The sequence below is a fragment of the Adiantum capillus-veneris genome, chromosome 15, assembly GCF_014529385.1.
Source record: "Adiantum capillus-veneris isolate H3 chromosome 15, ASM1452938v2, whole genome shotgun sequence".
NCBI classification, from domain to species: Eukaryota; Viridiplantae; Streptophyta; class Polypodiopsida; order Polypodiales; family Pteridaceae; genus Adiantum; species Adiantum capillus-veneris.
Genome location: NC_140945.1, coordinates 126,110,535 through 126,182,623, shown reverse-complemented (window position 1 = coordinate 126,182,623; position 72,089 = coordinate 126,110,535). Strand labels below are relative to the sequence as shown.

The 72,089-nt window shown below is 41.7% G+C and overlaps 2 protein-coding genes and 1 pseudogene across 2 annotated transcripts; all 3 read right to left on the bottom strand.

The window, feature by feature from the left end:
* Positions 1–48,957: 48,957 nt before the first annotated feature.
* LOC147441458 (uncharacterized) lies at positions 48,958–49,462 on the bottom strand. Its single transcript, XM_086483097.1, has one exon. It carries the CDS (start codon positions 49,453–49,455, stop codon positions 48,958–48,960), a length of 498 nt encoding a protein of 165 aa, XP_086339223.1. The 5' UTR covers positions 49,456–49,462.
* Positions 49,463–49,509: 47 nt separating this feature from the next.
* On the bottom strand, positions 49,510–50,025 carry LOC147441457 (uncharacterized). The gene has a single exon (XM_086483098.1). The coding sequence runs from the start codon at positions 50,023–50,025 to the stop codon at positions 49,510–49,512; it is 516 nt and encodes a 171-aa protein (XP_086339224.1).
* Positions 50,026–51,810: 1,785 nt separating this feature from the next.
* Positions 51,811–57,667, bottom strand: LOC147441456 (uncharacterized; annotated as a pseudogene).
* Positions 57,668–72,089: the final 14,422 nt, after the last annotated feature.

The window sequence follows — 72,089 nt, the reverse complement described above, 5'->3', positions numbered from 1 at the left end:
GCACATTTGAAATAATTTAAATGAAACATAACAATAAATTATCTTAAACATAACTTCTATGCACCTTGAATGTTGAAAGAAGAAAAATGTTGGGCTCATATTGCACACTAATGTTTTGATGATCATTTGGTCCAGTGCTTGCATCCAAAGCTCTATTCATAAGTGCGATTGTGACTCACTCAACCCTTGTCTCCTTTACAAGCTCGCACTCATCTAACTTGATGACAAACTTAAGGACGTCGCTGCACTCTTCAGGAGCCCGAGGGATTCACGGGGGAAAATTTATCTCACCACGTAAGTGCAGGGGAGGGGGGACATGCCCCTAATAATTTATCTCCCAAGCTTAAAAATAAGGGAGGGGGTATCATATTTATGGGTGGGTGGGGGCGGGGGGGGGGGGGGGGGGGGGGGGGGGGGGGGAGAAGTAATAAAAGGGGAAAATGAGACGAAGTTTTTGTGTTTCAAAATCATGGCTTCCCAAAAGAGTCTTCCCTCAAACTTGTGAGTCAATAGCTACAAAGATACATGCAAGAACTAACACTGCTTTGTATCAATTGATTGTTTTGTGATTATAGTTCATTTGTTGAGGGATGAAATCTATAAAGAGTTTGTATAGATGCAAATTTACATGGAGAACCTAGCATACCTTTATAACCATGTCTTTTTAGTAATTTACATGGGTCAGAATTGGACGAGTAGCTAGAGTGCAGACTGAACGGGCACATAGTTTGAAAGTCAAACTAAGACACATTGAGGATAAATCTAGTTATCAACAAAAGTGGTGCCTTAGTACGTTGCCAGTCACTATGCTACATGCTCTTTGACTAGTTTTACTCAGTTAGGGTATGGTAGTTTTTTGCATTGATTCTCGTATAAGCATAGAAAGGGGGCTCATATTACCTAAATATGAGTTGTAAATAGGGGTTGTATCAAAGTTTTTCACTCGCAGGTGGCATCCCATTTTGTATATAGAGTGAATCCCTCGGGTTCAGGAGTAACATCTTACAATTGCACAATGTATGACTGCAGCGCGATCATAAAAATATTATTATAATTGTCATAGACCATTTCTTCTCCTTTTGGTGATCTGTATGTTGATTCAATGTGGAAAGGACTTCTTAGCTTTTGAAGCACCTCCTTGTTGACTTTCGGTCTTGTTTTTTGAATAGAGAAAGGGTTTGGAAGTAGCGTGTGCTTGATGTGGAACTTTTTGACCTATCTTTGCATAGACTTGAGTAAGAGGAGTTAGGAATCAAAACCCTTTTCTAGTGGAACATCACTGCAAATGATGCAAAACCCTTTTCTAGTGGAACATCATTGCAAATGATGCTACATACTTAAAAATGGTAGCATCTCCCTTATTGGATATACTAGCTTCATCCAAATTGATTGAACATCCTGTGTAAAGAGTTGGTTCTCCTGTAAAAGGCAGTCAAGCTGTTTAGTAACGATCTTACCATAGTGCTTATCATCCGAGAGGCCAGCTACGTTTTTGAAATTCAATATGAGCCTGTAATGGACTGAGGAGGTGGTTGTGTTGTGCTCCACTTCCTTGTCAGGCTGAAGCAAAGATCTGGGCAAGCATGTTAACAATAAGAGATGTGAGAGTTTATAAATATAAACCTAAGAAGAATAGATGCACTCACTTGATGGATTGCACTCTTTTCTTGATTCCTCCCCGGCCAACTTTCAAGTCCTCGATGTCTCTTAGATTTCTTTCTCTTTGGCGAAGACCTAGCACTGTTTTTTTTTCTTTGAGTTGTCGTGTAAGCTCCTTGATGGTCTCCTTGCTTCCTTCAACCTGTTGAGCACATTGCACGAATTTCTGGTGTAAGCGGACATTCTCGTTGTATACAATATCTCTCTCTTGTTGTAGAACGTCATTTCTTGCAGCCAATTGCTTAGTGTAGTCATACAAGCCATGGTGGCCATCTTTGACATAGTTCACTAAGGATGTAATATCCTTAAAAGGTGGAGTGGATTTTGTGATGGGATGCTTTGGATACATTCTGCCGTCCAGCCAAAGGTCCACATTTTTCATGGCCTGTGATCTTAAGTTCTCCTTTGAAGCTTCAAAAAGCGTCTGATGTTTGTTTTTCTTGCAAAGGGGTTCATACTCTCGTGAGAGCTCTATGTGCATGTGATATACATCTCTCTTATTCCTCGTAGAAACTTTTCATGGAGAAGCTACAAGTGTCAACTGAGACATGACCATCGATCGATCAAAGCTGTGTGCAGAAGGAGGTGGGGGCAATAGAAGAATGGCCATTTGAAGATCGCGTGCACGTGAGAGAATGCAGGAGGGAATGGTGGGGGGGGGGGGGGGGGGGGGGGGAAGAAGGAGGCGAGGAAACAAAGCTTAGTTTTCAAAAATGCAGAAGATTGCATTGAATTCAGTAGCGACTGCGCACAGTGAAGTGTTATCATGACTGGAATACTTTTTGGGTGTTTTAATAAACATACCTTGCATGAATAAGATAAACATACCTTGCATGAATAAGATATGTAGATTTTAGAAAACATGTATGAAAAAGGGTTAAAAGGAATTTTCTATTTTCTCTCTCTACGCTGACATGGCATTTCTTACAAGGCCCAAATTTGAGTCCAAATTTTTCCTAATGCAAGCTGAGCATCCAAAGGTGCATTTAACCCTTGGCAGAATTGGGCCACTTGTTGCTCGTTTGTCAAAACCGGTCCATACCTCCTCAATGTAACAAACTTGGATAAATACTCCTCCAAGGTGAACTCATTTTGCTTTAAATCAAAGAACTCATTCATCTTCAAAGACTGGTGACCAGGGGGTAGATATCTGCCTCTGACTACCTATTTGATTTCATCCCAAGACTGGGAATCTTCCGCAACACCCTTGTCACATCAGTACTGTTTCCACCATACACCATAACTTTTCTTCTCCAATCAACCGAAACATTCCCAGCATGGATCGATGTGCTTGCACCGTCTTATCAGCAGTAAAGTAGTCATCTATGGATTCTATCCATGCCTCAACATCCTTTTCAACATTAGCCCCTTGACCCTTGAAATAAGGTGGCTGCATCTACTTCCGTGTAGAGAGCCACTTGGGCTTCCATTTGTCCTTGGTTCTGTTACACAAGATAAAAGTCAAGTCTATCTTCAATGGGTTATCCATTAATCATTTCTGTGACATCATTTTTTTTACTAGAGCTTGATTCATCATTCACATGCATCAATAGGCTTTCAACCCATAGCATTAGTCGCACCAGCAAAACTATCTTAAAAGATACAGGGATCACCAAATTCCAACAAGCTCATAAGTAAACCATTTATTACCACTCAAGAGACAATTTATGAGAAAACTTGATGCCTTTAATTTATGTAAGAACCTTTTTACAACGATGGGGTCCATGACCTTATTACAAAATTATGATAATAAGTTTATTTTCTGGCGTGTAATCATACCCATGATATTCTTGTGCGCTCTTTAGATAGAAACACGGTGGTTCTCCAACAGGGGCTAAGAATCGATAAGTGGTGGAGAGTTGCGGTAATCCGGTCGTCCATCCCCCAATTCAGTAGAGTAACTTAGAAATCATAAGCAGACAATAGTGGATATTAAAATAATTCCTTTCTATCTACATCCTATCGTTAACCTAGGTGTAACCAAGGCTCTGATACCACCTCTGTAACGTCCCTGACCATCTAAGATTGGTGATTGGGAGAGCTCAACACATCCACTCCGACTCTGCAATGCAAAGCGGAGGAACGGTTAAGTGAGCTGTCCTAACTCTACGTATCCTTAGTGAGGTCACCCTAAAAGTGGTTGCTTATCCATTTTGGAATCGCAAATAACTAGAACCCTTGGTTCATAGATTGACACTTTTTTTTGCATCGAGTGTGAGGCACAACGGTCACTCGAACCCCTAAGGTTAGGACTTTAGTTCTATGTTATCTATCGTCATTTAAGTCCACGTTCATGGAAAGCACCCGACTTATAAGGTCCACCCATCCGACGATTGGTTCTAGACCAATCCCTGCTTTCCACCCCCCCACACACCCTTGTCTTTGTTTTCTAATTACTACCACACTGTGTAACATTTACAAGCAATTCCTTAATTGATTCTTGAAACGATTTTTGTTCAGACAATAATATATTCAAACATCACCAAGACAGTATTTCTGTAGATATTTTCTACTGAAAACAACCTACTTATTACACTTAATGTCTGATCACGGCCGACCTGCAACAACAGGATTTTCCTCTTCACCAATAGAGCCTTTTTATAAAGGTTTTCTCATTCATAATAAATTATTTAGTTCAGGGCAACAACCCTTTTTGGACACCAACCCGACATCGTACACCAACACGGCATCGCGCAACAACGCGGCATGGGCACCAACCCGCATCGCGCACCAACGCGGCATCAAGCTGCCATCCAATTGTTTCAGTCTCTATTCAAATGCAATCTAACTCTTCTTCACCCAAACTTGATGCAAACAGTATTTTTTAACATAAAAAAGAATTCCTACCTAAGTTTCTATTAACAAAAGCATGTGTTTTGGTTTAAATAGCCATTGTTTTCTATATGGTTTCCTAAGCTCCATTAGGTCATGCTTATCTATGATGCATAAAACTTAAAATTATTGGCACATGGTCTGGATTTATGACAATGTTGTATTGTGGTGGCTGGTTCGTCTCGTCTACTGGAGGATGGCTTGGGCCAGCTCCATTATTGTTCTTGTTTGCGACTTTGGGGGCCATTACGCAGCTCAAAAATAAGATTAGTGGGAAAAAGAAGTTCCTTGTGCTAAGCATGTTTCCAAGGTTAAGTTCAGTCAAAACATCCAATAATTTAGTAACTTAATTTTTCTAGGATCTGGTGGACCTATTTTTCCTAGAAATCCAGTGAAAAGTTGACTTTTAGCATAAATGTATTTATTACAAATTATGAATGCATATGAAAATCACAGGAAAATTATCAAAGATGAAACAAGTCTTAGGAAGCTTTGTAACATTTTTGTAAAAATTATTGAATATATTTACGAATTTCCCCTAATTTTTCTAGGCTAAAATTGCCTATTTTTAGTGTAAATTCTATTTTTTAACCTAAAAATATTATTTTAGGCTAAAAATATCTTTAACAACTCAAAAAAAAATTACAATCATTTTTCTTTTTGCAGGAAGTATTTTATAAAATTATAAAATCAGTGATAAAAAAACTTTGATCAGATACGTACTTAATTGTTAATTAGTTAATAATTAACTTCAGATTAGAAAATTCTATCATATTATAGTACCTAATCACTAATTTACTGAATCTAGTGACCTTTGGACAATTATATGTAATTTCTTTGATGATACTTACCCATCTAGACCCATCAATGCATAGATAAGGTAGGTATGGGTGTGTAATGAGCATGCATGTGAGATTTATGAATCTCAAGGATGCATGTCACTCCTAAAGGCTTCATGCACACAAAAATCATACATGTAAGAGCATCAAGGAACACAAGAATTTCTAGAGAGAAAATTTAACAGATGAGAGAGAGAGAGAGAGAAAGAGAGAGAGAGTGTTTTCCTAAGCGTACAAGAGTGTGTGTGTAGATGCCGAATTTAACATTCTATTACCTTTGATCTCCTGCTTTGCAAGTTTCACGGTGTCGATCGCAGTTCATCACTTGTTCACCTCACTTTGCCTCGTGTGAACCTCCTCTAACTCCATGAGTGAGTGTGTGTGTGTGTGGTGTGAGTGAATTTCAGGAGAGTCCTCCTCCTCCTGAAGAGCTCTCTGAGCATACAATGTGTGTTGTGAGGGGGTTGGGGGTCTTTATATAGGCTAGGGGAGGCTCCATGCTGACTGCAGATGAACTCCAGAGGTGGGAGAGTGGTTATGGAGTGTAGGGGGCGCCCCTAGCTGAGGGAGAGACAAGTGTCAAGTGCCATGCACTTATGTTTAGCCTTCCCCTTTTCCCCTTTTCAGTATTTTCTGTAATTTTCAAGTTGGCCTAAAATGCTCATCCGGGGTCGGTTTCAGGTGCTGCCAGGTGCATTGGAAAGCTCATCTCAGGGACTACAATGGCCACACATTGACAAACACATCTATTGCCTATGACTGAACCCAAAAGTTCACAAAAATGGACACTTTAAGTTCAATAAAATTGCAATGTTTTCAATTTATCAATGGGTACAGTTGTTGTCGGGGTCAGGCACATCACAGTAGATGGTGCGCTCTTTCTTTGGTTGTTAGTTTGGTGAGTACCTTTGGCTTGATTTTTAGTTATGGTATCTTCTTGGGTACTTCGGTTGGGAAGGGAAGACTATGTAGTGGATTGCCGAGTTGGTTGTTTTGGTCTCCGTTGCCAAGTTATCTTTGTTGGTTGAGGTGGATTGGCTTGTTTGCGCTTTGGAATCCATTTGTACTTGACTGTGCTTGCTTGAGGTTTTGCCTATTGTTTGGTGTTGACCCGTGGGTCAATAGCACGAGATAACTCAATAATGCCTTATTTTTTGAGAGTTATGAAATGCTATGGATTATGGTTAAAAACATCATTTGTAATGAGTAGTTCGTCTAGTTGCAAAAGTCGGGGTGCAATGGTGGTACCTAGGTCATTTTTTAAAGAGAACTTTAATCATAATCATAGTTTTGAGCTGCCGTTGCCTATGTTGAGAGAGAGAGAGAGAGAGAGAGAGAGAGAGAGAGAGAGAGAGCGTGATCTTCATCTTGATACGACTCCCCGCTTGCTCATTGCATTGGAGAACCAACTGCACCATTGCAATAGGCTTGGTGAGAGCTACGCGACAACGCCAAGCATTCCACGTGGAACGGAACACGCGCACTAATGGATCAATGAGCTATTTGCGGCCATAAGTATATCAAATGATTTTTGTTTTTTGTGTGCAAGTAGTCATTAGAATCGTGGCAACATAAGCTACGCACAGAGACTCATAGATTTCAATTTTCAGCACTTCCCAGGTATTATGTCTCTTTCATTGATGACCATACAAGGAAAGTATGGGTCTACTTCATGCGTAACAAAAGTGAAGTGTTTGGTCACTTTCAAGACTTCAAAGTCATGATTGAGAAGGAGACAGATATGCAAATCAAGACATTGAGGTCAGATGGAGGGGGAGAGTACTTCTCCAATGATTTTTCAGATTTTTTGCGAATGCATGGTATACACAGGCAGTTTACATGCAGATATACTCCACAGCAGAATGGGGTCGCTGAAAGGAAAAACAGGCACATTGCAGAGGTTGCACGTGCATTGATGAATGAGAAGAACATGCCTCATCATTTCTGGGCTGAAGCTGTAAATACAGCTGTGTGCATTATGAACAGGACACCTACAGCTGCGGTGCATGATGTAACACCTGAGGAAAAGTTTACAGGTACAAAGCCTGATTTGGCACACTTGAAAGTGTTTGGCTGCATAGCTTACGTGCATGTACCAGATGAGTTGCGTAGGAAATTGGATCCTAAAGCAGAGAAATGTATTCTTGTGGGATATTCCCTTGAACAAAAGGGGTACAGGTGCTACAATCCTACTACACGAGAATTACGAGTGAGCAGAGATGTAGTCTTTGATGAGATGAGCAACTGGTACAGTAATGCACATGGCACTATTGGGGCTGATGTAAAAGATGATGTGGTTGTACAAAATGTGAGGCCACAGTCACAGGTTTTGAGTGGACCACAAGAGTCCTCTTCTCGTGGCTCTGTTGAGAAACCATGGAATGGTAGACTACGTACGCAGGTTACTCCACCAACAGGTACAGGGAATGTATCACGAAAAGGAAAGGAAAAGGTTGATGAACCTCCCTTTATGGTTGATGCATCATCAGGTTTTTCACATGTAGACATGGATTCAGATGGTTCTGAACAAAGTCTTGATGAGGAATTTGGAATTCCGGCTGTCAGGACACCTGGTGTAAGGAAAGTACAAGAAGATGCTAGAGGGCAAAGGAGTGACCAAGGACCGCGCAGATCTAATAGAGTCAGAAATCCAGTTCAGAAATTGACTTATGATGGGTATCTAGCGCATCACCAAGCCTACATGGCTAAGGTGATACAGGATGTGGAGCCCACATGTTTTGAGGATGGAGTTGGAAATGTGCATTGGGATGATGCAATGAATGAAGAGATGGCTGCATTGGAAGCAAATGACACATGGGAGTTGGTGCCATTGCCAAGTGGCAAGAAAGCTATTGGATGTAAATGGGTCTATAAAACCAAGCATAAGGCTGATGGTAACATTGAGCGTCACAAGGCAAGGCTGGTCGCAAAGGGTTATGCACAGACGTATGGCATAGACTATGAGGAGACCTTTGCTCCAGTGGCAAAGATGACGACTGTGAGAGCTGTCATAGCAGTGGCTGCATCTAGAGGATGGATTATGCATCAAATGGATGTAAAGAATGCCTTCTTGAATGGTGAGTTGCAAGAGGAAGTGTATATGGATCAGCCACCTGGTTATGTCGATCCAGGTTACCCAGATTATGTATGCAGACTTCTCAAAGCTTTGTATGGTTTGAAGCAGGGCTCTAGAGCATGGTATGACAGGATTGCCAAGTATCTTGTCACTATTGGTTTTAGGAGAGCTCATGCTGATCATTCACTCTATGTACGTGAGAGTGATGTGGGGATTGTGGTCATTACCATATATGTAGATGACCTTATTATTGTTGGTGACAATGCTATGGAGATTGACCATGTGAAGGGTCTTCTCAAACAGGAGTTTGAAATGAAAGATTTGGGCGAGTTGCGCTACTTTCTTGGCATTGAGGTGATCAGGACTCCAGAGGGTGTATGGCTGTCACAGAGACAATATGCTTTGGACATGTTGTCAAAGTATGGTATGGCTGATTGTAAGCCGATTTCCATTCCCTTGGATGTGAATGCAAAGCTGAGTGCAGAGAAGGGTGATGTTGTTGAGGATGTCAATATGTACAGGAAGATGGTGGGTAGTCTAATCTACTTGACTATCACAAGGCCAGACTTGAGCTACACAGTAGGCTTGGAGAGTCAGTTCATGCAGCTTCCGAGGAAGCCACATTTGGATGGAGTACGACGCACACTTAGGTATGTGCAAGGGACTCTTGACTACGCATTGTTCTATGCAGCAGATGCACCATTAGCATTGTATGGGTATACAGATGCAGATTGGGCAGGTAGCATTGTTGATAGGAGATCTACGAGTGGCTTCATGTTCTCTTTTGGGAGTGCTGCTGTTACTTGGAGTAGCAAAAAGCAGTCTACGGTTGCTTTATCGAGCACAGAGGCCGAGTACAGAGGTGCAGCAGTTGCGGTGTGCGAGGTAGCTTGGCTACGCACATTACTTGAGGACTTGGGAGTGCAGGTGGACCAGTAGATTGTCATTCATTGTGACAACCTCAGCAGCATGCAGTTGGCTAGGAACCCAGTGTTCCATGCTAGGACCAAACACATAGAGGTCCATTACCACTACGTTCGAGAGCGAGTGTTGGCGGGCGACATCGACTTGGTCTACGTCAGCACAGAGGAGCAGATAGCGGATATCTTTACCAAGGCCCTCGGAGCTGAGATGCTTCGACGTTTCCGGACTATGCTTGGACTCTGCGACATGCAGAGCTCGAGGGGGAGTGTTGAGATGTCGAGCTCTACACCTTGAGATGGCATCCACTACGGGTCTTGGCCGCTTACGGCATTTACTCACTGGCGCGTTAGGTGACCGACACGGAGGATCTCTGCCAGTGATTCTACAGCTGGACTACACTTATAGTGCCAGCCTAGTACGCTTCTAGCGAGTTCACACTTAGTGACCGCATGTACATATGTGCTACTTTTCAGCTTTAGCACTTAGTCATTTTGTACTCTCTTTTCTGTGAAGAAGAAGAAGAAGCTTTCCATCTCTGTGTGCTTTGTGCTTGTCTTGTGTAGCTCTCTTGCATCCTCATTCTTTACAATTAGAGAATTCAAGAAGCCACTCGCCCATGAAGAGAAGTAAACATGTCAGCCTTGTAAACTGAACGTTTCAAGAGCCCTCCTCCGTGGGAGCACCAAATGAGAGGCGGAAGTGAAAAACAGACCCGGTGGCCTCTACACCAAGACTATGCACAATGGCCTCATCATGGGGGATACACAATAGGGGCACCACCTAGCAAGATATGCGGCTAGGACGCATACATATACACAATGAAGCATGCCATGGAAAACAATTTTAATATCCACGTCCAAATGTGGAATGGGGTGGTCGGAGAATAAGGTGAGAGGAGTGGTGAATGAGTGAGAATGGGCTTGCTACTCGTGCATGTTAGTAAGGAAGATAATGAGGTAGGGAAACTTGCGAGTATGCTCACTTATCATACAAGAGGTGGCGAATCCGCACACCTCAAGATGGAAGTAGCAAGATGATAGGAATATGAGAGGGAGAGAGAGAGTGTGTGTGTGTGTATGGTGGCGAATCCGCACACCTTTACATAAGCAGAAAAAAAAAGGCAAGGAACAAGCATATACCATACTCACAATGAGATGTATCCAAAGCGACACAAAGTATGGCACCAAGATGGAGTGTGTTGATTGCTTGCAAAAGATGAATACAATAGGTAGCGTATGGTAGGAAAATGAGAAGGGGACAAGATCGTAGGAGGCATAATGGAGAGATGGGAGTTGATGGCGAGGAATATCATGAGTGTGTCCACTCTTCTTCTTTTTGAAATTGTGCCTTCAACCCTTAATTACAAGTGGTGTGGAGGTGTGGTGCTCATCTTTTGTGCATGGTGATGGTGATGATGATGGTGTTGTGATTATGTGATTAGGGTTCATGCTACAAGCATGTAGCACAAGAGTGTGTATGGATAGGTGTGTGTGTGCGTGTGTGTGTGTTTTTTTTTTTAAGTGAGCTCTCATGGCCTCCTTATATAGGGAAGGAGGGGAGGATTTAACAATATTTCTATTTGAGGTGAGTGCCCCACTTTGGTGACTAGGAAAATGGGGTGCATGTGACTGTGACTCCCATCTTGTCTCCTCATTATTTAAAATACCAGAGTCAATAGAGAGAGAAGATGAGAGAATGTGGGTAGGATGTAGAGGATAGGAGATATTTACAATAGTCTAGCTTGGCTAGACATAAGCTTATTAGGGAGAGAAGAGAGAGGTAAGAAAATTATAAGAGAGGTTGTCAAAGGTGGATAATTGTTGATGAGGATGGATCCTCCAAAAATGGTGATAGAATCACTCTAGACTTGCCAAGACCTCATTAAAAGAGCTTTGTCTCTTGTAATCATGCTTGAAGACCCTTTGAGTGGACTTCTCTCTTGCCTTCAAGTGTAAGCTCCTTCATGTGTATGAAAACATGACCTAGAGTTTTGAAAAGATTGGCAATCATCTAGATGGAGGTATTATTGAAATTTGAAAGTGGGGTTGAGGTTTGAAAATGAAAACTAGTGAATAAAATATTTGGTAGGGTGGAATAATATATATACATGAAAAATATATTAGAAAATACTAAACTATATAATGTAATTTAGAATATATATATTTAATATTTAAGGTCAAAAGAGATATCAACAAAGAAAGCTTACTTATTTATGCTACATCGTGATTGATTAGCATAAGTCTTATTTATTTAATAAAGGCTAAAACTTTTGTGAAAAAGGGAAGAAAAATTAAAAGTAACTTATATAATAGGAAATATTTTGGTAAAAGGGCAAAGATATATGGGGGGGTTCCCATGCATGGAAAAGCTTGCCTCAATACTTACATAGACACACACACACACACACATACTCTCTCTCTCTCTCTCTCTCTCTCTCTCTCTCTCTCTCTCTCTCTCTCTCTCCCCGTTACTAACGGCGCGCAGAGCCAACCAAACACTGGCTGCAGCTCTCTCCGCACGCCTATAGTATAGTTATGACTCTCTCTCTCTCTCTCTCTCTCTCTCTCTCTCTCTCTCTCTCACACACAATTGTACTTAAGGCGCGCGTAGAGAGTTGCAAAAAGTATGTTTTCGTCCTTGCGCGCCTTTAGTACAAAGAGACACATACAGAGAGAGAGAGAGAGAGAGAGAGAGAGAGAGAGAGAGAGAGAGAGAGAGAGAGAGAGTCTATGTGTGTTTTTTAATGTTCTTTGGAGAGAGAGAGAAAGAGAGGAGAGAGAGAGAGAGAGAGAGAGAGAGAGAGAGAGAGTCTATGTGTGTTTTTTAATGTTCTTTGGAGAGAGAGAGCGAGAGAGAGAGAGAGAGAGAGAGAGAGAGAGAGAGAGAGAGAGAGAGTCTATGTGTGTTTTTTAATGTTCTTTGGAGAGTGAGAGAAAGAGAGAGACAGAAAGAGAGAGAGAGAGAGAGAGAGAGAGAGAGAGAGAGAGAGAGAGAGAGTCTATGTGTGTTTTTTAATGTTCTTTGGAGAGAGAGAGAGAGAGAGAGAGAGTGAGACTTGTCATGTTTCCTGATGAATAGGATTAAGGTCCAGTAGGTAGAAGAGGCTGAAACCAGACCCAGAGCTTGTGCCAGGATTTCAACCTTTGCAAGCTCAGTTGCTTAATGTTTCTGCCAAAAGAACTGTTGACTTTTGTCAGGACATATCTGAAGAAGAGTCAATTGGTGAAGATCAATCAGAGAGGTCACCAGGCCAATAGGATCCCTCACCCTACAAGGGTCCCTCACCCTGTACAGTACTTGTCAAGAAAAATACAAGAAAGAGGAATATAGACTTCTCAGATGATGCAGATGTGCCAGAAAGCAGTCCATGTGCAACTAAAGGTAAAGCCAAAGAGGATGTGTCTTCTCTGGAAGAACCAACTGCAACTGATGAGAGGTTGTTTGATTTTGCAGCATCTTGTGGTGGTGGGGACAAGTTTGATCTAGTTTATTCTATGTTTAACCCAAAGTTTGACATTGAAGACCTGTTAGCTCAGCACACTGAATTCTTGCAGTCCTACAGAGATAAGTTTGAAGTGATGGTGTAGGTAAGGAGGGTTGTTCTGTCCACTATGACTCTTGTGCATTTAAATGACTGTGGTGGAAAGGGATAGGGACTGAAGAAGTATAGGGAATTACCACCTTCTTGCCGACATTCAGCCTGCCCTTTGCACCAAAAAGAATGCAAACTCATTCAGGAATCCTTTGGCTTTATGATTTATCTGAACAGCCTGTTTGGATTCCTCATGCAGAATCTTGATGAGGTGCTAGAGGAGCAGGATGCAGCACCAGATGAAGAATGCGAGGAGACAACTCATATACAAGAAGTCGAGGAGGTTGAAGATACAGTTGACCTTGAGGTTGAGGCAATTGAAGTACAAAGAAGTAAGATGCTCTCTGTAAAAACCACAGAAATCAAACTTCCTTTGGATGTCAGTAACTTTACTGAGAAGCATGCTCAGATGATGCTGCCTGCTGTGCCTGACTTCAGGATTGGAGACAGGACCTATATCTTTTTACATGATGTGCAAAGCATCTTTTATTTAAGGGAGGATTTCTCCCTGGCTATTATTTCCAGAGTCCAAGAGGAGAGGAGTGGATTTGTTTCAGAGGATAGTAGTGATGATGAGGCAATGGAAACATCCAGCAATCCAATGGAATGCCTCCGAAGATGCTTTGAGAAAGCTGAAAAATGCAAGGAGACACTACCTGATGAAGCCACCTTCCAAGCAATAAGACAAAGCCTAAGACCATCAACAAGTAACAAAGAAGTGGAGGATTGGTTTAACCCTTCAGGTCAGGGGTCAACTACATCTCTAGACCTGTGGCAGGAAAACCTCTTTCTGCAGGATGAGAGCTTCATGGTAACTCTCTCTCTCTCTCTCTCTCTCTCTCTCTCTCTCTCTCTCTCTCTCTCTCTCTCTCTCTCTCTCTCTCTCTCTCTCTCTCTCTCTGTCACTTACTCTGACATGATATGTGCAGTCTTGGATTGCTGACAAGGATGACTTCCTTCGGAGGCGGACTCGAGAGTATCGTGGAAGGGATGCGGCCCTAGCGTAGTACCTTTCAAAGCTTTGCGAGTCGCCGATAGTAGTTTTTTACAATTCCATGTCACAAGAGGGTTCAATAGCAACTTACACATTCAAGACACTATCACGCTTCTTGGGTGGACCCGTGCTGCCCAAAAGTGCAGATAAAGTCATTCTTGTGGACAAAGTGTTTGCTAGAGATTTTTTTGGTTACTGCCCGGGCTATACAGGTGGTCGGGCAGCGTATTACTACACCTACACAGCAATGGCACTAGCTCTTGGTAGACAAAACCCAGATGAACTTTTAGAGTATGGCAAACATCTCATGATTCGTTACAAGGGTGACGTGCCAAAAAACAAAATTGAACCTTCAAAATCTTGATACACTTCAAGTAGCAATTGTATAAGATCATGTATTACATAAATTTTGTACAATGTCATCCACTTAGAGTATCTTTCTCCACTTGTGGTTCACATACACCATTGTCTCTCTCCACCTTCGTTGACTTTCACGAGCTCCGGAGTTGTTGTATGCCATTGATCTTTTAACTTTTTGTTGTTGTAAATGTCTGATGGCTTGTGCTGTTGCTGAATTTGCCAAGACTTCTTTTGCCTGCATTCGATGAATGATTCTACGATAGAACCATTCAAATAGTTCTCTCAAACTGTTAGCCTTGATTCGAGAGCCACCATGTCGTGTGTGCCTGAAATAAGCATTTCTCGCCATGTAATGAGACTTTTCCATCCCTTGGGTATTCCATATTTCCGGGTTCCCATACTTTTGTATAAAATATGGTAAATGATTGAAGATGATGTGCTGGATATGAAAACAGATTAGTTAGAATGTTTTACACTCACATAGTTGCACATAAAAGAGAATCAAATACACGATAATACCATGTAGTGAGTAATCTGGGTGTCTGTCCATGCTGTCTTGAATGATTTTTTGAGAAGGTTGAGATTCTCCTTGAACTTGTTCATATCACCTTGTGACCAGTCATCTTTGTCGCACATCAAAAATAGGATGTCTATTGATCGCCAAACCTCAGCCTTCGCGTTACGAGTAGTTGGTTCTTGGTCTTTGACTGCAATATGTAGCTTTTTCCAGCTCTGATACTCTACCTTGCTAACATAAGATGTGTTATATATTTTTCCATGTTTTGTTAGCTTCGGATCTCTTGTACCTTGGGGTTTAGATTAAAAACCTCCGTTGCCTTCACCCACCGATGGCATCGGTTTGTATGGGAATGAATCCTTCTCAGCAGTTGTGATCTCTTTTATCCCGCTAGATTTTCACATTGCCACATGAAGCCCCATATCACGTACAGTACCAATTCTTAGCAACTTGCAGGGATTATTGTCGCTGTGCTGTGTTCTTAATCTTCCAGAAAACCCGATGTATATAGTTAGATCATTTCTCCACATTTCTAAAAGGGCATGCATTGTACAGATGTGGACATTCACAAGTGGTATTTTCAAACCGGTAGAAAAGAAGGATCCTCAATGTGACGTGTTGGAGCTTTTCTCAACACTTTGGGTCCATGACCTTTGCAGGCTCCATGCAGAACAAACACGGCGACTTTGCCATTGCACCCATTCCACAATTATACATGCACTTTAATGTTTTGAGGTCACCTGCAAGATGCCACTGAACTTGAAAGTCTCCCTTCCATCTAGACGTAGTACCTCTCCCTGGTTAGTCTGTCAATCAATCACTCCGGGATATTAGTTCGATGGAACACCCATATAGAATCTCATGATCTTCTTTCTTTACCTACAACACAAAATAAATGAGACTTAAGTAGATGTGAACATTTGAGCTTACCTGAGAATCTCGCTTACCTCAAACGCACCAAGCACCATATGTTAGATTCTGATTGAACACTAAATACAAAGGATCATCACTGGGACACTTTGAGAGGGCTCTATTCATTAAAGTAATAGTAACACGCTCTAGCTTTTTTCTCTTTAACAAGCTCACACTCATCCAGTTTTAACACAAAATGTAATACCCCTCGTGACTCTTCAAATGTGATGTTGTAAAACTCCACCATTCTCTTATGTAACATCTGCAGGTCCATAAAAATATTATTGAACTCATCATATGCCATGTTTGCTCCATGGACACTGTAAGTTGCTTTAATATGAAAGGGTTGTCCAAGATAGTCTCCCTGTGCCTCGTTAAGCTGAAGCCTCTCTTTCCAAACACTTGAGGCTGATGGTAGAAGTTTGGATTTTATACCCTTCTTAACAAAGATGGATGAGACAGACTTTTGGATAGCCGAATATCCTCTTTTGCTTACACCAAGTGAATCAAGTGTGCCTTGTATCTCTTTTGCAGGCACTGAGTTCTCTGAAATAAAGCGGTCCACTACATTTGGTTGTAGGACCTTAAACTTCTTGTCATGTACTATATCTGCTGCCAGGCTTCTACTTATAAGTGGCTTCAATCTCTTTCCTATATTTGCTTTGGGGTCAATGTTTTCCTTGTCAGGATAGATTGAATCTCTACATGAAGACAATGCATAAGTAAATAACAGAAAATTTGCTTCACTAACACTTGTTTAGGCACATGAAAACAATGCATAACAAGAAAAAACAAAAAGATTACTTAACTAAGACAATGTAGCCAACCAAGAAGCATCACCTTAATGCTCGGATTCTTTTCTTGAGACCTGCAATGTTTCAAGATTGCGCAATTTCTTCTTTCGCATACGACCACCCAAGATGGTGTCCTTCATTTGACAACTTTGCACCTTTCCTTTTAGTTCTTGTACCTCTGTTTTGTGTTGCAAAATGGTAACCTGATCTGTAGAATGTAAATGTGAAAGGTGAACAATCTCACATTGTTCAGGTTGGAGAATGCCCTTGTAAGTTTCAGCTTCTCTTGTAAGAGATTTACAATAACCCAGAAGGCCCTTTTCTCCATCACCAGCAAAGGTCAATAAGCTTGTAGGATTGACAAACGGTGGAGATGCATTAGTCATTGGATTCTTAGGGTAGAGAGAGCCTCTTGTCCAGATATCTATGTGTTTAGCTCCCTGAGCTCTGAGCGTGTCTATGGAAGCGGGAGGTATATGTGTGTTTGTTTTACTACGCTTAATCAATGGTTGGTACTCATTGTCCAAATCAATGTGAAGGTGATATTTGGCTCGTTTCTGGGTAACATTTGTGCCATTTGAGGAGTGCGCCATTAGCCAATGTGCAGGTTTAATGGAAAGTGAATAGCGGTTGCGCCTTCGTCCCTCCATGTTAGCTCATTCTCCATATTGACGAGGTTTCATTCAATGCAACTGAAAAGAGGATTATCCCTCTCACTACGAACGAATGTTCAGAAGAGTAAGGAATCTACTAATAGTACACTTTTTGAACTTTTACTATGAAAGACCCAGCTCTATTATTTTCCATTTTTTCTAGAGAGAGAGTGCAAAAAATACATTTTCTTAGAAGGCCCTCCAAATGACCTCCGAAATTCCCTAATGGGAGGCAAAAGCATCCTATCTTTTTAAAGAACAGCTGGAAGAACACGACACCAGGGTCTTCACTAGCAGGTTCAAGAGTGAAGAAGGGCATCGGGTGGAGTTGTAGCTCTTGCCTAAAGAGGTCTACGATGTAGCTGCAAAGCCAGAAACCAAAGAAGATAACCGCAGGTTGGGAGTCCGACATTTCTACAAAGAAGAGCCTTGCGAAGTGGACTTTCAGAAAGCTTATGAGCTTCTGTCCACAATCAAAGAAGACAGAACCGCCCAGATAACAGACACCCAAGGAAACAAGGTCGAGGTAGTAATTACAAAAGAAATAGTGGCAGAGGCACTCAGACTTCCCACTGAAGGAATGACCATGCGGGCAAGAGACAGGAAGACCGCAGGTACATTTACCAAGGAAACAACCGCGGCTACATTCGCCGATCTCATCCAAACAGGTGGAAGAGCCAGCCCGTCTGTACCATCAACACTTCCATTTCCTGGCAAAAAGGCCACCAAGGTACACGACACCAAATTACGCCGTGGCCACCACCTTTACTCAAGTTCTGAAGTCAACAACAAGGCAGCCTGTGGACCACATGTAGTATGTCTTGACAACATTGAAGGCCACCAAGAAAGAGGGTAAAATCACATACTTGGGTGCGCCAAAAGTGTTGACAAGAATAGCCTATCATGCCATCAGCATGGCTGATAACCTAGCGCCTACCCCTGATCAAAATACATGGATTGTGGCAGCACAACCCTCTCCAAGAGCTACAAGATCAGGTAAAAGATCTTTTAAATCAGGTGATGAATCAGATGACAACTCATCAGAGCGGCACAGCAGTGAAAGCTCTGACAACAAAGAAAAGAGAGCTAGAAGGGAAGAGATGAAGAGGAAAGCTATGGCTGCCCACCAAGAGGAGCCGGCTCAAAAACAAGCACGATTTGAAAGAGAAAAACAGGCTTACCAGCACAGTAGGCAAGCACAAGGAAAGGACCTAGAAAAGTGGGTACACACAGGCCTGAAAAGAACTCGAACAAAGCATCATACAAGAAAAGAGGTCGAGGATCCAAAAGATTATTTAGAAAGAATGTACCAAGAGGCCAAAGCCCTAAAGCTAAAATAGCCAGGAGAAGCGGCAAAGAAAGCTGAGGAAGCGGCTACCCAAGAGCAAAGCCAGGCATCTCTCCGACCCACCTCACTGTCGGAACAACAGGACCATCCCATGCCTAGTCCACCACCATCATCGCCGGGCCAAGATACCAATGAAGAAGCCGATACCGAAAAAGAAAAAGATTTTGAATTCACCCACCAAACAGCAGCCACACAAAAAGCTGAACACACCAAAGGAGATGAGGAAAAGGAAGCCGAGCCCGAACCGGAGTAGGTAGCCAAAGAAACTCAAAAGCCGGCGGAAGAAACTAATAAAGAGGTAGATATAGAAAAAGAGTACATCACTACATATGAGCAAGAGCCCGAGTTGGAGAAGGTAGAGCGGCTAGCAACTGAAGAGACGGTAAGGGTTGAGACCACACCAGCTATCTCCACTCAGCCAAAAACTACCGAGGCATCAAAGCCTCAGGATGGCCATGGAGAAGAACAACCATCCACCTCTACAGTGACACCAGCACTTACAACACAGCAAGAAGCAACACCGGAGGTTGCAGGCACATCCCAACTAGCAAGATAGGAGGAGTGACAGTCCAATGACGAAGTAAATTTACAAGTAAACGAGTATGCAAGGAAGATGCAAGACATGACGGAGAAACTCCGCTTAGCAGCCTTAAACCACAGCACAAAGGCCAAGGAACTAGAAATGGTCATCGATGCTCTTCAAGGAGAGCTCGACGACAGGATGATTACTATCACTGATCTCCAAAGGCAAGTGCAAGAGCTAAAAATAGAAGCGGAACAACATTAGATAGCCAGGGACAAACAACAAAAGGAAATGGAGGAGTTAGGTGACCTCCTCACTAAGTTATCTGATGCCTGCAAGGTGAAAGACGAGTAGCTGACAGAAGTGGCAAATGAACTTCTTACCATCTCTCTGTGAGCTCAAAAAATTCAAGTGCAGTTAGATGTAGCCAACGCTTCTCTGAAATATTCCGAACAAAGAATCAATGATCGGGCCATTTTCTTGCGACAAATAAGAGAAAATCCAGCCGTGGCCTCGATCAAGGGAACAGATGAAGTGTACAAGGCACTTGAAAAGAAAAACAGAGATTTAGAACTAGAATTGAAGCTTGAACAGTCACAGCACAGAGACCTGGCACTGATGCGGGTCCAAAGAGAGGAGGAGCTCCTAAAGGAGATTGCAGAACTGAAGCGTATGAATCAACTCCTCAGAGATGGAAATCCCGACACATAGGATGAGGCAGGCACTTCAGAGCCGCCCCAAATTGACATTCCCTCGGTCTCGTTTGTTGAATTTGAGACGCGGTCTATAGCAGAGCCTAGTGCTTTCAGGTCCACATTACTGACGAAGATACAATGCCAATGGTCCAACTGTCAAAAGCTGAAGAAGACGCACTGAAGGAAAAGATCACATAGAGGTGGATGAGCAGTGGAAGGCCGATATGGATTAGGAGTTGAGAGTTTTACACTCTGTCAACGTCACTCAATTCACTCCCAACCAAATCAACGCTCAATGGCACCAGCTATCCCTGCCATACCATCTCATCAAAGTAGAATTTTTACAGGTAAAAGAAAAGATGTACAAGGATATGCAAGAAGATGGCGCAGATAAAGACCACCCGAAGTGGAGGCTAAGCTGGCTGAACAAGAATTCGAGATACTTGATTCTGTTCACAAGAGCACCTACAGCCTTACAGAAAGAGCCAACATTATGTCCTATACCTAGAGTAAGGACATGGCAAGCGCATGAAGCACTATAGAAGAAGAGGCCAACTTGGCTCAATTTCCCCAGGCTAGCATCTCCAGAGAGAGGTCAAGCAACGGAAGAATACATGGTGAAAACCCTAACGGGTGCCATGACATTCTTCAAGAGTCTGCCAGATCTCTTCTGTGCAATGCTATATAAGATCTGCAGGATGCTCCTCACATGCATACAGGTTTTAAATGAGCCTGAGCAGACAGGAGCCCCATGGCTCTCATTCTTGGAAGGAAACAAAGGCTTATGTTATGATCTGAGTGGGAAACCTTCAGAAGAAATCCTTTACGGATTCTATGCCAGATGCATGTTCCTACCATCGCATAATATGCTAGCTTGTGAAGAAGCATTCTACATTGGATTCTTCACTTGGCGAACGAAGATATTTGCGCCGGTGATAAGCAACCTCACATCCAGACTTGTAGGCTACTCAGCGCAGTGGAACTGAAAAACCAAGTCACCATGCAATTTTTGCAAGTGCCTGACAAAGAACGCAAAATTAGATACCAAAAAGCATTGGAAGCACTGGAAGACCGCCTCGCCCGCCGTCAACCCGACAACTACTTCAGCCCATAAAGTTGTGTCAAGGGACGACACAGGCGAGGAGGGAGGGAATGTTAGCAGCAAGCTAATGCGGACACCATTTTTCGGAGTTCTCCTTGTGAAACAATTATTATTTTGATAAATCGAGAATATTGTAACTCCTATTTTCTTGGTAAACTTTGTAATTAATGAGCCGGGGCTACAAGCTTCCAGATTGTATCATCCAATCAATTCTCAGCTTTGGTAGAACTCTACATTATTAGTTTTGACCACTCAAAAACCTTGGCTAAGGTATAAAAAGCCAATTTTTGTAAGTTTTTAATGAAGTTTTTGGATAAGAAATACACAGCGTGAGCTAACGGCGCTCACTTCTCTCCTTCACACGCTTCCTACTCCCTCTCCGGTTGTCACATTGCGATTGCGTTTGTTGCATTGCAACCACAGGTAAGAGCTCTATGCATTGACGTAAGCCATTCACAATATTTCGTAGCTTTTGGCGTCGCCGATCCGCGGCCTAATTTCATCATAACTAGGAATTTATACTTTTAAATCGAAAACTAAGCATAGGCGGGTATTGGGGCATCATTGCTAAACATTTAGATGCATTCTGGGTCGAAAACGACTAGGTCAAAATCCACTGCTGTTAATAATTGCGATTTTGGAACTTGACCTAAAGTGGGGTTTGAGACCATAGGCATGTGTGCTTAGGTCTTATAAACTTGTCCTAGAAGTTTCATTACGTTTGGATGTCATTTGATGCTGTAACGGATGTGAATTCTCGGCGATGAGCGATTGGCTTTTGGTGACTTCAGTCACTTGAGTGTAGCTTGAGTTAGATGCGAGTTGTTAGTTGTTTTCCAAGAGATTGACAACCTCATGTAGCCTCTATGCACTAGTCGAGTCAGCTTCATCCCATGGTTTGACAAATTAATCGTGGTTCTCGCTAATACTGCAATAAGATAGGATGGTGAGGTTAGACATGCGTCCCACATCCATGGGTCAAGTTACTATACAAAGATAGATATTTGTTCAGGATACCACCAGGTGCGTATCTTTTGAAAGATATCTCTAAGACTACCTTTAGAACATGGTTTCGACATCATGAGTTTTTGGTTATGCATTTTGGTTTAACCAATGCTCCAGCTACATTTATGACAGTCATGGATAGTGTCTTATGTCCCTATCTTGGAAAATTTGTTGTGGTTTTTCTTGATGACATTCTCATTTACAGTAAGACTAATGATGAAAACAAGAACATTTATGATTAGTGTTCGAACAGCTACAAACTCACGCCATATATGCTAAGCCAAGCAAGTGCGATTTCTTTAAAACAACATTCCAACAGGGATAAGGAGCTTTAAATCTTCTTAGGCATGGATGGATTTTATCGACAATATATCCATGATTATGTCAAAATAGTTGTTCCTATGACGAATCAACTTAAAGTAAAAGGTAAGACCTTTTCTTGGGAAGAAGCACAACAATGTAGTTTTGAACAGCTCAAGGTAGCTGTAACCACTGCTCCCATCCTAGCAATCATTAACCCACTTAAGCCGTTTGTGGTAGAGACTGATGCTAGTGATAAATCAATTGGTGCAATACTTCTCCAGGAGGGAAGACCTATAGCCTTTAAAAGTAAAAAGCTTGATAGAGCTCAATAAAACTATCTTTTCTATGAGAGGGAGCTCCCGGGGGGTTCACTATATTTAAGACCACTATATCACGGCATTCAGGCTCTTTTTCTAAAATCCCTATTCTGTGAATTTTTTAGGAAATATAATGAACCCTTTTCTTTGAAATTTTTTAGGAAATATAATGAACCCTTTTCTTTGAAATTCTGTAATTTTTTTTTAGATTTGTAAAAAACATATCCTTATGTAAATTTATTTCGGTAAGTTTTAAAGGATTTAAATACCCTACTGTTGAACTCCCGTGATAGGTTACATACTACGTAAGGTGAACCCCCGGGAGGGAGCTCTATGCCATAGTTCACGCTTTACAAAAGTGGTGACACTATTTATATGGTGTCAAGTTTGAAGTGGTTTTTGACCATGAGAGTATAAAATGGTTTACTACTCAAACAGACTTGAAGGGTCGTAAAGCTAGATGGATGGAGATCCTTCAAGATTATGATTGTAAGCTACAATATTGCAAGGGGCAATATAAATGTAGTAGCGGATGCACTAAGCCGGATGCCTCAGATTAATTCACTTGCTTTCATGGAAATAAAGAGTGAAATTTTTGGAGTCATTACGTGGAAAGTGTGCACAAGATCAATCATATGCTAAAGTGTAGAGTGTAGTTTTAAGAAGGGATCCCTCACACTCACATGTCTCTACACGGTCATATCAACACGTTTCTACACACGCAGATAAAAACTCCAACACAGAGAGCTCCACCCCTACTCAAGACGAGCTTATGTTATGGAAGAATTTTTCCATTGACAATGGATACTTATGCCACAAGGGTAGAGTATGTGTGCTAAAGGACTTAGACACTAGGCGCCAAATATTATTTGAGGGTCATGATAGTCCTAGTGCTGGTCATCTAGGTATTTGTAAGACGTATGCCTTATTTCGACGGCAATTTTATTGGTCGCGCTTACATCATGATGTTCAAGAGTACATACTAAACTTCTAATAGCACCAAGTTAATAATGTAGAGGGCCTCAAGGTAGGTGGCCTTTTACATCCTTTAGAGATTCCAGAAGGTCAGTGGGAGAGTATCTCTATGGATTTTGTAGTAGGACTACCTAATACAAATCATGGCCATGATGCCATATGGGTAATTGTAGATTGTCTTACAAAGATGTGTCGATTCTTTCCACTAAGACTATGATTAAGACGCCAAAATTAGCACGGCTATTTATAGAGCACATATATAAATAGACTCTATGGTCTTCCAGCTAGTATCTACACTTAATCTTAGTACGACTGATCATCCACAAATAGATGTTCAAACCGAAACGGTTAATCAAGTGCTAGAGGATATGCTATATGAGCGTACGTTAGCAAGAAGAAAATCAATTGGGAAGACTACTTGCCTATATTGTAATTTTCTTATAGTAGTTCAAAGCATGTGACTACACAGCAGTCCATTTATGCTTTTAAATGGTTTTCAACCTAGATCACCCGTTACCGTGGGGTTGGCTACGGAGAAGATACAAAAAGTGAAGGATTTTCTCCAAGACCATTTTGATATGAAAAATGTTAAGCAATCTCAAGATCAACATAAGTAGTACATAGATGAGCATTGCCATCTTTCTACTTTCCAAGAAGGAGACAAGGTTTTCCTCAAACTTACAAAGCATTCAACAATTTTGAAGACGGAAAAGGTTGCTAAACGTTCACCACGATATTGTGGAGCATTTATCGTTCTCAAACGTATAGGTCAAGTGGCATATAAGTTAGCTCTTCTTGAGCACTCACGAGTTCATGTTAGTTGTTTACAAAAATAGCTAGGACAGAATGATAATGTCATTGACACATGTGTGTTAGTTGAGCTTATAGAACCATGAAGCATCCCTCATGAACTTGAAAAGACTTTGGATTCTCATGAGCTTCGCACCAGACATCATGTCAGACGACAGGTGTTGGTAAAATGGCTAGATAGAACTGAAGAATGTTCTACATGGGAGAATGTCCCCGCACTTAAGAAATGTTTCCTACGTTTTTTTAAGGATGAAAATGATTCTCTTGGGGGGGGGGGGGGGGGGGGGGTAATGTAAGGACACGGGTTCTACACGCACGACCAGACAATGTGTACACTAGGGAGAGGCCATAAGATAGCATGGTTGGGTGGAGACTAGCACACTACATTACTCCCCTCCTTTTACATCGGGATTCACATTTCCAACTTGCTCTATGCTTTGCTTTGCAATCGCCATGTCCCTGTTGGCCGGGTTTCTTGGAAAATCCTCTGGAAAATGTCCACCTTTTTGTCCACAAGCTGAAAAATACACCATGACTGGTGGTATTTCAACTGGCTTGTCCATCTCAAGCTCTTGCTGAGAAGTTTCAGCTTTTGTGCTTGCCAAGTTGTTAGCATCATTTTTTAGAACACTAAGCATCAAGCTGTAGATTGCTTCGTCGTGACCTTTATACTGTCTTTGACTTGGTTCTCCGATTAGATTGGTTTCAATTGGCTGATCTGTTGGGTCTTCCATTTCTGGCTCTTGACTGTAGATATGACCACTGTAATCCATGTACAATGAACCTGATTGCACATGCACCAACTAGATGGTTTGATGGCTTGTGCAGATGTTAGGAGAAGCATTTTGATCTATTTTTTGCACTTCATCTTTGAGCTCGCAATACCTAGCTCCACGGAAGTATATGAACATTTGGGAGTTCTTTGAATTTGGATTCACTCTGATTAGTAGAATCTTGACTCTTCTGTTGCTTTTACTGCTCATTAAGTATCTATGGCCTTCTGAATCCGCATATAAGACCTTGTCTCCATTGTATCCATAGAGATGTAAAATCTTCTCTGTTGCATTTGTGTTAGTGTTGCCAATGCTATTGGCTTGCTTTGTTGTGCTTGAATCCTCGACTTGACTCGTGTCCATGTTGGCTTGATTTGTAAACTCTGTCTCCTAGCAGATGCTGATGTTGCACCACCAAATTTCTCTTGCTTCGGTTTAATAAGTCTGCTTTTGCCAAAGCTATTTTGCAGTTCACTACTCTTTAGACTCACAAGATTTGAGTAAACTCTAGCTTGAATGTATCAGACTTGACTGTAGTTCTTTGAGACGATGAAAATCTGAGCTTTGAATATACTAATCTACAATCCAATGTGATTTGTACTCATGTTCGTTTGATTGGAAGCTCAATTTGCAATACAATTACTTGCACTTGCTGATTTCTGGTCGGCACGATCACTTTTAGCTTGTCGCGTACTTTGACTGAGAACTGTGGGTTCACTATCCAAAATTGGGTTAGAATAGTGATGTTCTTGGCCGAAATGATTAAGTCATGGTTTCCAAGAGTTTTCCCTAACTCTAGGTCAAATTTTAGGCTTTGGCGCGACTTCAAGTGAAATTTTATCAATTTTTCTCCAAAATCTACAAATCTTAGTCCCGATCACTCAATTTCGGCTATGCTAATGGCTAACTTTTACTTTTTCAATTTTGTAGACTCTTTTCTGGCATTTCTCCGACTCGCTCGCTTTGGTGTGTGAATTTCTCAATGACAGTTTTTGTTTCATTGCCTTTCTCGACTCCAACCCTCTTTTTTTTTGTAAATTTTTGAATTTTAATTTTTTTTGGAAATTTTTTATTTTTAAAGGATTTTTTGTGAATTTTGCAATTTTTATGGATTTAATTGAGTGTTTTATAATTTTTTTAAAAATTTTAATGATTTGTTTGTGCTATTTCTTATTTATTATGATTTTTTTGAGAGGTTTTTCATTTTTTGGTATAATTTTAGTGACATTTCTATTTTTTGTGAATTTTTAACTTTATTTTTTGTATATTTTGCCTTTTTTTGTTTTTTTGTGAATTTTAAGATTTTTTTAATGAATTATTCTCTCTTTTTTATATTTCTATCTTTATTTTTTGTGTGTTTTTTTATACATCTATTTTTGTTTTTTGTTTTGTTTTTTTTATTTTTATGAATTTTCCCTCTTTTTTGGGACTTTTTAATGTATCAACACCTTGGAAAAAGGGAGTCTATATCAATTCTATGATGTTCTTGTTACTTGAGGCTTGTATAAGCATTTGTGCAATTGTATCTACTTAACAATGTCCTTCTACTAAAACACGTCTGACTACTAGGGACCTTACCTACTTGTGCAATAAATCATGAAATACAAGCACGACACCTATGAATAAGGGCATATATGTCAACTATGTGTGCTTGTTGGTTCAGGGATTCAATAACAATCCTACACCCGTGTCTACTTAAACAAGTCCTTCTATGTGACCTATCCCACTATCAGGGACCTTACCTACAAAGGTAGGAAATCATCCAATACTAGCACTACACCTTTTAAAAAGGGCTTCTATATCAACTCCATGTGCTTGTCACATGAGGCTTGAGATATGGCATAAAGAGCATTGGAGGAGCATGTAAGAATCATTGTTGGATGTAATTGATTATACAACACACAAAGAAGGATGACACTCAGAGCTTTAGAATTGCATGGCTAGCTTCATTTTAGAGCATGATCAACTTGCAAAGGACCTCTTCAATTGGACATGAAATAAAAGTAAACTAGGGGCTTTGTGGCTATACTTAAATCGAGCTAAGAGTCTTGCACACTATCTAATTGGACCTGAAATAAGAGTAAACTAGGGGCAATTGTGGCTATACTAAAGATTAAATTGAGCTAAGAGTCTTGCACACTATCTAATTGCAAATGAGACTATCCAAATAATAGCATTGATGGCGAGTGAGAGAATGAGTCACAAGTACATTGCATTGAATCACCTAGAACATTCCTTAGAAGAGGAACACACACACACACACACACACACACACAAAGAGCCATTGAATCACCAAAAACATATCTTGGAATAGCTTGAGATTCATTATAAAAGGCTACAATGTATTTGAGGCATTCCATGTGCGACTACAACGTATAGGGACTTCATCTCCACGTTACAATGGTGATAAAATCCTTGTCCACATTTAATTGCTCTTGCACTATGGTCTTGTTTTTATTAGGTTGTGATGCTTCTGCTTGCAATGCCTTTGGAAGCTTGGTTACATAGCCTTCATTGCATCCCATAACCATTATATATTTACCCATATGGCTTCCAAATATAGCAAACACACCAGTATTCCCTCCATATTTCATAAAACATCATTCCTTTTTGTGTATTGGTTCAATAATTTCTAGAAGTTGCTTGAATGGAACAAGGTTGGTATTCTAGTTGCATTAGAATAATTTGGTTTATTGTGTGGTGCCCGTGTTCAAATAATGCAAACTATAGCCATAAGAGAGATGAAAGAGGACACCGCAACCCAAGTCATGCTTTGGAAAGTGATGATGAATGAGTTCATGTTAAACAATGGCCATCCTTTAGTCAAATTTTGTAGACTAATGGTAGATGAAGTTGTAGCAAACTAGAGAGCAATTTGAATTCCCAGAGAGTCCACTTCAAAATGTGTAAGTGCAGCACATGAGCTCATTGGGAGGGGTTTTTATACTTTTAGATAGTAAGATAATTACATTTACAAATGGGATTAAAAATACGATGTTGGAAAAAGGTTACAAATTTATGAAGGAAAAGGGGCCCTTTAATATATGGAGAAATGTATGTTAGGTGGATATTTTAATTACCTCTTGAATACCTGTGCAATATGTGTTTTTTGGCCCCACAATGTTATGGATGGGAGAGGGCAATCTTGTCTGTTTCATTGGGAAAAAAGCGTCCATATTCACACCACTTAGTTTATAAAATAAAAGTTCCAAGATGAACACAAAGGGCTACTTGGAATGTGGTGATCTGCTAGGGCCACTAGCAAGGTTCAACATGTTAATATTTCACAAGTGGATTGTTGGTTGAGTTGGTGGCATGTTCGATATCCACGCTTCGAGAAAGTACGCCATAGCAATAAGTGGTTTTTTCATTTAGATTACCAATGGTCCATTTCTAAATTTTTTTTGGTATGAGATTAAGATGAATATATTTTTGTAACAGACAGAGGATCTTTCATTCATCCCTACCACAAATTTGGTAATACTTAGCTTATATGATGCAAGTGTGTCAGATCTGACCAATTCATTTCTATAGAGTGTGAAGATGCTTTGCATTTGTGGAGGCTAAATAGAATGGAAGTTGACCTTCTATAGAGAAATTGGCAAGACATATGTCTCAAGGGTGAATTCCCACTATAGCCTTGCTTCTTAGAGAAGTAGACTAGACATTTGGAGGAACATCAATTTACCAACAATCAAATATTAAAAAAGACAATGTTATAATATTATGTAAGTGAAAAACAATAGTACAAGTGACAGAGGAAGAGGAAAATGCTTCTAATAGACCAGAATATATATTTCAAAACGTTCCAAGGAAAAAGATATATTCCTTAAACACCATTAGGAATAATGGGGAAACTAGCAATGAAGAGAAGGTTGTTGAGAATCACAAATCCACAAAACAATGTGGATAATTTAATGAATCGATAAAGGTATGATAGTACAATGTCAAGTTTGGTTGGGGCGTAAAGCTAGAAAATGCAAGAAGAATATTAAAACTACCAGCATAGGCACTACAGCACCATTTTTATGTGGAATTAGAACGTGGGCTGTTGGAAATGATAGTGGATAGGGTGAGGGGCAAAAGAACATTCCATGTAGTTATGCAATGATAGCGTGGATCACAAGTGGAAAATTTGCAATACAAGTACTCAATGTTTGGATAGGGTGCTAGACGCATAGCTTGTGGAGAAAAGAACAAATTTGATATCAAGTGAATTAAGAGTTTTGGAGTGTTGGGGTTCAAGCCAACTGGCTAGCAGATACCACTACTAACCTAACCCAGAACCTTATGTTTTTTTATAATATATGAATAAGAATCATTGAGTTATCTTGACTCACTTTGTGATCCACCATACATCATGTTCTATCTCCCTTGTGCACACACTCACACACCACTCTCGCTTTCGGACCTCTACAATAATATTAGAGCTACAATGGTTTCCTTCTGCTCTCGGCACGCTCACAAGTGGTATCACAACAAAGAAAATAATTCCAAATATAAAATTAACATCTTGAAGAAGTCACTTAGCACACAATTGTCTATGAAGGATTTGGGAGATGTAAGTCATTTTCTTGGTATACATATCAAGAGGGATAGAAAGCGTGGAATACTAGAGTTGTCTCAGGAAACATATATCCACAAGGTCTTGCAACATTTTAATATGCAGGGGGAAAATCTACATTGCAAGTATATGCAAAAATTTGCAAGAATGATGCTGGCAAGTTTGATTATAAGAAAGAGAAAATGGCCAAGGTGCCATATTCTTCAGTAGTAGGCAATCTTATGTATGCCATGGTAGCCACAAGATTGGACATTGCTTTTATAGTGGAAGTGGTTAGCAAATATATGGAAAATCTTGACAGAAAGCGTTGGGAAGCAATGAAACACATCTTGAGGTATCTAAAAGGTATAGTAGACAAGTGCTTACACTTTGGGAATAGTGATGCATCCATTGTGGGTTATATGGACATGGATAATGCGGGTTAGATGGATAATATAAGATCCACTTCTGCCTATGTTTTCCTATTTGCTAGAGCATCCGTGCCACGGAGATCATTTTACATCATCTTCCACGATAGAGGTAGAGTATGTGATAGTTTCTGATGCTAGCAAGGAAGCCACGTGGTTAGATTGCCTAGTGGGAAATCTTGGCATTACTTAGTCTATAGTGTTGCATTGTGACTACAACTGCGTTAGCAAATGACCCTATGTTTCACTCCAAGTCAAAACACATAGAAGTACATTATCATGTGATCTGGGGTATATTAGCTAGCAAATATATTGAGCTAGTCAAGGTTCATATGGATGACAACTTATCACGAAGAGCCTAACCCCCTCCAAGCAGTTTTCACATTGCATGGAGATGATGGGTGTAGGGTGAAGCCATAGGATTGTGTCATGGTTGTATAGATGTACGTACATAGGCCACTTGGGCCACGTTGGCCTTCAAGTGGGAGATCGATTGGGGTGCAAGCCAACTGGCTAGCAAATGCCCTCTATTAACCTAACCCATAAACGTATTCTTTCATATAATATATAAATAAGGAAAAATATTATCTTGACTCACTTTGTGCTCCACTATACATCGTGTCTCTGTCTCCCTCGCATGCACACACTCGTGCACAGATCTTGCTTTTGTACCTCTGCATGGAGGAAGGAAGATTCAAGGTTTACAAGTGGGTGGTGACAAAGCCAAAAAATATGCAGTATCGTCCATTTCAGCCGCGCTACCACTAAATGAATAGACTTTGCGATATCTATGGAGGCAAAGATTGAAGACCATTAAGGATAAAAAACATGAAAGAGTTTTGGTGGGCACTTCAAGTTTTCAAATACAAGATGATGGTATGAAGTGCACATTGCAAAAAACTTAATTTGTACATGTAGAGATTTTGTAGATTGAGCAGCAGAAGATGGAAATATCTTGCCTGTAAACACATTTACTACCCCCTTTTGTGTATCTTTGGATTGGATGCAAACTATAATATTTTTTATCCATTAATTTAAGATCACAAATGAGGACCTTGTACGAGTGTTCATTGCATGTCATGCATTGTAGTTTTTTGGAATATCATCATTGTTTTCCTAACTGTTGAATGTCTCAAATTAAGAACATTATTGAATGTCATGTATGAGCCCATGAGTCATTAACATGTTGGCTACATGTGTCATTGATTGACTTTGACTCAAGGGCACTTTATTGTGGGGTTATGTTGAAATTTTTGGAATTGTTCCCTTCATTTTGAAAGCTACTTGGGAGCTTCTAGGACCAACATTGCTTGGTCAACTATTGTGATGGTTTATCATAGTGATATTGTTTTTTTTTTAATCAATGTCAAGGACATACTCTATATATAACATCATGGATTTAGAGAAATGTAGAGAGATCTTGAGTCTGTGTGTTAGAGAGAGAGAGAGAAGTATAGTTGCATCATTGCCAATTTTTTGAATGGCTCACGGGGAAGTCTTAAAGAAACTCAAGATTATGCCATCGTGCCATGCAGCCACATCTTGAAAGTTTTTAAAGGTTATGAAGAGAGAGAGAGAGAGAGAGAGAGAGAGAGAGAGAGAGAGAGAGAGAGAGAGAATTATAGTTGCATCATTGCCAATTGTCCGAATGGCACGCGAGGAAGTCTTAAAGAAACTCAAAGATATACCACCGCACCATACATCCACATCCTAAAAGTTATGAAAGTCTATATATATATATATACATATATATATATATATATACATACATACATACATACATATATATATATATATATATATATATATATATATATAGAGAGAGAGAGAGAGAGAGAGAGAGAGAAGTAGAAGTATAGTTGCATCATTGCCAATTGTCCGAATGGCACGCGAGGAAGTCTTAAAGAAACTCAAAAATATGTCACCATGCCATACATCAACATCTTGAAAGTTATGAAAGAGAGAGAGAGAGAGAAAGAGAGAGAGAGAGAGAGAGAGAGAGAGAGAGAGAGAGAGAGAGAGAAATGGAGGGGTAGAAGTTATGAAAGTTTCCATTGTGAAGGTAGAGAGAGAGAGAGAGAGAGAGAGAGAGAGAGAGAGAGGGAGAGAGAGAGTTTACACATTCTGATGAAGGATGAGAGAGAGAGAGAGATTAAATTATCATCCACGGAGGTCAAATATGACCCATGGGACCAACACAAAACATTACAATGTTTGCTTCTAAGTGATGTGTTAGATACATATCAGATAAGGGCTAAGGGTCCATCAAAAGAGTAAAAAGAGAAGGGGAGAAGAAACCTAAGGGGGATTATGTGAGGAGGGAGCTGATCTGGGAGTTCAAAAATCTTGAATGATGGATTTACCACCTCAAGACTACCTATTTACCTTGCTTACGTGCTTTGTGCATTTTCTTGAGCTTGCTTGCTTTAACCTTGAGTTGATTCGTGGTCAATTATTCGGCAATCCAAAACTTTTTTTTTTTTGAGGAGGCAGGATTGCTGTAGCAGCTTCATCCGTTGAGAGAGAGAGAGACAGAGAGAGAGAGAGAGAGAGCTTTGATGGTAAACCGGCTCTTAAAACTTCAAATGAAGAACATAGAAAGCATTTGCATTTAATCTTTGAATAATTGTGTGAGGATGGTTTGTATGCAAACCCTTTGAAATGTTCTTTTTTCCAAAATAAAATTGAAAACGTTGGTTACTGTCTCATGTATGTGAAGGACACTTGGCCACCCCTTCCTTCTATAGTTTTAAGAAATCATGAGAGAGAGGGGGCGCAAGGGGGGGGGGGGGGGGGGGGGGTGTTTAAACAATTTCCCTCACTACCCATTCCCCAAAGCTTGAGATATCAACACCCATAGAAATAATCTAGTTCTTGGTGATGAAATCTAGAGGAAGCTTTGTCCTGCTCTTCTACTAATAATGCTACCTTTATCATTGTCCACATGAGTCAAGAGTTTGTAAGTATAGCCTTAATCCCCAATTGTTTGCTCTCCTTTGTGTCGGTCTTCATTTGTATCTTGTAGATTTTATTTACTCTTTGTGGTAATTTTGTCAGGCAAGCTTTTGGAGTGAGTGTCTTTTTTAAAGAAACCAATTTGCACAAAATTCAAAAACTATTCCCTCCATACCTCACTTGTGAAGCTCACTTTAAACCCTAACTTCCAAATCAATAGGCTCGAAAGTGTGAGAGGAATTGGAAACTTATGAAACCCGCCCCCTCACAAAGGCATATGGACTCTAGTTTAAGCTATTGTAATGGGTATCAATATCTGCCTCTGCCAAAGATGCCAGGTTGCTCTAGAAGGCATTTCATTTCCTTATGTTTTGTGATGATAACAAAGATGAACTAGAATCTTTAAGAAAGTAGCGACCATTCAATGGTCACATCTAAAATAGCAGCACATTCTTTTGGGAGTTTTCATGGGATTTTCCACCACACTATAGGACATAATAAAAGTATAATATGTATAGTATGTTTAGATTAAATGTAATTATCAGGTTTTTTACAATCGACAACCAGTGGACAAGAAATGGATTCATTCTTATTTTTATAGGTGGTTGATATGATGCACAAGTTTTGCAACAAGACCCTCAATCACTTATGAGACCTAGAGAGATGTGTGAAGTAAAAGAAGAAAAGACACTGCAATGGTATGGCCCAATATGCAGAGGTCTTCCCCAAGCCTATTTCTGATTATGAGATTGAGTTGATGGAGAAATCGGATGCACTGAAGTACAATGTTTTTTTTTAAAAATGGGTTTAGAGTTGGTTGAATTCCAAGCTTGCCTTGAAGAAAACCAATAAAAGTTTAGAAGTTTTAATGTAAAAACCGGCAAACCTTTTAAATTTTGACCTAAATATTGGGAGAATTTTAAGTGTTCCCTTTTTCTCACTCATTGAAATAAAGTTTTGGTAAGGCCTGCTAATCTGACAAAGATGCATACTTTTCATGCCCATGTGGATGAAGTTACTGATTTGTACACCAAGCTCATTGTTGCCAATGTGAGGGATGATAAAAAGAAGAATTTAAATGGGAGTTCAAGAAACTCTCTTCAATGTACGCATATAAGAGTTTGAAGATCATTGAATCTTGCAAGATCATTCCTTTAATGACCATGTAGAGATACCTATTTGAAGTGATGGCTAAATAGATGGAGAGACATATATGGCAAATTAGGAAATTCCTTTAATGATTATGCAATAGGGATAAGGACAAATAAGGAAGCAGAATCACTGGCAAAGAGAAAAGGTGGTGAACCAAATTGGTCGATACCAGATGATCAAGGAATTGAAGAGTGGAATCTCAATTCAGATGAAAATCCAAAAATGGTCAAGATCGACAAACCTCGGAAACTAGAGATTAAAAAAAAGACCAAGCAGCTATTCCAAAAGTATAAGGATGTTTTTTCTTGGGAGCATATAGACCTAAAAGAGATAGATCCCGTGGTATGCCAACATAGGATATTACTGGAACCAGACGCACGACCAGTGAGGCTCTAGAGGTACGGGATGAATCCCAATTATGCCAAGCAGGTAAAAGGATAGATCCCGTGGTATGCCAACATAGGATATTACTGGAACCAGACGCACGACCAGTGAGGCTCTAGAGGTACGGGATGAATCCCAATTATGCCAAGCAGGTAAAAGAAGAGATCGACAATTTGTTGAAAGTAGGATTCATCATTGAAGTGGCGACTAGTGATCGGTTGTTTCCAATTGTGGTTGTCCCAAAGAAGAATGTGAACCTGAGGGTCCGTGTGGATTATAGGAAGGTGAATGATCAGACCATTTAGGACCCATTTTCGCTTCCATTCATTGATAAGGTGTTGGACAAGATTTTTGCCCATGAGATGTACAATTTCATGGATGGATACAATGGCTACAATTAGTTAAGGATAGCATCAGCGAATGACATTCATCATTGAATGGGGAGCATTCATTTACTTAGTTATGCCATTTGGATTATGTAATGCTCTAGCAACCTTTTGGCGATGCATGATAAAAATTTCTAGTGAGTTTCTGCACAAGTTCCTAACAATATTTTTTAATGATTCTAGTGTGTTTTCAATGGAAGATATGCATCTCATGTTGTCAGAATAACTAATATCTAATTCTTCTAAATGATTTTCTCATGTTAAACTGATTATTTAATATGGGGAAGTGCCAGGGGAGAAAAAGCTAGAATATTGGTTACGCTGGCAGATCGGCCACAATAGGGTTCCAAAGGAGGGAAAATAGGGATCCAAAGGGGGAGCCATCTGCAAAAGAGAAATGTGCAACAATGGGCTTTAAAGACCCTAAGGTTCAGCCCATTAAGACTTCCAAAATGCTAAGGTTCCAAAATTCAAAGGTTGTGTCCAAAGGTCAAAGCTTAGGAAAATTGGATGCTTTGTGTGTGTACAAAAAGTCTTTACAACTCCTACATAAGAAGGGGCTAGCCTTGCAAGTAGGGGATGAGAAATAAACTCACACTCACAAGCCTCCTTTACACAATGGGAATGAAGGACACATGTCAGCTCCCTAGCCCAAAGGCCCACAAGGTGTACTCAAATCCTATTGGATGGCCATGGAGGTGGATCGATGATAATTAGGCTAGAGTAAATTTAGTTTAATTAATTTAAAAACACTTAATAAAAGAACCAATAAGAATTAAGCTCTCTAGAAGACTATTGGACAATCTCCCAAGGGGTCCAACGAGCATTCAGCAAACAGCCCAATGGCTTGCCTGATTCCTATTGGCCAGAAGACAAAGGGGTCTAATGAGAGTTTAGTTGCATTAATCTCTCACAAAAGGGGAAAGGGGGACACATGTCAGCAAACTATCACTTATGCTCCATAAATCCTATTGGCTAAGCCTAGAGAGGTCCAATGGGGTGGTAGCATGAGCAAATAGCAAGAGGGGTCAACCAAGAGAGAGAGGGGGCTGATTTTCTCAGGTCATTATTCCACACACACTCACACAAGCTCATGTGTGAAGCAAGAAGACTCTCTCTCTCCTTCTCAAGCTTAAATGGAAAGCTTATCACCTACTCCAAGCTTGTGAAAAGGGAGGCCTACACCAACAACACTTGGCTTTGTGATGCAAATCCAACCAAGAGCCAAGCTTCAATGCATGCTCATCTCCTCTACCATGCTAATTACTAAGCTATGCTATACTAACATGAGTGATTATGTGAGGAGATGTACATCTTTCCATAAGACTACTCCTTCTTCCTCTCAATCTACTCTCATACCCCGTTAGCTCTCACCTTCTTTGAAGGTGTGTCAGGTCTTGGGTCTGAGACCGTGAGGGAATTGATGTTGTGTTTTATAAATGTTTTTCTTAGTTCTTGAAGATTCCATCTTCATTGCGCTAGCTAGTATTGAAGGAACACAAAGAATTGTATTGTGAAATGTCTCTCTTGATCGGAGAAACCTATAATACAAAACCTTTTGGAGGGGACCGGCTCCATGTAAATCCGGTCCTCAACTGTTGTCAATAGCTTAATTTCTCTCTATTTTGAAGTATTGTTCATGCTATCTAACTAGGTGTTATGCTTTTTGTTTCTCTCTCCACCCAAGCACTCTTGTTATACTCATTAGGAAACTATTCTAATGAAATGCTCACTATGTTCATTTTCCGCTACACACAAGTTACTAGGCCATTAAATGTTACATTGGTATCAGAGCACAAGGTTTGTCTTTTCTTGCTCAAGAATGGAGGTCCTCAATCTAGCTATAAATGGTTGTTATTATCAATTGCAATTGAGTAAGTAGAATAGGGATTTTTCAGCCTTGCAGTGCGCCTGCCTTCGTGCAAATAATGGGGCATCCCTGTCGAGAGCTATGGTCTTAATAGTGGAGTCCTACGGGGCTTGCCTACGGCTTAACCACTATTGAGCTATTAGTAGCTTGACAGAAGCCGGTGCTATTTTGGTGACCCTCTCCTCTATTTTTAAGTGCCAAAGTACACCTTAAAAATTTTACACCTAAAAGTTGCTAGAATGGCTGACAATAGTAAAGAGAGTGAAATTAATGTTGATAGCTTTGATTTTGCTAATGAGCAGGCTACTAATGATGCCCCTATGCTTGTTAACTACCTTGTTTCTAGGCTTCAGCAAGCCATGGGCCACCATCCATCCCTCCAAAGTGAAGTGCAACGACAACTTCATGCTCATGGGATTCTCCAAAATCCCACCATGATAAGAGAGTACCTAGGAAGCCTCCTTGTGAGACTTCCAAAAGAGGCCTTTCTTTGATTCGGGAAGAAGAAGAGGATCCATACAAAGGCCTCAAAAATTTGCTTCTTGATGACACGTCTCCTTCTCAAAGGAGAACTCAAGAGCCCCCTCCGAAGGAACGAGAAAGAAGTGAGTCTCCTGCCACCTCAACAAAGATGGCTCCACGAAGACGGCGGGCTAAATGCTCTCCATCACCTCCCAAAAGGAGAATACCATCGCACACTTCTCCACACCATAATTCAAAGAGGGATGACAGAAATCAAGAGAAGAAAAATGCGAGAAAGAGGACACCCTCTTCTCCATATTCTTCATCCTCTTCGTCTTATGAAAGTGATGGTGCAGGCAAAGAAGATCAAGGTAAGAAAAAGGCGAGAAAGACGTCACCCTCTTCTCCATCTTCCTCAAACTCTTCGTCTTTTGAAGAAAGTGATGGTGAAACTTTTGAACCATCAAAAAGAAGAGGCCATAGGAAATCCTATGCCGCATGGAAGAGGTCGTCCAAGCTCAAGAATTTCAAAGAGGGAGGGAAGAGCATCTCTTTCCTTACCTACGATGGCACCTTTGGTGCTACGGACAAAGCCTTGGCCTTTATCCAACAATACAATGCGGCGTTTGGAGATGAGGGCTTCACGGAGTCCTCTAAGCTATGCCATGTAGCTATGCACTTTTAAAAGTCCACCAGGCAATGGTGGTCTAGCCTACGCGCCAAATGGTGAAGCTCCACGAACACAGAAAGCTTTAAGAGCTTCCATTATGAAGCAGGTTTTGGCCACCGATGCCAAAGACAAATTACTCACCGAATGGCAAATCTTGAAGCTCTCTCCCTACAAATCCATTCACAACCATGTAGACAAGTTTTGGGACCTATATCTCAAAGCCGTTCTCTTCAAAAAGATGGATTTTGGAGAGCAAAAGCAGCAATTTTGTGTGGGCTTAACTGAAGAAATGGTGGAGTATGTCAACTCCCAAAGGCCACACACCATATCGGTGGCTATACACCATACTATGGTGGCTTCTTGAATCAATTTCCAAACAGGGGCTAAGAGAAATTCTAAGCCCATGGAAAAGAAGGGTTCCAATGAGCCTAAGGGGAAGGACAATGTCCAAATATCTCCTAAGGGAAATTCCAACAAAGCTAAGGCGAAGGGAGTTTACAAAGGTAAAAACAAACTCTCTCTTGAAGAGCTTGAGCGTTATTGCAAGGATAATCGTTGTTTCAAGTGCGGCGAGCAAGGGCATGCGTACCGCTCTTGTCCCAAAAAGAACACCCACCATGAGCCTCCTAGAGCTACCTTGGTCGAAATCCAAGAGGAGAAAACTCACCACAAAGGATCTCCTCTATGCCACGCTTGGGGAAAGGTAACAGAATATGATGCTTTTATTCTCTTTGACCCTGGTTCTACTCACAATTTCATATCCACGGAATTGGCCACCAAGCTAGGCATCCAAGCCTATGAGATGGGAGGTGTCCTACCCGCAGAAGGTGCTTTCAAGGGGCAAGAATCTTCAGTCATCCCTTAATCGGAAAATTGAGGCTCCATGTCCAAAGCTATGTGGACAAAGAGGACTTCTTTATATCTCCTCTCAAACATGAGGATGTAATCCTAGGGGCACCATGGTTTGATTGCATGGCTACCAATGTTATATTCCCTGAAAGGAAAATCTATTTTAAGTACAAGGAAAATACTATGTACATAGATATGCTAAGGAAATGGGTAACACCATACCCATTGTACATACGCAAGCTTTCAATAAGTCAAATAAAGAGCTCTATTTCCGTGTACATGATTTTTGTTAAAGATTCTCAAAATGAACCTAATGGCGGCTTTACCAAAAGAAAATATAAACACTCACAAGGAATTAGAGTCCTCCAGTTTTCTCAAGGAGTTTTAAGATGTCTTTATTGACGACATCCCTTGTGAAATACCTCCTAAACAAGGCAATGATGACTATGCAATTGAACTTCTTCCAGGAAGTTCATCGCCTAATAAACTCCTTATAGAGTTTCTCAAGATCAACAAGAGGAGATTATGCGGCAAGTGCATGAGTTAGTTGAAAAGGGCATGGTTAGGCCTAGCTCATCTCCATTTTTCTCACCTGTGTTATTAGTGCAAAAGAAAGACGGCACATATCGTAAATGTGTCAACTATAGAGCACTAAACAGGATCACTATCAAGAATAGGTTTCCCGTTCCATGGTTAGAAGACCTATTTGATAAGCTACAAGGATCGACCTACTTCAGTAGGATTGACCTTAAAAGTGGTTATCATCTAATAAGGATAGTTAATCAAGACATTGTAAAGATCGCATTTTGCACTACATTTGGTCTTTATGAATATATTGTCATGCCTTTTGGCTTGACCAATGCACCGGCCACATTCAACCTCTTGATGGAGAAGCTATTCAGGCCTCACCGAACCTTTACTGGAGTGCTCTTTGATGATATTATTATCTACTCTAATTCACTAAAAGAACATAAGTAACACCTCCAGGTAATATTTCAAGTTCTAAGAGAGAATAAACTTTATGTTAATCGAAAGAAAAGTGAAATTTTCTTGCATGAGGTTCATTATTTAGGTCACATTATCTCTCAAGATGGCATCCAAATGGACCCATCAAAGTTAGACGTAATAAAAGGATGGCCTAAACCAAGGAATCTTCATCAACTAAGAAGCTTTATAGGTATGTGTGCATCCTATAGATGCTTCATAGAAAAGTTCTCACAAATTCCAGGACCATTAGATGACCATTACATGCCAAGGAGAACAATTATTTTGAAAGCTTAACAAAAAGCTTATCTCTCAACCTGTGCTTACACTACCGGATCTCTCAAAGCCAATTGAGGTCCAATGTGACGCTTGTGGTGATTTCCTTGGAGCTGTTTAGCTCCAAGAAGGGCACGCCATAACCTATGAAAGTCGAAGGCTTGACCCTGTTGAGAAATCTCTAGGCATATATGAAAGGGAACTCCTTGCAGTTCTACATGCCTTAGACTCATGGAAGCACTATTTATTGGGGACTCCTTTCATTCTGCAAACGAATCACCAAAGTCTTAAGTACTTCATGACGCAGACCGAGATCTCCGACAAACAAATGAGGTGGACAAATTTTCTTTTGCAATTTCATTTTCATATTGCTCACATTGCTGGCAAGCATAATCAAGTAGCCGATGCACTCTCAAGACAACCGAGAGTGAATGCGGTTTCCATAGCAACTCACAATGATCTATCTTCTATGATAGATGAGTATGCTATTGATCTCAATTTTAGAGATGTGATTTCAGCCATTGCACTAGGGAAGAAAGAGGAACCTTTTACTTTACAAGATGGTTATCTTCTCTATGGCAATAGACTATGCGTTACTAACTCCCTCCGTGAGAAAGTAATGTATGAATCTCATGCTCCTCTTTATGGGAGGCATAGAGGGATTCAGTCTACCCTGAAGGGGACTGAAACATATTTCTATTGGCCTACCATGAAAGCAAACATACAAGAGTATTTTTCTAAATGTGTGGTATGCCAAAAGACAAAGTTTGATAGAGGGAAACAACTGGATTTCTTCAACCTTTGCCAATCCCTAATTCACCATGGGAGAGCATATCCATGGATTTTATCTTTGAATTGCCTAAGTCTATCCATGGGAATACGGGAATATGGACGATAGTAGACACGTTTAGTAAACAAGCTCATTTTATACATGTCAAAAAGACTATCAAAGCCCATCAAATGGCAACCCCCTTCATTTCACAAATCTTCAAGTACCATGGCTTGCCAATGTCCATAGTGTCGGATAGAGATCCTAGAATGACCAATAATTTTTGGAAGGGTCTCTTTGAGAATTTAGGGACAAGAATAAAATTCTCTTCGGCCTATCCCCCACAAACGGATGGCCAAAGTGAAATGGCTAACCTAACAATTCTTGAGCTACTAAAATCCTATGTAACAGAAGTAGATCAAAGGTCCCAATGGGAGAAGTACTAACCCTTAGTGGAGTATGCCTATATACATACTTCCATGAGAAAATCACCTTTTGAGGTAATTGAGGGAAGATCAAAAAGTCCCCTGCTACTTAAGGTACACGAAAGATCTTCGCTGCAAATGAGTATAGCCGAGACCTACAAGAATCTTTCCAAAAGATTAAGGATGCTATCTCTATCTCACAACAAAGGCAAAAGGCTGTTGGTAATAAGCACAGAAAAGCCCAAACCTTTAAAGGAAATGATTGGGTCCTACTCAAATTTCCAAGGCTCAATTAAGGCACACGATGGATAAGAATCCTACGGGACACCAGTACTATGCTAAGTTCGTAAAAAGGTACTATGGTCCCTTCCAGATTCTGAGGCCAATCAATGAGATGGCCTATCAACTCAAGTTGCCCAACGATTGGCTCATACACATTACTTTCCATGTGAGCCTACTAAAGCCTTACAAAGGAGAGCCACCTCAAGAACCAACTATTGAAGACCCACCAAAGATCAAGGACCAAGAAAAGGTGTTGCAGCCTGAGTCCATTCTCCAACATGAAGACAAGGTATTAAGAGGCGGTAAGACTATCTGACGATATCTTATCAAGTTTAAGGATTATCCTTTTGAAGATGCTAGATGGATGCAAGGCATATAATTTAAGGATAACCTAAACTTTTTCAATGCTTACAATGCTTTCCTAGAGTAAGAAAATGTACAAATGTTTAAACTGAACAAAGTTTTGTGCAGAGACGACGTCTCCCAAACACCAAGTAGAGCTTGTCACTCTACTATGGAAGATTGATAGGACTAATGTGTAGACATGCTTGTGGAAGCTTAGGCTCTCAAGCACCAAATGGATTAGTCATCCATTCTCGAACGATGTTGTAGGGTAACATAGGGATCCTCTACCCGCTAGAAAAAGGAATAATGAATAGGCTTTATCTTCTCTACTCCATAGTCGAGGACAACTATGATTTCAAGAGAGAGTTAATGTCATAATAACTAATATCTAATTGTCCTAAATGATTTTCTCATGTTAAAATCATCATTTAATATGGGAAAGTTCCAGGGGAGAAAAAGCTAGAATATTGGTTAAGCTGGCAGATCGGCCACAGTAGGGATCCAAAGGAGGGAAAATAGGGATCCAAAGGGGGGCCATCTGGAAAAAATCAATGTGCAACAATGGGCTTTAAAGACCCTAAGGTTCAGTCCATTAAGACTTCCAAACTGCTAAGGTTCCAAAATTCAAAGGTTGTGTCCAAAGGTCAAAGCCTAGGAAAATTGGATGCTTTGTGTGTGTACAAATAGTCTTCACAACTCCTACATAGGAGGGGGCGAGCCTTGGAAGTAGGGGATGAGAAAGAAACACTCACAAGCCTTCTTTACACAAAGGGAATGAGGGATACATGTCAGCTCCCTAGCCCAGATACCCACAAGGTGTACTCACATCCTATTGGATGACCATGGAGGTGGACCAATGAGAATTAGGCTAGAATAAATCTAGTTTAATTAATTTAAAAACACTTAATAAAAGAACCAATAAAAATTAATCTCATTAGAAGACTATTGGATAGTCTCCCAAGGGGTCCAATGAGCATTCAACAGCCCAATGTCTTGCCTGATTCCTATTGGCCAGGAGACAAAGGGGTCCAATGAGAGTTTAGTAGCTTTAATTAGTTACCTAAATCTCTCACAAAAGGGGAAAGGGGGACACATGTTAGTAGGCTATCACTTATGCTCCATAAATCCTATTGGCTAAGCCTGGAGAGGTCCAATGGGGTGGTAGCATGGGCAAATAGCAAGAGGGGACGACCAAGAGAGAGAGAGGGGGCTGATTTTCTCAGGTCATAACTCCACACACACTCACACAATCTCATGTGTGAATCAAGAAGACTCTCTCTCTCCTTCTCAAGCTTTAGTGGAAAGCTTATCACCTACTCCAAGCTTGTGAGAAGGGAGGCCTACACCAACAACTCTTGGCTTTGTGATGCAAATCCAACCAAGAGCCAAGCTTCAATGCATGCTCATCTCCTCTACCATGCTAATTACTAAGCTATGCTATGCTAATATGAGTGATTATGTGAGGAGTTGTACATCTTTCTTGTAAGACTACTCCTTCTTCCTTTCAATCTACTCTCACACCCCACTAGCTCTCACCATCTTCGAAGGTGTATGAGGTCTTGGGTCTGAGACCGTGAGGGAATTGATATTGTGTTTTATAATTGTTTTTCTTAGTGCTTGAAGCTTCCATCTTCATTGCACTAGCTAGTATTGAAGGAACACAAAGAATTGTATTGTAAAATGTCTCTCTTGATGGGAGAAACCTATAATACAAATCCTTTTTGGAAGGGGGACCGGCTCCATGTAAATCCGGTCCTCAACTATTGTCAATAGCTTAATTTCTCTCTCTCTTGAAGTATTGTTAATGCTATCTAACTAGGTTTTATGCTTTTTGTTGCTCTCTCCACCCAAGCACTCTTGTTATGCTCATTAGGAAACTATTCTAATGAATGCTCACTATGTTCATGCTATTTTCCGCTACACACAAGTTACTAGGCCATTAAATGTTACACATGCTCTTCAAATTGGTCTTTGAGAGATGTAGAGAAAAATGGATTTGTATCCCTTCAAATTGACATTCATGGTCTAGAAGGAACAACTTCTGGGACATATTGTTTCCAAAAATGGGATCGACATGGCTGAAGACAAAGTTCAATGTGTCCAGTAAGCAAGAGCACCAACAAATGCATCTAAGTTGAGTTCATTCTTGGGGTATATCAACTTTTATACGAGATTCATTCATACGTTTGGAACCAAGGCTCTTTCATTATATGAACTGAACTAGAAGGGAGTGAAGTTCATATAGACCTTAAAATGTGAGGCTAGTTTTCAATGTCTAAAAGAGGTGATTAGCAGGAAGCCAATTCTTCATCTGCTAGATTTGGAAGCGATATTCCATGTGCATGTGGATACATATCATATGGCGATGGGGGAAATTTTGGCCCAACCTAATGGAAAAACAAACTACCCAGTCTACTTTGCAAGTTGTAGATTTGGTGTAGTTGAACAAGGGTACTCCACGATTGAGAGAGATACATTGGGAATGGTGTTTAGTGAAACTAAGTTTAGACACTATTTGTTAAGCAAGATATTCCACTTCTATGTAGATCATTAAGCATTTCTCTTTTTGATTATCAAGGTGGTGAGTCAGGGCCGGTTAATTAGATGGATGATGTTCCTCTTGCATCACCTTTGCCTTCTCTAGCTATTGTTGCATCACCTTTGCCTTCTCTAGCTATTGCTACATCACCTCGCCTTCTCCAACTATTGTGCATCCCGATACACCTACTTACTCTTGGTTTGCATCACCATCTTCATCGACACAAGGAAATTCCTGACGCCAAAAAGAAGCAAATAGATGATGTGGGTTAGGCCAGGGCATTCCAGTTTTAGTGTTGGAACAAAGAAAACAGCAGGATAGAAGACCAGATCAAGGAATGGTACAAGCAAATTGAATCTCTTTGGGTTGCATGGAAGAATGTGCTCAATGAAACTGAACAAAAACAACAATATTAGAGCAGACAGATGAGTTGATCAACTTTAAGGGCATGGTGACACAGTGGAGAAGCAAGATTAATGTATTAATAAAGTACACAAGTGAGTTACTCCGACGGTCTGTTGAAGCATCCAAGATCCCTGACAAAGAGCTTGCCAACAAAGCAGCCTCTGAACCTTAGTTAAAAGAAATGACAAATCTTATGTTTGTGTGGCATTTAATGGTCTAGTAACTTGTGTGTAGCGGAAAATAGCATGAAGATAGTGAGCATTTCATTAGAATAGATTCCTAATGAGAATAGCATGAACATAGTGAGCATTTCATTAGAATAGATTCCTAATGAGAATAACAAGAGTGCTTGGGTGGAGAGAGCAACAAAAACTATAACACCTAGTTCGATAGCATGAAAAATACTTCAAAAGAGAGAAATTAAGCAATTGACAGCAGCCGAGGACCGGATTTCCATGGAGCCGGTTCCGCCTCCAAAAGGCTTTGTATTATGGTTTCTTCCATCAAGAGAGACATTTTACAATAAAATTCTTTGTGTTCCTTCAATACTAGCTAGTGCAATGAAGGTGGAAACTTCAAGCACTAAGAAAAACACTTATGAAACACAGCATCAACTCCCTCACGGTCTCAGACCCAAGACCTCACACACCTTCGAAGATGGTGACAGCTAGCGGGGTATGAGAGTAGATTGAGAGGAAGAAGGATTAGTCTTACGAGAAAGATGTACATCTCCTCACATAATCACTCATATTAGCATAGCTTAGCTTAGTAATTAGCATGGTAGAGGAGATGAGCATGCATTGAATCTTGCCTCTTGGTTGTATTTGCATCACAAAGCCAAGAGATGTTGGTGTACGCCTCCCTTCTTACAAGCTTGGAGTAGGTGATAAGCTTTCCATTAAAGCTTGAGAAGGAGAGAGAGAGTCTTCTTGCTTCACACATGAGTTTGTGTGAGTGTGTGTGGATAATCCCTTGAGAAAATCAGCCCCCCCTCTCTCTTGGTCGACCCCTCTTGCTATTTGCTCATGCTGCAACCTTATTGGCCCTTTCTAGGCTTAGCCAATGAGTATTAAGAAGCATAAGTTATAGCCTTCTGACATGTCACCCCTTTTCCCCTTTTGTGAGAGCTTTAGGTAATTAATAAATGCAACTAAACTCTCATTGGACCCCTTTGCCTCTTGGCCAATAGGAATCACGCAAGCGATTGGGCTGTTGAATGCTCATTGGAGCCCTTGGGAGACTGTTTAATTAATAGTCTTCTAGAGATCTTAATTCCTATTGGTTCTTTTATTAAGTGTTTTTAAATCAATTAAACTAGATTTACTCTAGCCTAATTTTCCACCTCCATGGCCATCCAATAGGGATTGAGTACACCTTGTGGGCAACTAAACTCTCACGGACCCCTTTGCCTCTTGGCCAATAGGAATCAGGCAAGCGATGGGGATGTTGAATGCTCATTGGACCCCTTGGGAGACTGTTTAATAGTCTTCTAGAGGGCTTAATTCCTATTGGTTCTTTTATTAAGTGTTTTTAAATCAATTAAACTAGATTTACTCTAGCCTAATTTTCCCTCAATCCACCTTGTGGGCATCTGGGCTAGGGAGCTGACATGTGTCCCTCTTTCCCCTTGTGTGCAAAGGAAGCTTGTGAGTGTGTGTGTAAAATTCTCTCATCCCCTACTTCTTGGGCTCGCCCCCTCCTTTGTAGGGCTTGGGAAGACTTTTTACACACATACAAAGCATCAAAATTTCCTAAGCTTAACCATTGGACACAACCTTTGAATTTTGGACCTTAGCATTTTGGAAGTCTTATTGGGCTGAACCTTAGGATATTTTAAGCCCATTGTTGCACATTACTCTTTTATAGGTGGCCCCTCCTTTGAATCCCTATTTTCCCTCCTTTGGATCCCTAGCATGTCTGCCATCTTAACCAATATTCTAGATTTTTCTCCCCTAGCACTTCCCCATATTAAATGATCAGTTTAACATGAGAAAACAATTTAAGAGAATTAGATATTAATTATTATGAAATTACCTCTCTTGAAATCATTGTCGTTGGAAAGAGGTAAATGGGAAAACCACCAGCACACTCAGTGAATGCCTCTATATAGCCCAGTGATTTCACAGCACCCCTATCCCCTAGCAATCACACACCTAGACAACCTGTATGCAAACGACTACTTCTCGTGCATAGACTTGAACATCCCCGACTACACACCCAATCACCCAAAATGCAAGCACCCTCATCACAAAGAAAGCATCTCGGATGTCCTCAAGCACCTTGAGATCATTGGTCGACCAACCTCAAGCTTTCCTACTAGCTTTCATCCTCAAAGCAAATACCACAATCACATGCATATCGAACACACATTTTAGAATCCATGACAATAACCATGAGATGAGGCCGAAGATAAGGTCAATGCCGAGCCAAATAAGAGACCAAAAATAGGATTGGTATAAGGGAGAAACTCAGGTGCAACAACAGGTTTGATGCCGCACCGATCCTCGATCTCCTTACTCATGATTGATAAAAGAGAGAGAATTCGAGGGAGAAAATTTCCCCCTTGTTTTTCATGGCTGATAACCTTCCCTTTAGCATAGACTATCATTTCAAAATGCTCTCTCAAGAATACCCAAGGCTGAGACTTGTCGGTCCAGTACCTGCAACTTCTCCACCTTTCTCCTACGCCCTTTGAGGACACCCCTCAACTCCAGCGCTGGTTAGCCTTTAGCCTTTGAAGGCCTTCTCCTACTCTCAATGTCCCTTGGCAGTATTTAACTCATACTCTCTACAATCACCTCTCAACAGCAACCCCATCCTCCTTCTGCTTGTAGCCCTGCTCACAACCATGCACCTCTCGGCCCTCTTGAGTGGCACCACCTCTAGCGACCCCTTCCTCTCTCCTCTGCAACCGACTGGCGGTAGCCCTGATACAGCCGCCCTCCTGTCTGTAGCCGGCCCCCCTGTCCTGCCCACTCCTCCACGCCTCTGCTCTTCTGTGATGCTCACAATAACTCCCCCCAGGCCTTCTCACCTCAGTCCCGACTAGATTCCCCTCGGCTTTGCTAGCCCTGGAACCGGCCCCCGCTCTCGATGGCGGCCTCCATCCTGGCATGCCACCCCGTGGCTCTCACCTCCTCTGTAAAACTCCTCTCCCCCTGCAACTGATGGCGCTCTCCTGTATTCAACTGGCCCCCCCCCATGCAAGCCTCCAGATGGAACCACCTTCTATCCACTGCAACTCGAGACTGCTCCACTTCTGCAGAGCAGCTCGTTTTTTTTAGCATGCTATTTTAAGGAAATTTTTATGTTTCTTTGACTTATGGCTTGGACCACGTTCCCGCGAGCAAAGCAAGCCACGACTGAATAATCATGCTTGGCGCCGCACACCTCAACATGGGGCTTCAGACTCGTATCAAGGCCATCATGGCCGCAAATAAAGAGAAACCGCTCCCAAAGTCGATCCTCTGATGTCGAGATCTCCGCCTGCAGGATCTGTGACGACCGATACAACCGTCGACCACCTTATGCTCCCATAATTCCCCATTGGACAAGTGCCTTCTGGTATAAAAAAGCCTTTAGTTCAACAAAATGGAGCATTCATATTGCATACATAACATGCCACCTCCATGTGTTGATAACCTTTAAGCTCATTGGCCAGTAGAGCTCAAAATCCCCAACTTGACCTGTAACATGCTAAATTTGGCATACATATCCCGACTATGCTTGTTGTACCGTGCATCAAGTAGTTGCTCAAGAGTACCGCCATCAACCTGCTGATTTCCACACACCTGCTATTGGCTTTTCCCTAGGTCGACATTTTCTTGGTGTACCATCATTTCCCATCCCCTCGTTGAGCATTCATGCTCAACCATAGCATTATGTAGGTAAAATAGGTTTGTATAGAGAGAATGATATAAAATAGCTACATAGATTGGATAAGAAAAATGATATAATGGCTACCTAAATAGAATAGAAATAGAGAGAATAGCATCTACTGCATCATCCGCGATCAAATGGAAAGCTCGAGGCTCCCCCAAGCAAGTTGTAGAGTCCACCTGGATCAAAAACAAAACATTGGCCGTGGTTATCCACCTGTAAAGTATGCACATTGAGGCCCTTCTTTTCACTTGTAGTCCAATAGACACGCCATGACCCTTCCGGCTCTCCATAGCATGGAGCTTTGTCACCCTGCATCCATAATCCTTCCATCCAACCATAAGCATATTTTCAAACACTTGAAGCACCGGTACCACTTGCAGCTATCCTGTCATTTTCTAGAGAACCCTCCATAGTATAGTCTTCTTCAAAAAATCCTTGCAATTGACGCAAAGACACCTGTAAAGAAACCTCCCGTAACACATGTATCCATAGCATCAAATAAAATAGCAAAACCCTGCAATTTGCCTCCACCTGCTGCATAGCCAAGAAAACTTGATCCCTTTGCAAACCTGTATCCAAATCTTCTAAAATTGGCATCAAAACCAACTCTTCAGACTTAAGAGCACAACCTGCTAGAGCTTCAACCTGTTCTTCAAATACCTCATCACCTGCAAGGTTGGCGGAACCTTCCTCGTTGCATGGAACCTCTCCCTTATAGGCTGCACCTGTATTAGTTTCCATAGAGTCATTTTCCGGAGCTCGCTCTCCACGGCTACACACAAACTCTAAAACTTCAAAGTACCCCTCGACATGCCCACCAAGGCAAAGTTGCCCCACCCCCTGCATAGACAAATCAACTTGACCTACCACTGCTTCTATTCCTAGATCCTGCAAGTCACCTTAAAAAACCTGCTCCTCAATTAGGTCTGATGCACAATCAAACCATACCTCTTCCTCCAATAGGGACTCACCATCACACGACATTTGATAGGGTTGCTTGACTGGCAGATTCACACAAGGTGAAACACTATACTTCTCTTCGACCTTTAGCTGGCTGGCAGGCAACTCGCATACATTGTTCATCACTTCATCCACATGAAAAACATCATAGGTCTCATACCTGGAAGACCGGGATTCTGTATTCCACATGCTATCTATGTCCAAAGCACTGCTAGAACTTTGAGAGCTGTCAAACTCCTCTTTTGATCTTGCCGATTCTTGTACCACTGCTACCTTCCTCGTTGCTGGTTCTGGAACTGACACCTCTTCTTTATGATCTTCTATCACCTCGCTCTCTTGAGGAAGCAAACTGGGTGGCACCCTGAATATACCTCTCTGCACTTTTTGAGCCCTAGTTGGTACTTCTTCTACCGCTTCTACCCTGGCATCAGCTTCACGTGCTTTGATCAAATGCATATCAAGAAAATGAGCTTTTACCTTTTGATGCTCCTCAATCTGTTTGGGCTTAGGTCCACTGGCTACCGTGATTGCCGCCTGTATCAATCATGTCTCCATCTTCTTCTTCATCTTTCGACTCTTTGCTCTGGCGACTTGGATCTTCATAGTCCACCCTCTCACGAACATAGGGATGCAAGCAAGATAGAAACCTTTCCAGCTTAAAGTATCCCGCATTGGTTGCTTGGGTAGCAGCCGCAAAATCCCCCCAATAAGCTTCAAAATTATAAACCAAAGCATTGAAATTTTCACTTACTTCCTGCTGCAAGCCTTTAATCTTTGCATCTGCTTCCGAAGCCGACACCACCTTTTGATACCTTTGTAGAAAGTGCTCTCAAATCCGATCCAGTTCTGCTTGTGCACATCTTCTAAGCCATCGAACCAAACTTTTTCTTTACCTCGCAGCACCAATAAAGTCTGGAGCTTTGCTTCATCACCTGACATCTGCAATACTGTCAGCATAAATAGCTCAAAATCGGCAATCCAAACCTCTGCATCTTCATCTCCTTTGAACACTGGACCAAACTCCTGCTTCATCTTGATTCACGAACACTTGGTCAGAAAGCAATCAGTGGATCCTCAGTGGGGGCACCACAAGATGGAAAGGGGGAAATGGTGCACACTTAGTGAATGCCTCTCTATAGCCCAGTGATTTTACAGCACCCCTATCCCCTAGCAATCACACACCTAGACAACCTGTGTGCAAACGACTACTTCTCGTGCATAGACTTGAACATCCCTGACTACACAACCAATCACCCAAAATGCAAGCACCCTCATCACAAAGAAAGCATCTGCATGCCCTCAAGCACCTTGAGATCATTGGTCGACCAACCTCAAGATTTCCTACTAGCTTTCATCCTCAAAGAAAATACCACAATCATATATAGAACACACACATTTTAGAATCCATGACAATAACCATGAGATGAGGCCGAAGATAAGGTCAATGCCGAGCCAAATAAAAGACCAAAAATAGGATTGATATAAGGGAGAAACTCAGGTGCAACAACAGGTTTGACGCCTCACCAATCCTCGATCTCCTTACTCATGATTGATAAAAGAGAGAGAGAATTCGAGGGAGAAAATTTCCCCCTTGTTTTTCATGGCTGATAACCTTCCCTTTAGCATAGACTATCATTTCAAAATGATCTCTCAAGAATACCCAAGGCTTCCCTTATCTTTGTTCTTTAAGACTTGTCGGTCCAGTACCTGCAACTTCTCCACCTTTCTCCTACACGCTTTAGGGCCACCCCTCAACTCCAGTGCTGGTTAGCCTTTAGCCTTTGAAGGCCTTCCCCTACTGTGCAGCTCTCTCAATGTCCCTTGGCGGTATTTAACTCGTACTCTCTACAATCACCTCTCAACAGCAACCCATCCTCCTTTTGCTTGTAGCCCTGCTCACAACCATGCACCTCTCGGCCCTCTTGAGTGGCACCACCTCTGGCGACCCCTTCCTCTCTCCTCTACAACCGACTGGCGGTAGCCCTGATGCAGTCGCCCTCCTGTCTGTAGCTGGCCCCCCTGTCCTGCCCACTCCTCCACGCCTCTTCTCTTCTGTGATGCTCACAATAACTCCCCCCAGGCCTGCTCACCTCAGTCCCGACTTGATTCCCCTCGGCTTTTGCCAGCCCTGGAACCGGCCCCCACTCTCGATGGTGGCCTCTATCCTAGCATGCCACCCCATGGCTCTCACCTCCTCTGTAAAAATCCTCTCCCCCTGCAATTGATGGCGCTCTCCTGTATTCAACTGGCCGCCCCCCATGCAAGCCTCCAGATGGAACCACCTCTATCCACTGCAACTCGTGACTCCTCCACTTCTGCAGAGCAGCTTGTTTTTTTTAGCATGCTATTTTAAGGATTTTTTTTTTTTGACGTATGGCTTGGACCACGTTCCCGCGAGCAAAGCAATCCACGACCAAATAATCGTGCTTGGCTCCGCACACCTCAAAATGGGGCTTCAGACTCTTGTGTCAAGGCCATCATGGCCGCAAATAAAGAGAAACCGCTCCCAAAGTCGATCCTCTGATGTTGAGATCTCCGCCTGCAGGATCTGTGACGACCGATACGACCGTCGACCACCTTATGCTCCCATACTTCCCCATTGGACAAGTGCCTTCTAGTATAAAAAAGCCTTTAGTTCAGCAAAATGGAGCATTCATATTGCATACATAACATTCCATCCATGTGTTGATAACCTTTAAGCTCATTGGCCAGTAGAGCTCAAAATCCCCAACTTGACCTGCAACATGCTAAATTTGGCATACATATCCCGACCATGCTTGTTGTGTTGTGCATCAAGTAGCTGCTCAAGAGTACCACCATCAACCTGTTGATTTCCACACACCTGCTATTGGCTTTTCCCTGGGTCGACATTTTCTTGGTGTACCATCGTCCTCGACTATGGGGTAGAGAAGATAAAGCATATTCATTAGTCATTTTCCTAGCGGGTAGAGGATCCCTATGTTACCCTACGACATCGTTCCAAAATGGATGACTAGTCCATTTGGCGCTTGAGAGCCTAAGCTGTCGCAAGCATGTCTGCACATTAGTCCTATCAATCTTCCATATTAGAGTGACAAGCTCTACTTGGTGTTCAAGAGATGTCATCTCCACAAACTTGATCTAAGCATGCATACTACTTCATTTTTGTGCACAATAAAGAAAAAGAGAGTCTTATAAGACAAAAACTTTGTTCATTTTTAACATTTGTACATTTTCTTACTCTTGGGAAGCATTGTAAGCATTGACAAGGTTTAGGTTATCCTTTAAATGTATGCCTTGCTACCATTTAACATCTTCAAAATAATAATTCTTAAACTTAATAAGATATAGCCTCTTAGTCTTACCGCCTCTTAGTACCTTGTCTTCATGTCGGAGAATGGACTCGGGCTGCAGCACCTCTTCTTGGTCTTCGATAGTTGGTTCTTGGGGTGGCTCTCCTTTGTAAGGCTTTAGTAGGCTCACATGGAAAGCGTTGTGTATGAGCCAATGGCTGGGCAACTTGAGTTGATAGGCCATTTCATTGATTAGACTAAGAATCTGGAAGAGACCATAGTACCTTTTTGCTAACTGAGCATAGTACTTTTGGTGTCCCGTAGGATTCTTGCATGCCGTGTGCCTTAAGACCCAATCATTTTCTTTAAAGGCTTGGGCTCTTATGTGCTTGGCAGCAGCAGCCTTTTGCCTTTTCTATGAGATAGAGATAGCATCCTTAATCTTTTGGAAAGATTCTTGTAGGTCTCGGCTATACTCATCTGCAGTGAAGATCTTCCCCTGTACGTTAAGTACCAGGGGACTTTTTGATCTTCCCTCAGTTACCTCAAAAGGTGCTTTTCCCGTGGAAGTATGTACAGTATTATTGTAGGCATACTCCACTAAGGGTAAGTACTTCTCCCATTGGGATCTTTGATCTACTTCCGTTACATAGGCTTTTAGTAGATCGAGAATTTTTAGGTTAGCTACTTCACTTTGGCCATCCGTTTGCGGGTGATAGGCCAAAGAGAAGTTTAGCCTTGTTCCTAAATTCTCAAAGAGACCCTTCAAAAAATTAATGGTCATTCTAGGATCTCTATCCAACACTATGGACATTGGCAAGCCATGGTACTTGAAGATTTGTGAAATGAAGAGGGTTGCCATTTGATGGGCTTTGATAGTCTTTTTGACAGGTATAAAATGAGCTTGTTTACTGAACCTATCTACTATCGTCCATATTCCCGTATTCCCATGGATAGACTTAGGCGATCCAAAGATAAAATCCATGGATATGCTCTCCCATGGTGAATTAGGGATTGGCAAAGGTTGAAGCAATCCAGGTTGCTTCCCTCTATCAAACTTTGTCTTTTGGCATACCATACATTTAGAAACATACTCTTGTATGTTTACTTTCATGGTAGGCCAATAGAAATATGTTTCAATCCCCTTTAGGGTAGAGTGAATCCCTACATGCCCCCCATAAGGAGGAGCATGAGATTCATACCTTACTTTCTCACGGAGTGAGTTAGTAACGCATAGTCTATTGCCATATAGAAGATAACCATCTTGTAAAGTGAATGGTTCCTCTTTCTTCCCTAGTGCAAGGGCTGAAATCACATCTCTAAAATCGGGATCAATAGCATACTCATCTATCGTAGAAGATAGATCATTGTGAGTTGCTATGGAAACCGTATTCACTCTAGGCTGTCTTGAGAGTGCATCGGCTACTTGATTATGGTTGCCAGCAATGTGAGCAATATGAAAATGAAATTGCGAAAGGAAATTTGCCCACCTCATTTGTTTGTCGGAGAGCTTGGTCCGCGTCATGAAGTATTTAAGACTTTGGTGATCCGTTTGCAGAATGAAAGGAGTCCCCAATAAATAGTGCTTCCATGAGTCTGAGGCATGTAGAACTGTGAGGAGTTCCTTTTCATATATTCCTAGAGCTTGCTCAACAGGGTCGAGCCTTTGACTTTCATAAGCTATGGCATGCCCTTCTTGGAGAAAAACAGCTCCAAAGCAATCACCACAAGCATCACATTGGACCTCAAATGGCTTTGAGAGATCCGGTAGTGTAAGCACACGTTGAGAGATAAGCTTTTTGAAATCATTGTTCTCCTTGGCAGACCATGTGTACCTAACACTTTTCTTTGTTAGGTCATGTAATGATCTTTCTATTAGTGAGAACTTTTCTAAGAAGTGTCTACAGTATGCACACATACCTATAAAGCTTCTTAGTTCATGAAGATTCCTTGGTTTAGGCCATCCTTTTATTACCTCTAATTTTTATGGATCCATTTGGATGCCATCTTGAGAGATAATGTGATCTAAATACTAAATTTCTTGTAAGAAAAAATCACTTTTCTTTCGATTAACATAAAGTTTATTCTCTCTTAAAACTTGAAATATTACCTGGAGGTGTTGCTTGTGTTTGTCTAATGAATTAGAGTAGATAATGATATCATCAAAGAACACTCCAATAAAGGTTTCGTGAGGCCTAAATAGCTTCTCCATCAGCGGTTGAATGTGGATGGTGCATTGGTCAAGCAAAAAGGCATGACAATGTATTCGTAAAGATCAAATGTAGTGCAAAATGCGGTCTTTACAATGTCTTGATCAACTATCCTTATTTGATGATAGCCACTTTTTAGGTCAATCCTACTGAAGTAGGTGGACCCTTGTAGCTTATCAAATAGGTCTTCTACCCGTGGAACAAGAAACCTATTCTTGATAGTGATCCTATTTAGTGCTCTATAGTTGACACACATACAATATGTGTCGTCTTTCTTTTGCACTAATAGCACAGGAGAACAAAATGGAGATGAGCTAGGCCTAACCATGCCCTTCTCAACTAACTCATGCACTTCCCGCATAATCTCCTCTTGTTGAGCTTGAGAAACTCTTTAAGGAGGTTTATTAGGCGGTGAACTTCTTGGAAGAAGTTCAATGGCATGGTCATCATTGCCTCGTTTATGAGGTAGCTCACAAGGGATGTCGTCAATAAAGACATCTTCAAACCCCTTGAGAATTGGATAACTCTAATTCCTTGTGAGTGTATTTGTTTTCTTTTGTTAAAACATTAGGTTCATTTTGAGAATCTTTAACAAAAATCATGTACACGGAAATAGAGCTCTTTATTGACTTATTGAAATCTTGTGTATGTACAATGGGTGGTGTTATCTATTTGCTTGGCATCTATGTACATATCTTTTTCCCTGAACCTAAAGTAGATTCTCCTTTCAGGGAATTTAACATCGGCAGCCATGCGATCAAACCATGGTGCCCCTAGGATTACATCCTCATGCTTGAGAGGAGAGATAAAGAAGTCCTCTTTGTCCACATAGCTTTGGACATGGAGCCTCAATTTACCGATTAAGGGAGTGACTGAAGCTTCTTGCCCCTTGAAAGCACCGTCTACAAGTAGGACATCTCCCATCTCGTAAGCTTGTATGCCTACCTTGGTGGCCAACTCTATGGATGTGAAATTGTGAGTAGAACCAGGGTCAAAGAGAATAAAAGCATCATGTTCTCTTACCTTTCCCCAAGCATGGTATAGAGGACATCTTTTGTGGTGAGTTTCCTCCTCTTGAATTTTGACCAAGGTAGCTCTAGGAGGTTCATGGCGGGTGTTCTTTTGGGGACAAGCGCGGTACACTTGCCCTTGCTCACCGCACTTGAAACGGCGGTTATCCTTGAGATAACGCTCAAGCACTTCAAGAGAGAGTTTGTTTTTGCCTTTTTAAACTCCCTTCTCCTTAGCTTTGTTGGAATTGCCCTTAGGAGACTTTTGGACATTGTCCTTCCCTTTAGGCTCATTGGAACCCTTGTTTTTAGTGGGCTTAGAATTTCTCTTAGCCCCTGTTTGGAAATTGATACGAGAAGCCACCATAGAATGGTGTATAACAGCCGATACAGTGCGTGGCCTTTGGGATTTGACATACTCCGCCATTTCTTTAGTTAAGCCCGCACAAAATTATTGCTTTTGCTCTCCAAAATCCAACTTTTTGAAGACAGTGTCTTTGAGTTGTAAGTCCCAAAACTTGTCTACATATTTGTGAATGGATTTGTAGGGAGAGAGCTTCAAACTTCGCCATTCGGTGAGTACTTTGTCTTTGGCATCGATGGCCAACAACTGCTTTATAATGGAAGCTCTTAAAGCTTTCCATGTTCGTGGAGCTTCAATGTTGACCCGTAGGCTAGACCACCATTGCCTGGCGGACTTTTGAAAGTGCATAGCTACATGGTGTAGCTTAGAGGACTCCGTGAAACCCTCATCTCCAAACTCCGCATCAAACTGTTGGATAAAGGCAAATACTTTGTCCGTAGCACCAAAGGTGCCATCGTAGGTAAGGAAAGAGATGCTCTTCCCTCCCTCTTTGAACTTCTTGAGCTTGGATGACCTCTTCCACGTGGCATAGGATTTCCTATGGACTCTTCTTTTTGATGGTTCAAAAGTTGCACCATCACTTTCTTCAGAAGATGAAGAATTTGAGGAAGATGGAGAAGAGGGTGACCTCTTTCTCACCTTTTTTTTGCCTTGATCTTCTTTGTCTTCACCATCATTTTCATAAGAGAAAGAGGACGAAGAAGATGGAGAAGAGGGTGTCCTCTTTCTCGCCTTTTTCTTATCTTGCTTTTTGTCATCCCTCTTTGAATTATGGTGTGGAGAAGCATGCGATGGTCTTCTCCGTTTTGGAGGTAATGGAGAGCGTTTAGCCCGCCGTCTTCATGGAGCCATCTCTATCGAGGTGGCAGGAGACTCATTTCTTTCTCGTTCCTTTGGTGGAGGCTCTTGAATTCTCCTTTGGGAAGGAAATGCATCATGAAGAAGCAATTTTTTGAGCCCTTCGTATGGATCCTCTTCTTCTTCCCGAATCGAAGAGAGGCCTCTTTTGGAAGTTCCACAAGGAAGATTCCTAGGTACTCTCGCGTCATGGTGGGGAGCTTGGAGAATCCCATGAGCACGAAGTTGCCGTTGCACTTCATTTTGGAGGGATGGATTGCACATGGCTTGTTGAAGCCTAGAAACAAGATAGTTGTCAAGCATAGGGGCATCATTAGTAGCCTGCTCATTAGAAAAATCAAAGTTATCAACATTAATTTCACTCTCTTTACTATTGTCAGCCATTCTAGCAACTTTTAGGTGTACTTTGGCACTTCAAGCCCTAGTTGCTACTCCTCTTTACCCCTTTAGAAAAAGAAATCAAGCTAATGTACCCATGGCTCGAATACCTTTAATTGCAAGGAATAGAAGAGAGGGTCGTTCAACACCAAAACAGCACCGGCACCTGCCAAACTTCTAATAGCTCAATAGTGGTTAAGCCGTAGGCAAACCCCGTAGGACTCCACTATTAAGACTATAGCTCTCGACGTGATGCCCTGTTATCTGCACAAAGGCAGGCGCACTGCAAGGCTGAAAAATCCCTATTCTACTTACTCACATGCAATTAATAATACCAACCATTTATAGCTAGCTTGAGGACCTCCCTTCTTGAGCAAGAAAAGAGAAACCTTGTGCTCTGATACCAATGTGACATTTAATGATCTAGTAACTTGTGTGTAGCGGAAAATAGCATGAATATAGTGAGCATTTCATTAGAATAGATTCCTAATGAGAATAACAAGAGGCGGCTTGGGTGGAGAGAGCAACAAAAAGTATAACACCTAGTTAGATAGCATGAACAATACTTCAAAACAGAGAAAAATTAAGCAATTGACAACAGTTGAGGACCAGATTTGCATCGAGCCCCCCCCCCCCTCCAAAAGGCTTTCTATTATGGTTTCTCCCATCAAGAGAGACATTTTACAATACAATTCTTTGTGTTCCTTCAATACTAGATAGTGCAATGAAGATGGAAACTTTAAGCACTAAGAAAAACACTTATCAAACACAACATCAATTCCCTCACGGTCTCAGACCCAAGACCTCACACACCCTCGAAGATGGTGAGAGCTAGCGGGGTATGAGAGTAGATTGAGAGGAAGGAGTAGTCTTACGAGAAAGATGTACATCTCCTCACATAATCACTCATATTAGCATAGCTTAGCTTAGGAATTAGCATGGTAAAGGAGATGAGCATGCATTGATGCTTGGCTCTTGGTTGGATTTGCATCACAAAGCCAAGAGTTGTTGGTGTAGGCCTCCCTTCTCACAAGCTTGGAGTAGGTGATAAGCTTTCCATTAAAGCTTGAGAACGAGAGAGGGAGTCTTCTTGCTTCACACATGAGTTTGTGTGAGTGTGTGTGGATAACGCCATGAGAAAATCAGCCCCCTCTCTCTCTTGGTCGACCCCTCTTGCTATTTGCTCATGCTGCAACCCTATTGGCCCTTTCCAAGCTTAGCCAATGAGTATTAAGAAGGATAAGTCATAGCCTTCTGACATGTGTCCCCCTTTCCCCTTTTGTAAGAGCTTTAGGTAATTAATAAATGCAACTAAACTCTCATTGGACCCCTTTGCCTCCTGGCCAATAGGAATCAGGCAAGACATTGGGCTGCTAAATGCTCATTGGACCCCTTGGGAGACTGTCCAATAGTCTTCTAGATAGCTTAATTCCTATTGGTTCTTTTATTAAGTGTTTTTAAATTAATTAAACTAGATTTACTCTAGCCTAATTCTCATTTGTCCACCTCCATGGCCATCCAATAGGGATTGAGTACACCTTGTGGGCATCTGGGCTAGGGAGCTGACATGTGTCCCTCTTTCCCCTTGTGTGTAAAGGAAGCTTGTGAGTGTGTTTGTGTAATTCTCTCTCATCCCCTACTTCTTGGGCTCGCCCCCTCCTTTGTAGGACTTGGGAAGACTTTTTTACACACATACAAAGCATCCTAAGCTTAACCATTGGACACAACCTTTGAATTTTGGAACCTTAGCATTTTGGAAGTCTTAATGGGTTGAACCTTAGGGTCTTTTAAGCCCATTGTTGCACATTACTCTTTTGCAGATGGCCCCTCCTTTGGATCCCTACTGTGGCCGGTCTACTAGCTTAACCAATATTCTAGCTTTTTCTTCCCTGGCACTTCCCCATATTAAATGATCAGTTTAACATGAGAAAATTATTTAAGAGAATTAGATATTAGTTATTATGACAGTTTGAGTCTTGAATCAAGGCTAAACAACCAGATTGAGCTAGTTGGATTCTCATTGCATTGATTTGACATACGTTGGCTACAGCTAGACTCACCAGAGGAAAGAAAACTCTTTATGATGCTGATACAAAGACTTAGAACGCCTTGGCACCATACGAAGTCGAGATGACGACTGACAGCAAGGAGAAGCTGGAGAGGGAGGCCATCTACATGCTCATCCATAAGGAGAATACTGGCTCCATTGCTCAAGGAACGAGTCAGCGTGGGACACCCCTCCCCAAAATATGCAGTAGACAACGCTAAAGAAGGTTCCAGATAAGCGGAAGCAAAAGCATTTTAGAGAAGCCTGGGATCCCTCGCAGAAGAGCGACCTGGAAGGAAATTGGGTGGATTGAGAGTGCTCAACTCATATTGGATTAATTAGATTCCACCTATAAGTATTATTGAAATTATCCTTGTGGATTCACCTAACATTAGATGTATATTTGGAATTTTGGAAATATGCCAAAAGTCCAAGAAAGGGGAGGAGAAATGTAGACGGTGGGAGTGGGGTCTTTATCAGGTGCTTGTACACAGTCAAATTGCATAATCGGATCTAGTATTTACCGAGTGTAATTATCGTGGTAGCTATAACATTGTACAGTCAGTCAGAGTCCACTCCGAGTACCTATAAATAGGACTTGCTACTTCATTTTGGGGGTGTGTCACTATGTAGGCTACAACGAGTCTATGTTATCATTGGATGTTTCTCCTACTATCATGTAGCTCTATCAACAACACTTGATGGCAATTGTAATTTTTTTCATTATATGAATATACCAACTCCAGTTCTTATGTCCAATGTCTGGCTTTGTACTTTCATTTCAGCCTATATTTGATTTTTTCATTTGTCTAAAGTCAACTGATTCTCCATTTGCTATGATATCTAACTCTAAATCTCAACGTGAAATAGTTGTAAGAAGTGACCAGCTCACTCCAATGAGCTTGTATTTTTTATCTGTTTTTTAGGCGACATCCTCTTTCCCTTTGTTTGAGGCAACATCACATTTTGACCTTTTCCTTTATAATTTATTGAAGCACTTTCAAAAAATAATCCTTTGCATGAACCATGTGGATGATTGCAGACATTACTCTACTTACAAGCTGGATAACTCATTCAACATATAATAAGAGAATCCAGATATTGATCTCCATATGTATCCCTCTATGCAGTAGTGGCCTTTTTTGGTTGCTAATGCATTTCTCTATTTTTAGGGAATGACATTTGTTCCAATGCGACTAGCATTGGGTTCAAGTGTACTTGGGGGAGGAGTCCCCTTTAAGAAGATGATAGGAAAGCGAGGTAAGGCTGGATGATCTTGTGAAGTCCCTGTGGGGCTGAAGTCATAAGACACATGCTCACATGAAAAACTTCTTGTTGGGAGGTTGTCACACGAGGCATAGCTATTTATTACTTTTTAAATAATTGTGCATGTGTCGTGGTCACGTGACGAAATTAAGGTTGCATAGTAGAACTATGCTTAGGTTTTTGTAAATATATCGATAATTGCAACAGAGCCAACGTGAAGCATTAATGTTACTCTAGACTTTGGAAGCTTTTGACATGAAGGTGCTACTAGCAACACCGTGGCCTTCTGAAAGTGGGCATCGCCATCATCTGTCAGGCACATAGGCAGGTCTCATCACGCATGCTCGTTCCCCTCTCTACATGCTACATTGGCTATAGAAGACCTCCAAGTGAAGTAACAATCCTGTTCGTAACCGCAACAACAGGCTCAATTTTGTCTTCAATAAAGACATGGGCTTAGTTATGCATAGTTTTCAGCTGCGGACAACTATGCTCGCACGACCACTGCCTTATTGGTGTGAACAGTGGCCACATCTTCTACAAGCGCTAGCAAGGAGGGAAGGTGGGGTTCATGGAACGTGTGTTTGGAAAGCACGGGAGAAACGCCCTAGAAGGCCACGGGAAAGAGAGCCAAAGGAAAAGTGGGACTGAGGGCTTGGTGTGGGGCCGGGAAGACGGCAAAAACAGCAGCTGTGGACCTGCCGGGATTCGAAGCAGGGGGAAGAATGATCCAAGCAGTGAGCACTGACGGGAATCTCATCGCCTCTGCTACTCACAGATACTCCCCACTTTTCAAAGCTCCAGTGAGTCCGACTGACTGTGCCTGCTCCAGAAAGGGCATGACGCCAGCCCGCCCGTCACAAAAGCCTCAAAAAGGGCAAAAGGGCCTCGCTGCATGTCTGGGCCCCAGCCGGCCCAAGAAAACCTTGAGCAGGTGCACAATGCACTTTTGCTTTTTTGTTTCTGTGGGCAATTATGAGAGGCGGCCCACGTGGTGTGAATCCTGTGCGCGCTGCGGCGCTGTTGTTGTGTGGCCTGTCGTTTGAAACAAGCAGAGGGCCAACCCAAGTTACCCAACCCACAGAATACCCACCCAACGGCCGCCGCCCAACACGGAGAACCCCATTCGTGTCCCGGCGATACCCACTCTCAGGGTTCCCTTGCCTCTCAGGCTCGGCACCGTACCTCCAGGCTCGGAGCTCCCCCCTTTCCCACGCCTGTTAGGAATGCTGCCAATTGTCAAATTTAAAACCCGTCTCTCTCTTCTTCTTCTTCTTCTTCTACAAAGTGTGAAGGCCCTGGGCATTGGGAAATAGTACCCTTCCGTATGGAAGGGCACAATTTCATTTTGTCCCCCTTTTTTTTTTTTGCAAAACTCACAAAAGTGACTAAGATTAATTAGATTAAACAGAACAAAAAATTACAAACAACACCCTTCTCATCCACCCGAGCCAAGGCACCACAAACCACCATAACCATCATATTCCATAGATACAAAAGGATAACCGCCCGAACATGGGAGGCAGACCGACTAAAAGGAAGCCAAGACAGCTAACTCTAGGAGAAACGCCAAAGACCCAAAGTAGCTACAACAGCAACAAGGACAGTAGCTAGGTTCATGTTTTAGGTGTTAATAATTAAGGTGCTTGACATGCTTGATAGCTAAGGTCATTGGCCAAGCTGGCCCTATGCTTGAGGTGTCCAAGTCCAAGTCAAAGTTGATCCCTAAAGAGGGGGCGAGACTACAAGCTAGGGATATGAGAGAGAGAGAGAGAGAGAGAGAGAGAGAGAGAGAGCCCATGCTCGTAGTAGGCCTATGCATGCTGACTAAGGTGCTTGAGAAGCTTCCCCATGCTTGGAAGGTAAGGGCTTGAGGAGCTAAAGTCAAAAGGGAGCCCTACATATAAGGGGGCCAGCCCCAAAGCTATGGACATGATTGACTTGACCTTCCACTCACCCAAAGGGCACTCCTTCATCAAGGGACACAAGGATACATGTTAGCTTCTCCCTATGCTTAACCACATGGTGTGCTTGAATCCTATTGGCTAAGCTGAAGAGGAGTCCAATGAGCATTTAGATTAATTAATCAAATATCTAGATATTATCAAGCCCTCTCTCTCAAGGGGGTAAGGAGGACACTTGTCCAAATGATGCCCTTGTTGCTTAATATGCACTAAGCATGTGTTTGGCTAGGCTTGCAAGGCCCAATCAAATTCAATCATGAGCTAAAAAGAGGGGTCAACCAAGGCAATTTGGGGGTGTGCTTCGGGGTATACTCTCTCACACACACTCACATGCTCTCATTCTCACTTTGTGAAAGTGCAAGAACTCCATCTCCTTCTCCAAGCTTGAGAAGTTGAGAGCCTACACCAACACTCTTGGCTATGGAATGCAAATCCAACCAAGAGCCATGCTTAAATGCTATGCTTATCATCTTCTTCATCTTTATTACTATGCTATGCTAAGCTCTATGAGCCTCATAAGAATATTTCTACTTCCTCTTCTCTACCCTCATTCCTTGCTAGCTCTCTCCACCTTTGAAGGTGTTTGAGGTCTTGGGATTCAGGCCGGGGACAAGTGTTACGAGACTGGGCACCCTCCTGTTGTAGTGGTTAGCTGCAATTGGGATAGCAGGCGTAATCGTTAATTATGTGATGTCTATTTTATTTTTCTAATTGAGTTGATGACGATGATTTTGTAGAGTGGAATGTAGGGAGTTGACCAAGAGGCGCAGGCAATAACTCTCGGCCGTTTTATACTCGCACAGTATTTTAGATTTTCATTTCAATAAGCCACTATGGCTCTGTAAATAATTGTAGTGGAAACTTTCCCATATGAGGCATGCAAGAACTAATGAGCTTCACTCATTTACAAAAGTGAAGTGGTTGTAAAAGAGGGCCTCAAATTTTGGCAAGTTAAACTCACAAATAATATATTAAATAACAACTCCACAAGAATAGGTGCAGTGGAGTTTTGGGATTAGATTTAGGCCTTTTTCTTGCAAATTCTCTTCTCTACACTCTTATGCTATGCTTAATTTGTTGTGTACTCTCTAATCAAGTCTCTATCTCTTACACACTCTTACAATCTTGTCTATGTCAATTCCATGTTGTGTACTCTTTAATCAAGTCTCTATCTCTTACATTTCTCTTACACACTCTTACACTCTTGTCTATGTCAATTCCATGCTCTGTGTGTGTGATAGTCTAGGTGTGTGTGTATGTGCTTGGAAATTGGAGAAAGAGGTTGACAGGTTGATGGTGATGTTTGTGAACATGTGTATTCATGTTTTAAGCAACCGGTCTCCCCTCTTTGTCTCTAACAGTGGTATCAGAGCCTCGGGTTCGAGAAAATCGGCAATCAAATTTTCAAAAGTTCGAAGAGAAATTTTCAAAGCGGACCACGATGAATCTGCCAAATGACGCAAATCAGTGGATAACCAATCCATTAATCGTGCTCAACAAAGATCAAGAGTCGGTAAGACGAGTTTTAAATTTCAATGAAGGGATTAACTCTTGCGGATGGTGAAGCTAAGAGATCAAGAGTCAAAACAAGAGTCGAATCCGACATCGAAAACTCAGAAGGATATTTGGACGGCCAAAACCCGGCATAGACTAAAGAGTATCAAGAAGGAGATTAAAAGAAAAAAAAACGGCTTGCGGGATCCTTCGAAGTTGATAGGAGGAATCGAAGCCGTCGACAATCCACCAACTATGATTCTATAACCGAAGTTTGAGTTTCGAGGGATAAAAGAAATTATTTTTTTGGAGGTTGCCGCACTGACAGTCGCGGGATACACCCTTGCATGCAAGAGAACTACACCACCGACCCTGCTCAAATCCAGCAAGGCCAGCATGGAAAGGAGCTCCCTAGCATCCTGAGTCTTTTCTTCTCCTTGCTCATGGCCCTGCTCGCGCTGTCAGCCAGTTCCTGCACACTGTCGACCTCACAAGCCAAGGTGTTTACACACTTTATATATATATGAATGTCCTTAGCTTTCTTAAGTCACTGCAAAATCAAACAACATTGGCACCGTAATTGCATTCTCATATAGAATTAAAAAGCATATGCAGTTGTAGGCAAACAATTTGATTGGTAAGAGAATTTTAAACCATTTGTCAGCAATAAAGATTAAATTTCAATATAATCAAATGCATAAACAGATGTAAAGGTAAAAAATTAAACAAGTATGGGGTCGCTAATTTAACGGTCGAAAGGCACTAGAGATCGACTATTAATACCATGGGTAAGCTTCTTAATTTTCTCTGGTCAATTAAGTTGTTTAATCGCGAGAGCCAAGTATTTCATGTTCGAGGGCTGACTAGAGGCTATACCTAGAAGACCTTGTAGTTAAGCTACGATAAAAGGAATTTCTCATGAAATCATCGCCTGACTGATTACCTTTTCTTTGACCCCCCAAAGTCTTTTCACATTTTTTCAATTTGATGTGTGCGCTTATTTTGTATGCCTTGGGTTTTTTGTTTTTCAAGGAAAAGCGCCCACACTGGGAACCTCTAGGGCTCTAGTACCATAGGCGATACATGTGAGTGGAGTACCAAATCAAGCTGAGGTTTCTCTTCCAGCTTAAGATTTTACATTGTGGCACTTTGATTTTTTGTTTGTTCGTTTTCAGCATTTTAATTTTGTAACTTTGGGGGGTCATATAACATGGTTACCCTCCCCATGCTCATCACACTAGTAAACTCCCTTAATAATATTTAAGCTAAAGGTCAATAGGGACTAAGCCCACTAGAAAGCCCTAGTACATTTCACACAATGCTGCCTAAATCGGATTAAGAACCTAAGTAACCATTGATTATTAGGAAGGCATTCCCCATGGTATTAAGAGAAGATCTCTAACAACTAGCTTGGTCAAACTAGCTTAGTCGGACTGCTTAATTTTTAAACCTAGACAAGTGATTATGACAAAAAATTACATTGAATTAAATGGTTGATACTAAGCAAATGCAATGAATATTATGCTACCAATCACAATAAAAGCAGACAAACATGGATGCAAAAAGATAAGGGGCAATGTTAATGGATAAGAAACACTTGTTTGTGTTGATGGTCGTGCTTGATTTGAAGTGTGAACGAGCGAAAGATGCCATGAAGGTCCAAATCCTAACCACAACAACACGTTCCTGTACACACTAGGAAACACAAAGGATACCTCTAGGAGGCACATCAGTGGGAAAAAAGAACTTTGCTAATCACTCAGCTCTAAAACAGAAACACTCCTATCGTACTAATTCTACCTACCCTCCATCACTCGAGTAATGAGGATCAAAGGTGTTTTATGGCATAGGTTTCTGTTTCAGTGTACCGGATGTGCATGTGTAGGTCTGGGTCAGTGTTTTCACTTTTATTGTGCACTCGTTTGCTAATTGCTCTTTCTCTTTATTATTTTTATTTTTTGTGAGTATAAGGCTATATACATACATTCCCTAAGATTGGGCTTGAGAGGTCACGAAGGAAGGTTGAGAGGGAAGCAAGTGAATGATGACTGTCAACAAACACTCCCCCCTTCCTTGGGTAGATCATACCGTTTGAAATGTCCTCGTCACCCTTTGAAACCAATTGTTCCAGTTGGTAATAGGTGGGGATTTTTGCCAGTAGTTTTCTATTACCTTAGGTGCCTCATCGAGTTGCAAGGGTGGTAAGGTACTCTTCCAGGATCGAACTTGAAGTGGTTCATCAGGTGATTCTTGAACACTGGGAGGTGTGGATTTTTTTGTAGCTTCATGGAGGTCCACTACTATAGGTGGAGAGTGTAGAGAAGATTTTACCTCTATGGATGCATTATATGAGGAGCTATAAGCTTCATGGGACTCCCCCCTTCCTGAGCTAGGTGGAACAAATCGTTCTTTCTTCGGTACCCAAACTAGCTCTGGAGCGAGTGTGTAGCATTCTGTGATTTTTTTCTTTCCACGATCGTCAATTCGTTTTGGAGCTACAGGATTCGGCGCACATGGGTCAGGTGACAAGTAAGAATACAATCTACGTTTTGGTACCCAGATTTGCATTTCCTTGATAGTAGCCTTGGGCTTCCAATAGTCGTTTAGGAATCCAACGCAACGTTTCTTTATATTTCTTGGAGCAAGTGGGACGTTTCTTGCAAGTCTTTTGTTTTTTAGCACTAGCTATGGTTGCTAAAGAAGCTTTAGGGACCCACTTGTATGTTTTCTTCGTTACATTAGGATGAGTCTTGTCAGAAGCTATATGCATTGCTTGTAGCATATTTAAGGGTACAGGCATTTCATCCCCCTCAGGTGTTACCCAGGTCGTCTCCCTATTTCCCCAAGTGTCTATGGTTGCTGCTAGGTGGACCCAATCCACATTGTCCGACTCAGTCATCCCAGGTAGTACATCCATATAAGGAGAATCTTCCCCAACATCAGTGTTCGCTTTACACGTGTAACAATACTGCGACGGGGCCGAGTGAACTGTGGTGTCAGATCTATGATCAATTATAAACCTCTTTCCTAGAGGATGTGCTCGACCAGTCATAAGATCCACTCGAATGACAAAATCTTGGAAGTGCAAGTAGACATGGTTTTTAGACCAGTCATGTACCACTTTTGCTTCCCTCATGAAAGGACGTCCTAAGATCATCTCCGATGCCATAGTGTGTTTGGAGAAATACATAACAATGAAGGTAATCCTTATTTTATGTCTAAAGACCTTGATCTTGAGATCTTCTAGCATCCCAATAGGTTTAACAATAGACCCATTGGCCATCTTCACTACTATGGTTGTGGTCGTAAGTTGAGGTCTTCCCATAGTTTTCCAACAATTTTTAGTCACAATGCTAACCCCGGTGCCACCATCAAGGATTCCCTTCACAGTTAATCCCTTAGTAGTGATTGGTATGATCGCATTGAATTCATCCCCCTCAAAGTATTGTCCCAACTTGTTAACAGGTATTTCTATAACAAGGTTCTCATCTAGGTTGGGTTGTGGATCTAAGTGTTCCTCCTCTGTTGGCATCTATGCAACTCCATCCACTCTGTGCAAATTGTGGTAGTCCAAACTTTAGTTCTCCATTGAGGAAGGCTCGAAGAGCTGAGACTAGCTTAGGGTCTTTATATAGTTTGAACATGATGGTGGTTCTAACTTCTGAAGACATGAAATCCATCAATTTGGCAATGTTTAACAGCACCTTTTGGACTTCAGTCCCTCGACGTGGGGAAGATGGGATCTCCATTTCTTCGATAGGATCAAGTAGTCCCTCTGTAAACATTCTTTCCATCAAGAAGTGAGTACACCCACTTTCCCATGACTTTAAGTCACTCTCTTCTTGGATGACACTAGGTATGGCTAAGGGTCTATGGTCTTGGTGGGGTTGTTTTTGCGTAGGGAACACGGTGTCTGTAATCTGGATCTTCCTAGGTGCTGGTTCTAGATCCCTTTGGGTATCTTCTACCAAAATCCTTAATTGCTTGACTCGCTCAATCTCCTCTATAGGGTTTGGATAAGTTCCTATCTTCTTCTTGGATCCTGGCCATTGTGGCTCATGAAGATCTTCCTTGTTGGTTTCTATCTTAGTGGTCGTTTTGGTCTCCATGGTTTCTCCTAAATCAGAATCCTCTTCAGCGTCATTCATATATACGGGGTCGTCACCAGTCCCTATGTTGGTCTTTGAACTGGGGTCTGACTTCGTTGCTTTTTGCGATCTCTTTCTTCGTGTTTTCTTCTTTTTTTGAGATTGGGAAATTGATGACGTGTCTCTTTCCTCAAGGATATAGTTTTGTTTTTGGAGCATCAATCGTGTGAGTACGTTTATTGGTACCACAGGTGTACTTTGTGATGGCTCCTCGGTAACTTCAATCAAGTTTAATGGCGTGATCTTCTGTGTATTTGGATTATTTGGACATTGGGCAATCAAATGATCTATGCCACATCGATTACACATGAGTATCGGCATTGTAGACGTGCTTACTTGATTGGTTTGCATTAGTGTGGCATTTTTTTGTAGCCTAATAGGACACTCGGCTACATGATGTGGACCTCCACACTCATAGCATTGAAGAGGTGGTCTCTTAACAGTGTAATTGATATTTTGGCCTCTTGCCGCAAGAGCAGCTACTTGATATACAGGTTTGACTTGTCCCCAATAGTCCTCCATGTAGTATTGTGGACTTTCTTCAAGCACATACATCCCATAGGCGATATAAGGATCTATATCTTCCTCAAATCCTTCCAAACAAGAAATAGATGACTCACAACCCACTTGATTCACAGAAGTGATTCTCGGATGTGGTGGTTGCGGTCCTAGCACTGGAGGTGGTAAGGGTGTTGTTTGAACAACATTTTGGGCCCTAGGGACCATGTGTTGTGTTGTTTGTTCAAGAGGTGGGGCCGGCATCAATGCAGGCACTAGAGGTGTGGCTGTCCATGCTAAGGTTGGTCTATTGGCCATCGCGTGCTTAAATACTATGCAATCCTTAGCTTGATGACCATACCTTCCACATGCATTGCAGTTCCCATTGAGCTTTACTCTAAAAGTAAGGCATTCACTGGTACTATGCGGTCCATAGCATACTGAGCACCATTGCTGCTCCCTTCTTGGATACATATGATTGTTTTGTGGAGCACGATTGTCTCTAAAACTCTCTTGAATAGCCTTGGTGAGATCTGCTAAAGTCATCTCAGATATCTTTGGCTCCTTAACAATAGGCTTTAGGGTCATTGGCTGATGCCCTGATGCTTGCGAGCTAATAGATTTAGTCTCAACAGACACTCTTTCTTCTTGAATCATTAAATTATCCTCCAATTGGATCGCATTGGTGGTGACTGCTTCCCAAGTGGTGATACCTCTAATGACTAGGCCATTGTAGATATCCTCATGTCGTAATCCCCTAATGAATCTATCAAGCAATTGGTTATTGTTGAAGCGCTCATTTGGATTACAACGAGAATTCAAATGCTTCAAAGCGACTTATAAAGTCTCTCACCGACTCTCCTTCCTCTCGTTGGGCTTTCTGGAGCTGAGAGGCTACACCCCAAAGCACTCCCTCTCGTATGTATTCTTTTAAGAACAGTCTCCTAAGAGTAGGGTAAATCGTTTTTTCTTCCACCCTTAGGGTTCTATACCAATCCCAAGCCTTTCCACTTAAGGTTAGGCTTAAAGCATTGCTCTTATGTAGGTCATTGTGTTCTCCTAGAGAATCACATATTTGTTCAAACACTTTGATATGCTTTCTCACATCCCCGTCTCCACTAAATTTTGTGTGAGCTTGGATATTTGTACTGCCTTACTTCTAGGCTCTCTATCAGGCGCGTAACGCATATTCTCAGCAATAGATCGACCGATAGCTTGAGCAAATTTTGCCAAGTCACCTAAGTGAGCAGGCACCGTGGGTGGAGGTGCTCCAGAGACTACATGTGGAGTAGGTATTGGCATTGGGCTTGGCGCATAGGAAGCCCTTGGGTTCCATGTTGGGTACGATGTTGTGCCATGTGGTGGTCCAAAGTTCATATGTGTGGCCCTAAGCATAGCAGATGTTGGATGTGACATGATAATGCTATCCGGTATAGTCCCATGGAAATAAGAACTTGGGTGTTGTGGTTGTGGAGCATAGGTAGTTGAAACAATGGGAGGGGTAGGGACTACATGAGTGCGATGACCCATAGGTGCATACGATTGGTACACACTTGTAGGTATTGTTGCAGGCATTGAGCTACCATGTAGAGGTGCTTTACTAACAAATGAGGTCCATGGCATGTTTCTCGGCATGCCCATCATTGGGGTAGGCATGGTAGCCGTGGTGTCATCAAGGGAAAGATGAGATAGACTTGGAAAGGTGAAGCCATCACTTGTGGGCTCAGATTGCACTGAGACCCCTCGCAAAACCACATATGGAGGATCCATCGGACTTATCGAGGGAATCTCCATTTGCGATAAGGTCGGTTGTTTAGCCTTTCCTGTATCTAAGAATCTCATGAGACCCGTTGAAATCATGTTGATCCCCTTGTTCTGTCTCTCTAACTCAATGACCCTATGGATGACCTCACAAACTCTTTGTTGTTGATCCTCCACACTAGTAGCACCCATTGTGGATTGTAGGAAATCTAACCAACCCACGTGATAGGTGTGACCTGTGTATAGGTCGGTCAGAGTTTCCGTTTGTAGTTCGTACTCCCAGTTCTCATTTAAGAACACTCCATCTAGGATTGAGGTGCTAGGGGTGTCCTTTGAACGAGATGCAATGTTGCTTTCTAGGGGTTGGCCCTTAGCGGTCGCTAAGTCAGGAGCACACGATTGCTCTCTTAGCAAGGATATTGACATAGGGGCTTTCGCTTTTAACTCTCTTCGTTGCTCTGCCTTACGTAAGCTCTCGACTTCCTTTTCCCTCGCTGCAAGGATATATCGCTCAACCTCTTGCAATTCGGCAAGGCTTCTACCATCAGGTAATATGACCTTGGAGGGAAATAACTCTGAAGAGTCAAGAGGTGCAGTGAATGAAGTATTCACGTGCACATTCTCTAACGGTATAGGGTCTACGTTTGTCACGAATGGAGAATTTACTTCCCCACCCCCCTCATTTACATCATTAGCTCCATGTTCGGAGCGAGTGGCTCTACTAAAGGTTTCCTTCAGGCGGCTAAGCACGCTCGGCCGCACCGAGGACCCATGGCATGCATGTCTTGGCTCGAGCTATCGGGATTAGGCATTGGGAAACCCTCCATGATGTCGTAGTCAGAGGAAGAGTCACTAGCCGCTATGTTCGGGTCTTGGTTTGTACTACCTTGGGTCCCCGCCGAGGGTCCAGAACCTAAAGTAGGTGGATATTGAGAACTCGCGCAAGTCGAAATTCTCTCTAGTTGCTCCATCTCTAGCACACGACCAGAGCGCAAATGCATGTGCCTTTGGCACCCTACAAACGTTGGCGAATAACCTCGAAGGTTAATCTCTTACCTTTTTTAAGCGTCCGTTTTCACTCGTGTTTTTTACGTTTTTAATGTTTTTTAATGTTTGATTTTTTTTATTAAAGTGTGTGATGGCTCGAAATGAGCGTATCACTTAGAGGGTCGCTATGTGCTTTAGATCACAATTTTCGGGCATCTGACGTTCCGTTGGTCCTCAAAAAATCGATTTTTAGCTACGTGTGA

Bases quoted from the DNA above. Each gene is read 5' to 3' on its own strand.
- LOC147441458 (XM_086483097.1), bottom strand. From the start codon at position 49,455: ATGCAGGGGGTGGGGCAACTTTGCCTTGGTGGGCATGTCGAGGGGTAC.
- LOC147441457 (XM_086483098.1), bottom strand. From the start codon at position 50,025: ATGCATTTGATCAAAGCACGTGAAGCTGATGCCAGGGTAGAAGCGGTA.